General features: G+C 34.9%; 5 protein-coding genes across 10 annotated transcripts in view; 3 read left to right on the forward strand and 2 right to left on the reverse strand.

Moving 5' to 3' along the window:
- LOC111698779 (acetyl-CoA carboxylase-like) overlaps nucleotides 1-630 on the reverse strand; it is a 5,485-nt gene extending 4,855 nt beyond the window's left edge. Inside the window, exon 1 of the mRNA XM_023469208.1 lies at nucleotides 568-630. Coding sequence (XP_023324976.1) covers nucleotides 568-588 — 21 coding nt within the window. The 5' untranslated portion in view covers nucleotides 589-630. The remainder of the gene's footprint in view (nucleotides 1-567) is intronic.
- A 5,688-nt stretch (nucleotides 631-6,318) lies between these two features.
- LOC111698760 (uncharacterized) lies at nucleotides 6,319-14,178 on the forward strand. Of its 2 annotated transcripts, XM_023469178.1 has the most exons (19): nucleotides 6,319-6,443; nucleotides 6,756-6,975; nucleotides 7,266-7,381; nucleotides 8,608-8,684; nucleotides 9,210-9,314; nucleotides 9,664-9,793; nucleotides 9,883-9,940; nucleotides 10,159-10,647; nucleotides 10,823-10,906; nucleotides 11,032-11,084; nucleotides 11,536-11,618; nucleotides 12,070-12,165; nucleotides 12,313-12,417; nucleotides 12,503-12,560; nucleotides 12,658-12,761; nucleotides 12,897-12,953; nucleotides 13,219-13,313; nucleotides 13,579-13,670; nucleotides 13,993-14,178. In XM_023469178.1, exons 1-19 carry the CDS (start codon nucleotides 6,345-6,347, stop codon nucleotides 14,161-14,163), a joined length of 2,292 nt encoding a protein of 763 aa, XP_023324946.1. In that variant the 5' UTR covers nucleotides 6,319-6,344; the 3' UTR covers nucleotides 14,164-14,178. The 2 variants fall into 2 exon arrangements, with proteins under 2 accessions (XP_023324946.1, XP_023324947.1); XM_023469179.1 differs by lacking the exon at nucleotides 12,313-12,417.
- A 783-nt stretch (nucleotides 14,179-14,961) lies between these two features.
- Nucleotides 14,962-16,565, forward strand: LOC111698762 (uncharacterized). Its single transcript, XM_023469185.1, has 3 exons — nucleotides 14,962-15,249; nucleotides 15,732-15,804; nucleotides 16,274-16,565. The coding sequence occupies exons 1-3, from the start codon at nucleotides 15,112-15,114 to the stop codon at nucleotides 16,477-16,479; spliced, it is 417 nt and encodes a 138-aa protein (XP_023324953.1). The 5' UTR covers nucleotides 14,962-15,111; the 3' UTR covers nucleotides 16,480-16,565.
- Nucleotides 16,560-52,782, forward strand: LOC111698761 (uncharacterized). Of its 5 annotated transcripts, none has more exons than XM_023469183.1 (31): nucleotides 16,563-16,628; nucleotides 16,913-17,039; nucleotides 17,553-17,631; nucleotides 18,029-18,103; nucleotides 19,009-19,091; nucleotides 19,805-20,049; nucleotides 20,247-20,379; nucleotides 22,118-22,261; nucleotides 22,513-22,652; nucleotides 23,120-23,270; nucleotides 23,674-23,743; nucleotides 23,783-25,675; nucleotides 26,139-26,264; nucleotides 26,814-26,935; nucleotides 27,610-27,664; nucleotides 27,920-28,042; nucleotides 28,373-28,448; nucleotides 29,020-29,173; nucleotides 29,826-29,952; nucleotides 30,398-30,526; nucleotides 31,401-31,485; nucleotides 32,028-32,140; nucleotides 33,208-35,932; nucleotides 37,972-45,769; nucleotides 46,179-46,416; nucleotides 47,037-47,135; nucleotides 48,501-49,547; nucleotides 49,900-50,025; nucleotides 50,992-51,130; nucleotides 51,824-51,945; nucleotides 52,438-52,782. In XM_023469183.1, exons 2-31 carry the CDS (start codon nucleotides 16,936-16,938, stop codon nucleotides 52,588-52,590), a joined length of 16,674 nt encoding a protein of 5,557 aa, XP_023324951.1. In that variant the 5' UTR covers nucleotides 16,563-16,628; nucleotides 16,913-16,935; the 3' UTR covers nucleotides 52,591-52,782. The 5 variants fall into 5 exon arrangements, with proteins under 5 accessions (XP_023324949.1, XP_023324951.1, XP_023324952.1 ...); XM_023469184.1 differs by having other exon boundaries at nucleotides 23,674-23,704; nucleotides 23,744-25,675; XM_023469181.1 differs by having other exon boundaries at nucleotides 16,560-16,628; nucleotides 16,935-17,039; nucleotides 23,674-25,675.
- A 6,554-nt stretch (nucleotides 52,783-59,336) lies between these two features.
- LOC111698759 (NFX1-type zinc finger-containing protein 1) overlaps nucleotides 59,337-62,556 on the reverse strand; it is a gene marked incomplete at its 5' end in the record, with an annotated part of 16,203 nt that continues 12,983 nt past the window's right edge. The window contains 2 exon segments of the mRNA XM_023469177.1: nucleotides 59,337-59,779; nucleotides 60,612-62,190. Coding sequence (XP_023324945.1) covers nucleotides 59,660-59,779; nucleotides 60,612-62,190 — 1,699 coding nt within the window. The 3' untranslated portion in view covers nucleotides 59,337-59,659.

Here is a 62,556-nt window from a genome sequence, read left to right on the forward strand (position 1 = left end):
CCCCCCTACAGAATCCTTATATCCGCCCCTGCGTCTGAGTACTGTAAATAAAAAGAACAAAAAATAGAGTGTCAAAAATCTGTTATTTAGACAAGTCACCAAGTAACATTTTTCTCTTAATTTTAGACTTCCCTGAAAATAGATTTTTATAATTATTTAATTAAAGTATTTTTTTTTTCATTATAATTGCATGAACCGGTATATATTTAATTTGATATTTTTACAGATTAATTTCACAACATTTCTTTGAGGGTATGAAATAAATATCCTGCTTTTTCACTTCTATTTTAGATAAACTTTCGATTCTATTTTTGTATCATCGTTCAGAGAAATACAAAATTTAATACACAAAAGCGTAATTTATAAATCATGACTACGTACTACCTACCTCTCTCTCTTTACAATTAACAAACTAAAAAATTTTCATATTAAATTGAAGTCCTTCAAATCGCTTTTCTAAAATGAACTTCAATTTTTGCACTAAAATGTTTTAGAAAAATGTGTAAAAATTTAAAAAGGTTAACTTATGCATTTATGCATGTACTTTCATCCTGATTAAAGTCCTACCTTTAATTCTGCCATTCTCATTGAAGATCTCCAAGAGATACTAACATCTTAGAATTCAGTAGTCTGGAAAACAAACACTCAAAATCAAATCAAATCACAAGGGGCGGGGATGGCAATGGACTAAAAATCAATATAACATGGATTTTATTTTAATAAAATTTCTATTTTATTTTTACCGTGATGAATGATGATGGAACAAATATGTGAAATTTTCATATTTTTTTATTACTATGTGGACACATATCTTATTAACTTTATCCATATAAACTGTAACAGATTCTTTATGTAAAATATCAAGTAATTTCATACATTTCATAGACAGGACATTCATAGGATACAAAAATATTTCATCGATAATAGGAAATTCATGGATGAAGATATTTAATTGATGGATGAAGATATTTAATTGATGGATGAAGATATTTAATTCATGGATGAAGATATTTAATTCATGGATGAAGATATTTAATTGATACTTTATTCAAAGGTAAAGATATTCAATAAATAGTAGATTGCATAGACAGATAATTAGTAGATTAAGACAGGAGTCCATATAATTCCATTTCTGATGCAAAATAAGATCGGGGTGAAAAGTACATTTAGGGGCATGAAAATACACTTTGAGTCCGATTACTACACTTCAAAAATGTGTACTGCATTTGGGGTTGTTAAAGATATAAATATCAGTAATCAATATAAGAGTAAAATTAAGATATACAGAAAATAAACACTTGCAGTAGTTTTCTAATTGTTTGAAATAACTTAACAGCATGGTTAATTTAATCAATCAACATTTGGGATCGTATTGGATGGAATTATATGGGCCCCTGCATTTAGTTATTTCATGGGTAGGACATTCATAGAACGATCATATGCCTAGATAGGACATTTAAAGATAAAGATTCTTCATGGAAATAACAAATATTCATAGATAAATATATTTCAAGGAAAGGACATTTTTAATATAGATGGATAAAGGATAAAGGGCAGAAGAAAAATGCGAAGCTGCTATCATATGATTATTTATACAATTTTGTGATAAAATTTGTTAAAACCAAAACAAAAAAAAATAAGTAAAATCTATGTCCTGATCAGTTTAAAAATTCATGTTAATCTGTTTAGTGTTTTCATGAAATTTGTGTGTACTTTATCACCAATGTTCATTTTATGGTCAATTTCACTATTGTGCTGTGATGTTAAATTAGCTGTTATAATACAGTGCTATAAATTATCATTGGTTTTTGACAGTATATTATGATGCAGATTCAAATCCCTTATCCGCCCAGAAAAAAATAGATCTGATTCGAAATCCGGATCCTAGCCATGAACATTTCAAAAAGATTTACTGATTTTTTTTTAACAAAAGAAGAAATTTCAAATTAGTTTTTAACTCGCTCAAACTTGAAGAACCATTTTGATTTAGGTTTACGATTAACACCTTTTTTTGAACAGTTTTTGGTTGATATTTTGCCCCCTAGATGTAAATTCACCAGATCCTATCCACTGGTTTCCGGATTTATTCCATAAAATTTTAGAAATTTTGACTTAACTATTGATTTTGGAGGTACACTATGCCAAAAGATATATTATTGGACTTTGATTCAAGTAATATTGACAAACTTTAGATACAAAGCTTCAAACTTCACAGAGAGAAATTAAGGCACAAGCCTGTAGCTTACTTAAATCAAACCAAATAACTTTAAACTTTCTTGCTGGTCGGTTTCTTAAAACTGAATCTGACCTGGGGTACAGTATTCTAAGTTTAGACCACCTTGTGCAACTACGTCTGCTTTGTTCAAAGGCTTTATATCAAGAAAAATTGTCATAGCATCAAGAAAGTACACAAACATTTCATAAAACTACCAACAGTGAATCCCAGATAAATGAATACAAGGTCCGTCCTAGTAAACGATTTTTGGCCCCCTCCCCCTCCTATCCATTTTGTAAATGACTTATTTATACATGAAAAAGTCCTATTTGAATGTGCTTCTTTCACATTTTGTCTCCAGATCTCAGAAATTTAAACTACCTCGCTTACAACTTTCCCCAATGTACGCTTATGCTGATCACTTCATTTTTGTTCAAATGTCCTTTTCTGTTTTCGCCGAATTTAACAAGAATTCTTTTTAAATGTGTCTTTTTTAACATCAAATACAAATACATTTTCTGATATATAAATAATTTACTTTAAGCAAAACTCTATGATTTTATTTTACCGTTATTTTTTCGTTGTATAGCTGAGAACCAATAAAGATTTATGTAATAAAACTTTGTACATGACACTTATTTTCATTTTCAGCAAGATTTTTTTTTATTATTTCAGGCTAGGTTAGGACAATTTCTAGGCCAAGCGCTGCGGGGGCCGAGCGCTGAAGCTAGGACAGACTATGGGGCCAAGCAATGCGGCTAGGACAGGCAAGGGGGCCGGGCGCTGCGGCCACATGACCTATTATATCCTTGTGTTACATATGAGATCCATGTACAAAATTGATAGGAGGGGGAGAGGGGGTCTAAAAATCGTATGTTAAGAAATCTGAACTGAATTCAAGCATAATCACCAGATCAACAATATGAAGATATGAAGTACTTTTATTAACTTTCATAATATTTAGCCTATATTCAACCCTGCTTTTAAATGCATATTTACTCTGTTTATTAAGAAATTACCTGAATACATAGCAAATGTTTTTTATAATGTCGTATTACATATTTAAAATCAAATGCCGGGGAAAAATGATTTCAATAGTATATTAATTGAATTCATATTTCAGGGTTATTAATTTTTTTCCTCGCCATTTGGTCTTTAATAGGTTGAGAATACGAAATTATACAAAACTCTCGCTATGTATTCATATCTGGGATTCACTGTATAACACTATAATTTTTGGCATGAATGAGTAATATAATCAATGAACTAAAGTTTTCTCTATATCTCGTCTTTTTAAATTATCTAAAACTAGGATTGAGCCTTCTTGATAATAAAAAATTGAAATTTCTGCCCGAAAACGTTTAGAACTGGGAACCAATATTTATTAGTGTTATTAATAGTTAAACCGAAATTACCTTATCTTAATTACACATTTTTGAGAAAGCTGAAGTAAGTTTCATTTGGACAACTTTGGTAATTTTCTAGAGAGCGATTTTTGGACCCCCCCCCCCCCTCTTATCAATTTGGTACATGATTTTCAACAGTTTTNCTTAACCTAACCTAACCCTAAAATAATAAAAAATAAATATGGATAAATTTGATGAAAAAAATGGTCATGTACAAAATTTATAGGAGGGGGAGGGGTCCAAAAATCGTTCTCTAGGACAGACCCACAACTTATATATGTTTTTTAACTTTAATAATTTATTTTTGGATAAGGGTTGTGGGCACAAGCTCACCCATACAAATAAACACGAAATATCAATAAATCTATTTCCAGTGTGTTATCATAGTCTTTTATTATTATTTTGTTCTGCTCAAGATCAGTTAAAAGTCATACACCCCAACGTTATGTGTTGCGCCATTGACTTAAAAACTTTACTATGGGTAACCCTATAAACCATATGGTGAACACTTCTTTTACGCGAGACCCACAACTTATATGTAAATATCTTACTCTATGCTAAACCCTGTGATTTGCAGTTTTTCTGTTTTTTTTTTCGTTGTATCGCTTAGAATCATTTATAGAGATTTATATAAAAATAATTTGGACAATTACCAGGCCGATCGATATTTTGGACATTTACGGATAAATTACCTTTCACGACCTCTCCAATAGCCAACAGAAGTTAAGATTTGAAAAAGCTAGAAATTGAACAGATTGACATTTTAATAATGAAACGAATCCTAGAAAAGATTCACCGACAGCGCTCGGCCCTGAAAGTGTCTTAACTAACCTAACCCGTGGCCGCAGCGCTCGGCCCCCTAGCCTGTCCTAGCCGCAGCGCTCGGCCCAGAAAGTGTCTTAACCTAACCTAACCCTAAATAATAATAAATAAATACTAACTGTAGTACAGATGTATTTTTGTCGCATTTTTTGACCCTATGTCGTTTTACCCTTTGTCGCGCTTTTGACCCTTTGTCGTTTGACTCAGTGTCGTTTGACCCAGTGTCGTTTGACCCTTTGTCGTTTGACCCTTTGTCGTTTGACCCTGTGTCGTTTGACCCTTTGTCGGTGAACCCTAGAAAATAATAAGCTAAACATGATTGATTGATTGATTAACGTTTATTTCTATGCGTATCCATAGGCGAGCACCAAAAAATGTAAAAAATTACAATCATATAAATCACAATATAGATTGAAAAATAAAGCTAAAAATATCAGAGGGGTGCGATGTTTGATTGATCAGAACTTCAGAATTTCAGTTAAAGTTAAGTTGCGGCATTTGATACGGATATATATTATTTGCGAAACACAAGCTGTCAATCTTTGTATGCATGCTAGCCAAGCTGCTAAGGTTAAAACTTGCAGCTAGGTTTCCTCGTACTTGTAGGGATTATAGTTTGGCCGCTAGATGTCTCACGCAAAACTCTTATTGATAGATTAGCAGGGGCGTAAATAAGGATTCTGTAGGGGGGGGTAAATATTTTTAATTTGGCGCGCGAAGCGCGCCGAATTTTTTAACAGAAACGAAACAGAAAACGAAATTTGGTAAGATACGTAACATGGTTTCTCGGGAATGGTGTAACCCCTGCTATTCAGGGCCTGAAAATATGTTCAGGGGTAATTAGCCCTAGAATTCTAGGGGGGGGGTATTTAACCCCAGGATTCTAGGGGGGGGTATTTACCCCCAGGATTCTAGGGGGGGGTATTTACCCCCAGGATTTACGCCACTGTAGATTAGACACTTTATATGAGAGACATCTAGCGGCCAAACTATCGTCCTCTAAAGTGCGTGAACTACACGACCACGGGCTCAGTAGTCAGTACGCAAGATTTCAAATTGCGCAATTTGTTGACACAGCTTGTAAGGACATTGCCATGCAGCTTCAAGCAAATGACACTGACAGCTTTACAACTTTTAAAATAAAGCCGTAAATTTACAATGCGCTTGGAATTCATAACATTTGTTCGTAGATTTAAGACACCAGTCACAAGGTGTGAAGAAATAAACGTTTATCAATCAATCAATAAATCATTTGTTCGTCAATATTTCTCAATCTTTTTCTAGATTTCCATGGATCGACACGCGCAAAGAAAGTGACCCCTGCTTTTATTTTGTTTAAGTTATTTAGTTCTATACATGGGTACTGGAATAGGGTAAGGTAGTCATACAATTCTAGATTTGGTGCTAACCTACATCATAACCCGGTACAGGGCACAAAGTGGACACTGGTCCTAGAACTGTCTTGGGATAAGATCTGTTGTAGGCGAGTATACGCATACTTGTGATTGGGATTTCTTTGGCGGTCTGAGAATTTTTCACCAATAGTTTTAATCAGTGACGTCAGACGTCACCCCGTACCGTATCGACCTTTCATTCGTGCGCGGGCCTCAATGCGATACCCTATTCCAGTACCCATGGTTCTATATGTCCGATTTATATAAAGAAAATTCGTATTAACATTTCACTTGTTTTATGCACTAGGTGCAAGTACGACGAATATTTTCTTGATAGTTTCCAGCATTTAAGGTGCTCGCCTTTAGATGCACATAGAAATAAACTTTAATCAATCGATCATAGTTTCCAGAGAACGTATAGCATTAATTTTCACGTCAGCTACGTTCCGTTGTTTGAATTTACGCAATTGTACACACTAACATATTATATATCTACTACTTTCAGAGATGGGTCGGAGGGGTCCGGAGTGCACTGTATGTGAAAGCCAAAATTATATTCTTAGAAATGGATTTTACTTTTGCACAATGTGTCAAACACAGTCTCAGGTAGGGTCCGTCCTAGAGAACGATTTTTGGGCCCCCCCCCCCCCGCCCCTCCTATCAATTTTGTACATGATTACATATTTTTCAGGGGTCCAATATTCGTTCGCTAGGAAATTACCCTCGGGTAAAACAAGTAATTCATGATGCTAAATATTTGTAATTGACCCTCTATAAGGGGGAACGCCCGATTACTATGGTTCGATCTTAACAGGGAACTGTTTTTAATCATCAATGTTACTACATTGAGGGTCAATTATTTAAATCATATAAAGTTTAAAAATGTATAAGAAACAGAGCCTGATATTTGTATACCAGGAGCTGGGGGCTGAGATGGTTATTGATGAAGATGGTATGTATGCTATGGGAATGATATTTGTATACCAGGAGCTGGGGGCTGAGATGGTTATTGATGAAGATGGTATGTATGCTATGGGAATGATATTTGTATACCAGGAGCTGGGGGCTGAGATGGTTATTGATGAAGATGGTATGTATGCTATGGGAATGATGAACAAGACACTCAGAATTGGAGAAAGTAAGTATTTAGAGTGGTTGAGGTTTTTTATATATCGTCAATTTAATGGTTGTCAAAATCTTTGATGCCTTTAGCTACTGAGGTAATTTGAATATTGGACATTTCATGGGGAAAATATTATGGGCATAGAGACTAGAGAGTCTTCCGTAAAAGTATTGCAGCATAAAAATTGATTAAGCAAACAAATAATGCCAAGAAGAAGGCTGTATTTTATCGCCTAAAGCAAGCTGTGTAATAATTGTTAATCAATCAATTAGAAACTGAAATTTATTGACAGAAGATTTTTTAAGAGGAACCAAATTCCAAGACGAGAAAAACCGCAGAGGTTGACCGTTGGAGTACTGCTGAAGGGTTGACCCATATTTTGGCCCATTGGGTTGACCAGCTGGAGAGCTACGGGTTTAAGGTATATATCAATTCTCTAGGGTTCTATAGTTTCTCTAAATCTCTTAAAAAAATTCCCCTCCCTCTCTTCAAATCCTTTTCTCCCTTGTACATTAAGGAAAAACGAGTATTTTTTCACTTAATAATGATACTTTTTTCTCAAGTACCAAAAGGGTGCGAGATTGATGTCAAAAAATGTATTCCCCTCACAAAAATATATACTTAATTGCTATTATTATTACTAACTTGGTATCTTATATAATTTGTGAAAATATACATTATCAATAATATATCAATAACTCAAATAACTCTAAACAGTATACTTACTAGTTTGGGAACCCAGCGTGGCCCAGGTTACTAAAAGTTACTCCCGCCATTTACCTGCACTTGTACGATTTTACCTGGACACGAAATTTTCTCTTTTTAAGTCGACCTTCTCAACTTAGAATCTCAAAATCAAGCTTAGAACATTCCCGTGGGTCTCCCGAGTTCCCCAATCAAAATTTGAGGCAAATCGGTTTAGGGTTTCCCATGGTATGATCGGACAAACAAACAAACTACTACTACTGTAGGCGGTCTGGGTTGCTCAACATGGGGCTTCTTGCAGATCTCATTCTTATCAACTCATAAACTCATATATGTGCATCACAAATGTAGTAATTTCCCTACTCCATAAGGGGATCTCAAACCCGTTTCTATCCAGGTACAATTAGTTAGCTATCAATGTAAACACGGACATAAGCTCAGCTATCAATGTCAAAATGTACACAAGCTCTAAATCGACCAATGCCAAACCAATGGGCACGATCTCAGCTCGTATGTTTCAACGAGGAACAGCGATCAATGTCAACATGGACACAAGCTCTTATTCTATCAATGCCAAACCATTGGGCACAACCTCTTACGCTATTGATATCGATCGGAACGATTTTTCTCTCGTAGTAATCAGTACGGAGTCCCTGTATCAACTGAGTATACTTCTATATGTTAGATTACAGTTGGGACTTAACAGCGCGTAATTAAAAGTTATGCGCTGTATATATAACTTAGTAACGCAATCACAATATGGGTTTGGCGGAGTTTTATATATCGGCATATCTAGAATAGGTTAATTGCAATACATGATTTACGTATTTACTAGTGAACGTATTTAGCTATATGGACAATGTACAACGTAATTTATCTATATTTACTATGGGGCCTCTGTATTGATTACACTATTACTATAAAAAATTATCTTCTGTTAAGAATATTCGGCAGCCGGCGCTCGATGTTTGGTCCCGATATCTCAAAAGCCTCGGCGTTGCCTTTCTCCCTCCAAAAGGGTAGGTTCAGCAAAACCAACAAAATGAGGGATATAGATTTTTACCCCAATATTTTAGGATAAGAATTCGTTATTGCCAATAATTGCGGGTGCACGTGAAATGAGTTTTTAATGCCTTTTCTTTCGTGCTTAGGATTTTAGCTTTCTGGAAATATACGGATCCAAGGGGCAAAATATCAACAAAAAAGCGCAAAAAAATATTTACTCTCAAACCCCAAATCTGATCTATTGAAAAAAGAGAGATTATAAAAATATCCTGATTTCTGAATGGTTTATCAAGTTATAGCATAAAAATAACCAACAAAAATAAGACAAAATTTGAAAATTCTGCTTTGTTACAACAATTTCAGTAAATTTCATGGAAAAAACCTGGATCCGGATCCATTTTTTTCCACTGCAGATTCAGGATCCAAATCCGGATCAGCATCAAAATAAAAATGGATCCTAAGCACTGTTTTCTTGATAATTCATTGTTATAAAATTTAGTTAATGAATTAATAGTATTGTAGAAATTATTTATTTTCAGTGAAATGAATGAGGATAGAAGATCTGTGTCCACCATGAACTATCGAGATAAATGGCTGTTTTTTGGTGGTCCTGCAAACCTTGTCGAACCTAGAGTCATCTCAAGGTATTAAGTTGGGGGGTGTTAATTGTACCTTATTTAGAAGAGTTAAATAACTATTGTATTTTTATTGTAAATGATAAAAACATGGCTAATCAATAATCGCATTGTGTGAACCCCGAGAGATGGTAGGCAGGACTGAACTTATATTCTTCAACCCCTTCTATAAATACTCATTCAGCTAATTCTTCCGGGTTTACAGTTTCTGCTTCTGTACGCAATTATTAAACTTGTTATTTTAACGACGACATGTACACAAAATTAAAAGGAGACTTTTGAAAAAGAGTGAAATGTGTCATGGATGGGGGGGGGGGGGAGAGAGATTGAATATAAAGACTAACCTGTTTTGTTCTAGGAATTTGAAGCGGAAAGGAGATCAGGTTGATCATGAATATAATGATGATGATGATGATGACGATTATGAAGGATTAACGGAAAGACAAATATTTAAACAAAGGGACAAGAAACGTCGAGCTTTCTACAAGGTGGGTATATTTTTCTCTCACCTTTTACGACCTCACCGTTTGACAAGGGGTTTACAATTGAAATCTAATGGATATGTTCATGTTTTTAGTCCTTTTCGGCGAGCTTTGTCGCTGGCGACACACCGTCAAAACTGTCTACAGAAAAAAGTAAGTTTTTATGGATTTATCTAGTACCAATATTGATTTTAATTTCGGATTTGTCGCTTTTTGTAACGAACTTTTGATTAAACCCGCTTGGCAGTCCTGCAGAGAAATTCAAAGTTCAATATTTTTTCAAAAGATCGCCTTCTATGTTTTTTTTTGTTAGGTACTGTTCACCAAGAATATAGTTTTGTTAGAATTATGTCTTCTTTGTATTTTTACAGATGAAAGAAAACGGAAAGAACTGGAAGATTTGGAAGAGCACGAAGAGCATACCGAGAATGAAGAGCATGAGGGGCATGCAGAACATGAAGGACATGAAGTGCCCAATGAGCAAGATGATGACAAAGAAGAGGAGGATTATGAAAACCACGAAGAACGGATTGAACCAGAACATCAGAAAAAAGAGGAATATACTGTAAAGGATTCCGTTCAGGAAGAACAAGAGGAGGATATACAAAATGATCAAGAAGAACACCAAGACCAAGAACTGGAATACGAGGACCAAGAGGAAGAAAATCAGCAAAGTGTGAATGACTCTCTATTCTCTGACGGGTCCGGACGGAGTAATTACGAACTCCTGTCGGACCTGGAGTCCCTCGTGAGCAGGAGTAGTCTGGAGTACTCCGGAACCGACAAATTAGAAACCTGGATTCATCTAAGCCTGGAGAACTTAAAAGCTGTTCTGGTTTTAGCTGCTACTTGCGTCCCAGGTACTTCTAATTTGTTTTATACTAAATTTGTTCATTAAAACATTTTTTACTGAACATTACTGAAAAAATTGGTAAGGTATATAAAGTTTTATTTTTTCACCAATAAAAGTCATTCTTGAAAAAAATGTGCATTGTGCCTCGGATTTTTTACCATCTCATTTTGTTGTTGTTGCAGGAACTGATTTAAACACGTCTGATATAGCCTACATGTTTAGTAGTGAGATGCTTATTAATAGTACATCACTTCAGGCTCTACCAGGAAAGAAACTTTATTCTGTCTTTAATTTTAAAAAACTTTATATTCACATTTTGTTTGTATTGCAATTCGAATATTTCTGAAAACTTTTCTTTGATTTTGTTTTGGAATTCTGTTTCTTGATTCAGAATCTTACAAGCTTATGGCATCAGAGAGAAGGTTTTATTCAGGATTCAAATCGGTAAGTTTTTCGTCCAAAGGACGCCTCAAGCCATACCTGCATAATATGATTTGATTTGATTTGATTTGATAATTCATGGATATGCAGTGGAACATTGACAAGTTTTGATGTAATGGGGTATCAAGCAGTACATTTCTTCTTTGCATCTTAAAAACTACTAAAACTTTTAACAACCTCAGTTACATATCTTAATAATGTACGCTGGCACAGAACAGTCTAGATATGTAGATAGAATTATATCTTAAAGTGGGTCGAGGTATAATCTTTTTGATGTGAGGCTACTTTTTGGTGAACGTACCCCATCTCTCACGCACATATTTTTTTATAGTTCTCACGTATTTCCAAAGGATTTTCTTCAAAATTAAGTCCCCCACGCAAACATCTATTATGTTTTAGGGGGGGGGGGGGCTTAACAAAATAATATTTGTCTCTAATTCTCTCGTATTTCCAGGGGATTGTATTTGAGAAGGAGGAGAACTTAAGATCCAAAGCTTTGAAGCTTGCTTCTTTCGTCGGTTTAACGAACAATAAAAGGTGAGTGTTTGTTTTTTATTTTAATAATTTGAAGATATTTGTAAGCTTATTTATAAATTACTGGAGAGGTGCTTACTTTTTTTGAAAAATCATTTTCCACCTTTATAAAATTATTTTTTACCCCCCAAATATATTTTTTTGCACTACTTTTTTCAGGTGTATTCCCTGAATTAGGGAAATAGATGAACTTATGTGTAAAAAGTATCAAATACTTGCCTATGAAGTATGGATAACCAATTTTTTATATTCCCCTGAGAATCAAAAATCATTTCCACCCCTGGGATAAACACAGTTATGACTTAAATTTTTTTAAATTAAAAAAAAAATTTATATATAACAAATTTTAGCTTCCTATGGAAAATTTTCTCTTTTTTTTAACAACTTAGAATGTAAATTATGTACAGTAAAATAGTAAAATGTGCGACTCAATAAATATTATTGTTTATATTAGACTTGTTCTGTCTACACACGACTGTACGCGGAGTACCTTGGATCGATATGTGGAAGACCTAAGCCTACCAGAATATATATCAACAGAGATCATCAGGCCGGGATTTAAAATATTTCTTATTTTTAGTGCCGTGGATCAGCCATATTTTGTAGCATTTATATTTTTTATAATTGTGCAAAATCTTGAAGTAAAATCAGTGGGTTTACAAATAATTTTCCGAGTCAATCATATCCTGATATTTAGAATATTCTCAAAATGTGATTTACTTAGCCTAACCTGCCGTGTTCCTGCTTACTCCTGTACTAATCCAACATGGATAGACTGCGCCCTTCCATCCGTCTCCGCCAGGTATCCGCCTTGACTTGCTCCGCCATACTTAATGTATCTGCCGATTTACAATAGTTATTATGTGACTTATTTTATTCCGATTTAGAATCCTTGCCCTCATCCTGGTAACTTTAAAGTTCTACTGTGGGTTAGACGGACAACAGGTAGAGAACAATTTTGATAAATAAGAGAGAAATATTTTCATTTGATTTTTACGTAAAAGTTGAACATCAATAATTTTCTAATCCTAACTTCTACTAGGAGTATATTCACGACCACAACGCCAAAACCCTGAATAAGAAGTTGGTCGGGGAGGACAGGAAATTCTTCAATGTATTAGACTGGATTAGAAAATCAAAACTAAGGTACACTTTTTTATTTAATTTGTTTAGCAGCCTTTTTGTATCATATTGTTTACATCTTTTTCGTTTTTTTACATTAACATTTAACATTTTGTGTGGTTATAAAATTATGGTTGAGGAAATATTCTTTATTTTCAGATTAGATTACTTGACGGCTGACGATTTTGTTATGAGAGAACAATTTAGATCGATGAAGTGAGGAAATATGTTTAGCACAAATTTTTTTCCAAAATGTGGCAACAATCAAATGTTTGATTTTATTATCATGGATAGAAATTTGTACATTATGGATTATAGGTTAATTGATTTGATTGATTGATTTGATCTGTTAGATTAAATGGTTTACTTCATTTGTTTGAGTGTTTGACTGATTTGTTTTAATATTATTTGATTTGATTTGATTTGATTCGTGTTTTTTTTTTAAAAATTTAATTTGATTGATTGATTGATTGATTGTCAGAGGACCCGGAACTCCTGCTCCAACCCTGAGATCTATGGATGAGAGTAGAACTGTTCTAGAGAATACAGCTCGCAAACAACATAACACAAAATCAAGTAAAATATTCTAAAACTAAGTGAGTTTTTTTTTTGTATGAAAATCAGCTTATTTAATTTTTAATTATCTTCAAGTTAGGCTTTAATGAAAACAAAACTCTATATTTTCTTCATGAAGTGTTAAAATTATCCTTGTGCATTGTTTTAAAGGTCAATCATTAAGTCCCAAAAATACCAATTTAGAGCGTTATACTTTCCAGTATGGTGTGGGACACCCTGTACCTTCTTTCTCGAAACTCTATTATTTGACACTATTTTCTTCTAGATGTATTTGATGGTTTGAAATATGTTGTAACTGTTCTGGGAGCCGAACCTTTAGCACAAAAAGAGAAAATGAAAACCCTGCAACCGTTGAAGGTATGGGTTAGTCATCCATTAGTAAACAATGCATTTGTTATTAATTGTTATTGTCTTATTATTATTATTATTATTAGCGTAATTTCAAGTGACCCTCCATGCAACGATGGTTATGCCCGATTTACAACTGCACACTTAAAAGCTTTTCCTGATCAAGTGACCTCACAGAAACAAACACTTCGAGTCAGAAAAACAACGTTTTCTTCCACAGTTTTAATTAGATTTACAAGGGTAATGTTATAAATCGAGCATTTCCATCTTAGTGTTTAGGGTCGCTGTAAAGTACGTTTACAGTCCCTTTAATGTTAATTTATTCAACTAGGAGAAGACGGCCGCACTTATCCACGAAACTAAGAACAAGAGATTGGCCTCTAGTCTGAATGACCTAATGGCTATGACCTCCGAGGATATGTCAATATATTGCAAGGTTTGTGGATTTTTTAAAGTGTACAAAACTTTATGTGTATACCAATACCGTCTTTATATTGGTTAATAGTTTTCAATAATAGCTCAAGAAAATGTGCTTGATTTAGTTTGGGGTGGGCATCAGTTGGATCAAAATTTCGTCTTAAAAATTTCTTTATTTTCACATTACGTAACTTTCTCAAAAGTTTCACGAAGATGATTTTCGTGAACAAAGTACAATCTATATATAAATTTGGCTTGTCTGTCTGTTTATTATGCCCCTTATGGATTAAAAGAATATAGGTGCAAAGTTAGCACCATTTATCTCTATTATTACAAGAGTTATTACAAACTCCAGGAGACTAGTGAGGTCCTTTTGAGTTTTACAATTATAAAGAAAAAATGGCGGCAGGAAAAGCCACATTAATACGCTAAGGTAGTCACTGGAACACTGGAACAGGGTCACCACTCACCAAATGTTCTGGAAGCCTTGTTTCTATTAAAACCTAAGATTGATTATGCTTCACAGGAAAAAATTAATTTCATAAGAGAAAGAAAAGAACTGTGACCTATAGTCGGAACTTCGCCTGATTTCTAGAATATTATTGTTTAAACAAAAAAGAAGAAAAACAAATAGTTATATTTTTTTACTTGTAAACCTTTCATTTGTATTAAAGATCGGGTTGAAACCCCGAAGTCAGCATAAGAATGGAAATTCAGATCCCTTCAAAGGATGCTTTAATCAATCTTTGTAAAGTATGATATGATTTAATTACAAAAAATGTTCTCTGAATCTTAAAATTAATTCTTCTTCGATTTACAGTTTTGAATGTTGATCGCACCCTCCAATGATAACTTTAATTGAGGGATCAAGCATTGATCTTCACATTTAAAAGTTCCCTCATTGGATATCGAGAGTCGAGATCAAGCTTTCGCGATTAAGGATAATCTACACAAGACTTCCCGGGTCTTGGCATATTGTTATGGATACACTGCGGTGGCTATGAGCGTCGACCCTCAACCCCTATTTCATTAAATGATGGGTTGCCTGATAATGATAATAATAATTGTTAGATACTGGGATATTCCTCTCCGACTGGCTAGTGCTGCCACCTATCCTAGAGAATATGTGAAACGAATCCATTGTGAACGAGATCTACATAGTTTACTACAGGTTGGATATTTAGACGCATCTATTCTTTAAACTCTCTTGGGATTCAAAGGGAGTTTTAAAAGCTTTTTGTTAATTATTATTAAAATGTAATAAAGAAATAATAAGCATTTTGGAATCTTCATAAGGGTTTAGATCCTAATTTGCGGGGTTCATATAGCATTCATGGGGTTGAGATGTTTTAATGCGGTGTTGAGATATCACTCTGTGGTTCAGGCGTTAATTTTGGAGTTTATGAAGACCGAGCACCCCCCCCCCCTCACCTGGGTAAACTTAATATGAGAACATCATTACTAGTGAATTGCAATAAAACTTGGATGTATTTGTAGCCTGTATAGTCTATAACTAAAAAAAAACAAGATTTAAAAATCAACCAATCAAATTTTATTTTAAATATTCACATGAAATGTTCATGAGACTGAGGGGGGAGGGCTAAACGTACCACAGTCTTATTTTATCATTATTATTATTATCATTATATTTAGATTCTACCGGAAAATTTTGTCTGGATTCTCCGATACTTCTCTAATTATGCTCTTCTTCCTCTTCATGTGCTAGGGAACACACATTCCTGAATTTAGATTTGAGTTTTTATAAATCTTAATTTTTCTAAATCATATTTAAAGTACAAAACAAAAACATTTTTTTTTATCTACGATTTTTTTACGTATTCAACTCTTTTTGATACCCTATATTATACTCTCGCCAATCCTTAAAGAATGGAAACCGAAGCAAAATGCTCATATGTTTTTAAAGCTTTTTTTAATCATAAAAACATACATTCTTAAATGATTTACTTTTTTAAATATTTTTTTAAGTAAATTGGCTTCTAAGAAACGAAACCAATTGTAAATTATTGACTTTCAAGAAACCAAATTAGTTTTGAAGTATTGACTTCTAGGAAACGAAACCTTAAGTATTAAGAAATCTGTTTTCCTGAAATCCCTTTAATCAAAACCACGAATAAATCAAACTCATTGTTTTTATTCCATTTAATTTGATCTGAATAAAGAACTTGATGTACTAGTAAGTGAAGTCTACAACCTTGAGATCTACCTCTACGGTCTAGATCCAAATTTCTTCGGATCCTCCACCCTACCTGTGGAGAAACCTAGTAAGATACGACAGAGGGAGTTCACGACCAAGAAAAGGGAAAACTTCAAATATTGTGATTGTGAAAAATGCGCCGAGGTTGACAGACTTTACCCGAAGAGCTCTGAACGGATTACTTAGGAACTTAGGATTTAGACGGAAACTAGTTTAAAACTTGTTATAAATTTTGTTAGCTGTGATATGTTAAAGAACTGATTTCTTTCAGATTCAATGAAAATGGTTTATTGGAGAGAAATATTGAACAAACACAGAAAATAAGGATTTGATAGGTAGTTATTTGAAATCAAATTATTTCAGTAGTAATAATCATAATATTTTAAAAAATACGATAAATAGATGTAAAATTACTGCAGATTTAGATACCCCCATGCTTTTTTCCCCATCGGACGGTATAAACCAAAACTAATGATTATGAATTATGAATTTTGAATCAACTATCTAAAAATGTATGTTTCGCTCAAAATTCAAAAAATGAAATATGAACTACTACATTATGAACGCGACTCTTTGTAAACTATGTAATAAAAACTAAGGGATATTCTACCTATGTTAGAACTTCATTTTCCGTCCTGAAGGATGGAACCGGAGCCGGAGAAGCGTCCCGTGAGGACGAGTTCCCGGAAGTTCCTGGACAACCTGGAGAATGAGTCCGAAGAAAGTGATGTAGACTCAGAGTACAAGTAAATATTAAAATTAATCCTGCTGTCAAACCTATGAACTGTGTTCAAATTTGTACAATAGTAATGTGTATACAATATTAAGTGAAATCTGTACAAATCTCAATAAAAAATATTTTATAAATCGTCCAGGGACCGAATTAAATGACTTTAAGAGGTTGTTAAACTACTAACCGCCGGTTCAGCGACTTCTCTTCAATTCATTAATTTCCGTCCCTGTTCTTGTTTAAAGCTTAGACTTTCTTGAGCATCCTTTAAATTCTTTTTCTCCAACTTTACGCGTCTCAATTCAGTGCTGTAGTAATAGCCTTATTTTTATATTTATTTTGGACTTATTATTTAGATTCATTTGTTGTTTTAACTTCTTGATATTTTTTGTCTAGGTTGAATTATAATATTTGTTGTCAGGTGAGCTTCAATATTTGTTGTTAAGGTTGAGTTTCAATGTTTGTTATCTAGGTTGAGTTTCATTTCAATATTTGTTGTTCAGGTTGAGTTTCAATATTTGTTGTCTAGGTTGAGTTTAAAGGATGAGGAGAGTTCCTCCTGTATAGAGGATTTACTGGATGGATCAGATAGTGAGACAGATAGAAAGGTAGTCCATCACTAACCCCAAATCAGTAATGTTACTTTAAAAACATTAAAACAATTCCGATTTTCATCAATAATTTTCGACTATATGGGGGAGGAATAGTTGTATTATGGACTTGTACCAGTAAGCGTTTGTATCTGTTTATAACACTTTGTACTCAAATTTTTTTTTTTTAACTTCAGCATTTAAACCAAAATATCTCTAACATAAGGGGGGGGGGAAATGTGGAATTTTTTTTAATAAGAAGTAGTCTTCAGTTTTAATTGGTTACTTTTCTTGGATTTTGGATAAAAAATTTTATCCAAAAATTCACATACAAATTAAACTACAAAAACCTAACGTAGTGGGAAATAAGATGATAACCATGTAGAAATTGAAAGATTATTTTGATTTGTTTAAGGAGGAGGAGACGAGATCGTTGGCAATTACTCAGAATGGAAATACTATAATAATCCCTGTACAACAGATAACGGAGGTACAGTACATGGATATGCAACATTTTGGCTCTCGGGATCCGGATCCACCAAAAAATAGTCGGATCCACGGATTCGGATTTAATCAACCAAAACCAAATATTTTGCTTTCAAAACACAAATAAAAATTGTTAACTAATAAGAGAGTAATGACAAGTAAGTTTCAGCCTAAAAAAAGTTAAAAATTAAGAAAAATTGTTGAAATAAAAAATTTATTTGTTCAAATATAATCAGTAAATCGTTAATGAAATGTTGAGGACCTAGCTGTTACTTCAAAAAAAATATTTTTATTGCATGACATGTAAAAACTATTTTGTCTCTTAGAAGTTTCTATCGATAACTCCTTTCTAACTTCTACTATTGTTTAGATTAGCTAAAACTAGAACTTGTAATAAAAGTATTTAATTCATCTAGTATTAGAGATACTAGCTGAACTAGAATCTGTAGATTTATTATTTTTAATGAGTTAGGATTCAGATATAGAGATACTAGCTGAACTAGAATCTGTAGATTTATTATTTTTAATGAGTTAGGATTCAGATATAGAGATACTAGCTAAACTAGAATCTGTAAATTTATTATTTTTAATGAGTGAGGATTCAGATATAGAGATACTAGCTAAACTAGAATCTGTAAATTTATTATTTTCAATGAGTGAGGATTCAGATATAGAGATACTGGCTGAACTAAAAGTATATGTATTATTTTTATTAAAGAGCGAGGATTCAGATATAGTGATACTAGCTAAACTAGAATCTGTAAATTTATTATTTTCAATGAGTGAGGATTCAGATATAGAAATACTAGCAGAACTAGAATCTGTATAAATATTATTATTATTAGAGTGAGGATTAAGATATAGAGATACTGGCTGAACTAGAATCTGTATAAATATTATTATTATTAGAGTGAGGATTCAGATATAGAGATACTAGCTGAACTAGTTCCTGCAGAAGCCCCAGGGAGGTTGACATGCTCTTATTGTCACTCGTAAGTCTTTCTTATTTGTTTACATTTTTTGTTTAATTCTATATCATTTTATCTTATTTATACCAGACCTCATATTTTAGAGTTTTTATTTGTTTCTCTTTTGTATTTATGGAAAATGTTCAAAACTTTTTAAAGTTTCTGTCCGTATGTGCATTTCTCACCTAATTGGAAATTAGGTCTCAATGCCAAATGCCGGACGCAGGCTCAGTCATAATACCCATTTCTGACGCATTGTTTCTGCAATAAGCCACAGTTCATTTATCATGTAGGAACAGGGGAAACACCAGGGAGTAAGGTATAGAAGGGAGATAAAACTGACGCGGCCCGCCCTACCATATGATATGATACATGCTTTGCAGACGGTACTTCATTTGAATAAGAAATATTTGTCTGATGTGTACAATTACCGCGTATATTATAACCTATTCTGAATATTTCTTATACAAATGAAGTACCGTCTGCAAAGCATGCATAATCATATGGTAGGGAGAACCGCGTCAGTTATATCTCCCTTCTATTCCTTACTCCCCGGGAAACACGTGTCAAGGTGGAAACTAAAAAATAAATTACAATGTAAATCGATACCCTTGTCCACAGTTTTCAATCCATTGAAATGTAAAATCTTGAGAACATGAAGTTTGAAATATTTTTATTGATTGCCTTTGTACAGGACACTGGACATTTATATTTAATAAATGTTTTTAATTTTTTAGATGTAATTTCCTGGATAAAGAGGCTTATCATACACATCTTTGTCTCAAACATTTCTACAAAGATCTTCTCGATAAATTCACAAATGACAATGGAGCAGGAACTGGACGAATTGCAGAAACTGGAGAGACGGGAGGAATTGGAAAAACTGGAGATACGGGAGGGGCCGGAGGGGCTATATTAAAGTGCCCGAAGACGGGATGTATTTGCAAATTTAAAAATCCTGAAAGAGCTGTGATTCATCTAGGTATTCAACTTTAATATTGTCAACGTTAAGTATTTTTAAAATCATTTAAGAGTCTTTGGTCGTAACAATCAAAAAAATATTGATTGATTTCTATTAAAAATGTTCTATGTATTATTTTGTTCATTAGTGAATTGCAATCTTGTCCGTTTTTTATGATAATGAAAATAATAATGGTAAAAAAATTTATTGATTGTTAGGATGTAAGCACGTGGAGTTCCTGTCTACTCTGATAGAGAAACGAAACCTGACACGTGCCACGAGTCGAATGAAAGAGCAGGAGAAAGTCGGAATACCCTTCCCGGAGATAGTCAAAATACAAGAGGACAGAAAGTAAGTTTTTTAACAGGAGGAGAGAGGAAATGAAGCCTGTTAATAAAAAGGAGGGCAGAAAGTATATTTAGGATATATAGGACAGAAAGAAGGTTTAGATAGAGGTGGGAGGAAAGAAAGTATGTTTAGATTGAGGAGGACGGAAGTAGGTTTGGATGGAGAAGTACAAGATATGTTAAGATAGAAGACAGGAAGTATGTGTGGATAGCTAGGGCACGAAATATGTATAGATGCGGGTCCATTTACAGTTGTAACAAACTTCTCTGGTGCGCGAACCTTACCCCATTCAGTTGGTGGCTAAAAGAACTTCACAACCAATTTCAATGTCCATTTACGCTACTATGGTTAAGGTATGTAGAAAACGATCGATTCATTTTATGAATCCCTTCATATAATTTCTTTGTCGATTCATCTAATGAATCCCACTCTCTATATAATTTTAAATTTATCATATAATCTATTTGTCGGTTCATTTTATGAATCACTTCTCTATAACTCAATAACTTATTATAAGCTTATTTATCAATTCATTTTAAAATTATTCGTTTCAACTCATGAATACCCTTTTTAAACACTCAGTTAACCGGGAGGGAGATTCTCTCTGTCAGCATTTAAATATGTATTTAATACAACTGTTTGGCAACTAGCTGACAAAAGGAATCAGACCGGTGACATGGCTCAAATTTGGTCGTGTGTCCGACGTTAGGATTTAAACTATGTCAGGCTGAAAAGCCTTCACCTATAGGGGATTGTGATGGCATACCCCTTGTAGGTCAAGGAGCTGTTGGACGCATCCCTAGCTGTATGATATGATATGATGATATGACATATAACAACAACAACAATATGTTTAGATAAAGGAGAGAGGAAAGGAAATATGTTTAGAAAAGGACAGGAAGTAACTTTAGGATGTGATGGAGAGGAGGTGGCTTCAAGATGTGAAGGACAGGAAGTAAGTTTAGATTTAAGAAGGACAGGAAGCATGCTAAAAAGCTGAAAGACGGGAAATAGGTTCATATGGTGCGGACTTGACCATGGAGAACAGGAACGACGAACTATGCCTGCTTTCTCCAATTCAATCTTGTTGTTCCTGCAGTTCCTCCAACCCGTGGTAGACCTACTCAACATCCTGTTGTTAGGCCTTTAGCTCTAGCTAGACAAGCCATCCCTTCACCTACTACAGTTTCTCCTCCTGCCTCGGAGGCTTGTGAGAGATCATACATCAGCTCCTTTTTCTACTCGCTGATGTCGGGGGGGGGGGTCTTGTGGCGCCCCTGTTGGATTCCTAAAATGTAGTACACAGCATACTCCATACTTCATATGTTGTTGATTAGATTTTTGTGTACTGCATCTTGTATAAATACTGTGTTAGATAAATATATATTCAGTTAGCTTATGACTACCCATTCTTATTTATTTATGCTTGTTAACACCCCGCTAAAGCAGGCCTATATTCAGGAAAACAAGAAATAGGATTAGATAAAGAAGGACGTGTAGTAGACAAAGATGCTGAAAGATAAAAGAAAAAATTTAGACATGGTTGGTATTTTAAGAGAGTTTTAAACGAGTAAGATAAGTCAAGGTAAAGGAGAAAAGGAAGACGGTAAGTAAAATATCTAAAAATCAATAATCAAGATTATTCTTTGTATACTGTATACTGTATTTTTACAAAGTATAACGAAAGTTTTTTTTAACTGTCAGTTATCATAAAATCATACTTATTCTATTACTTATTTAGGGAACGGCTGAAAGCCCGAAGGGTGATGGATGATGATATTGTTGAGATTTCGAAAACCTTTAAAAGATGCATGTTTTGTAACCAACAATTTACGGGACAACAGGCCCTCTATACACATCTTGCATTCAAACATCTTACACCAAGGTGAGTTCAAAGGAACTGGAATGGAACTAACAATAAAATGAAAAAATATGAAAATATATAAAAATATTGGGGTTAACCCACTTTTCATATAAAACTAGAATATCTGAGACATTTGATCGTGAACTTTGAATTCCTTATTGATTGATTGATTTGATGGTTGGTTGGTTGGTCGGTCGATTGAATGATTGATTGATTGATTGATTGATTGATTGATTGGTTGATTGATTGATTGATTGATTGATTGATTGAAGGTTGGAACGTGAGCTTGAGGAAGCTGGATGTGAAATGGAGGAGGAGTACTGCAGAAATTGCAAAAAAGCAGTGAAAAGTATGGTGCTGCATTGGGGACTGGAGCATGGAGGCATAGAGAGAGCTAAAGCTAAATTCTCAGGTAATCAGCTGTTGCCTGTTTATTCAAGTTATACAGGGTGTCCCACGAAACTTGACAGTTGGTGAATAGTTATGAATGTCTTCTTCCATATATTAAATATATTGGATTTTTATAACTTTTTGCAGTTTATTTTGTTAAAAAAATCTGTTACTTACTATATTTAACACTGAAATCAATTCTATTATAATATGACTGCCATGTGATATTTTTTATTACTCGCTTCTCTTTGGTATCAAAGAACTAAACAAATTATGGAAGAATACATTTAAAACTATTCACCAACTGTCCTGCTTTGTGGGAAAGGATATAGGTATGTAAAATAGTCATGCTAAATATGTCACTGTACACCGTTCAAATTTTAGTTCACTTACCTGCATTTGTCTACAAAGTTAAGCGTAGTTTTTAAACATAATTCAATGAATAGATGATAGTTTAATAAAGTAAATATTAAAACCTTATTTTATCAGGGAAACGAAACAGTTACATCAGAATGAAGTCTGCAAAGTGTGTGATTTCCGGATATATTATAAAGAAGTCCAGAAGAATACCCAGAGTCTTCATCAAATCCAATCCTGCCCTCAGTAAAATATCACAAGTGTATTTAGCTGATAGAAAAAGGTAAAACTACTCTTAATATAATTAAATATTTATTATTATTTTTTGTTTTTGTTGGTATTTTAGAGTAAGAACAAGTATACAAATGTGGTTTATTCTAAATAGGTAAACAAACATATATTAATAACCAGGAATACAAGTTCTCGTGTTTGAGGAAGGAGACTGACTGGTTCCGTTATTCCGGTTTTCCTGTTCCCGGATTTTCCTCATAATTCTTGAGCATTCTTAACTTTCATTTAGACTTGAATTATTGCTGCTACAGTATCCAAAAAACATTAGTTCAGGAGCGTCGACCCCAATTTCATCTAAAGACGGGTTTTCTTTAATGATGATTGTGAAAGTGATAAAAACTTACCTTAACTAAACTCTAAATTGACCTAATTTGACCTGGCTTGTAAATATCTAGGTCTGAGGAGAGTATCGGCCTGTATATGGAGGTTGAGAGTGAGGATATTATGGAGAGAGAGGATGTTATGGTTGAGAGTGAGGATATTATGGAGAGTGAGGATGTTATGGTTGAGAGTGAGGATATTATGGAGAGTGAGGATGTTATGGTTGAGAGTGAGGACGTGGAGGTTGAAGGTGAAGATGTGGAGGCTGATTTGGAGAAAGAAAAATTTTTGTTTCCACCTCTGCAAATACTTCCAGATATTTATGAGATTACAACTGTTGAATCGGAACGTAAGTCTGAAAATAAAGGAAGTATGTCTGGTGATGTTGTCAACACAAATGATGAAAAATTAGAGTCTGAATTATCAGAACTTGAAACTTCAATTCAGACAAATAATGAAGAAATGAAGGGAATCAAGGTAACGGACCAGGAAACAGAGCAGATCAAAACAGTTGACCAGGAAACAGAGGAGATCAAAACAGTTGACCGGGAAATAGAGCAGATCAAAACAGTTGACCAGGAAATAGAGCAGATCAAAACAGTTGATCGGGAAATAGAGCAGATCAAAACAGTCCACCAGGAAACAGAGCAGATCAAATCAGTCGACGACAAAATAGAGCAGATCAAAACAGTCAACCAGGAAACAGAGCAGATCAAAACAGTCAACCAGGAAACAGAGCAGATTAAATCAGTCGACCAGGAAATAGAGCAGATTAAAACAGTTGACCAGGAACCAGAGCAGATCGAAACAGTTAAACTGGAAACAAATCAGATTAAAACAGTTGAACTGGAAACTGAGAAGATCAAAATGAATGATCCAGAAGCAGGAAATGTGAAGACCGATCAGCAAATAGAGCAGATTATGTGTGCCAATCTACCAGACAAGGCCGAGGAAAATGATGAAGAAGTTCTTGAGATCAATGTACAATGTGAGGAACCAGATTTAATAAATACTAGTCTTCAGGCGGCAGAAAAGAATGAATCAAAAGATATTGATGAAATTGAACAAAAAGAAAAGATTCTCGAAAAGCTTCCAAACCTAGGCAATGCAGAATTTAAGAAAATGTCGATTACAGAGGAATATCAGAAAAGCAAAAAAGAGGAAGAAGATACTGTTATACCTGTTGTTGAGTCCGTGCCAGAGGTATCATCTAATGAGAATACAGAGAATCCTTCTTTGAGTGTGAACCCGGAGATTATTCCTTTGAAGGAAAACCCGGAGATTATACAGAATCCATCTCAACCGAACACTACGAAAGCCACGCTAGACGAGGTTGAGTTTCCCGTAGGGGAAGGAGTGGTTGAGATAACCATAAAACCTACATCCTCCAACCCTCTTCCATCTGCCCAGAAAACACAGACGGATAAAAACCTTGGTTTATCTACACAAAACACATACTCTAAGATTAAAATTTCTGGCAAAAAATCATCCCCAGCAAATGTCAGGGTATCTGCTCCGACTCAGCCCTCTGCCGCACTAAACCCTGAACCGGTTTCTGCAGCCGATGACGATGATGAGATCCAGGTTATTTTCCACAACCGGCAAACTCCACCCCTTAGTGTCAATAGGGGACCGGGGGCACGCAAGTCTGGAATCAAACTTGAACTCGCAGAACTTGCTAAAGAATTTATCTCCGGAAATGTTCCAAAATCTCGAAGCCTGGAAAATGTTGAAAACAATATGAAGAGAGCAGTAAAGATTGCAGAATCCAGCTCCAGGAAAAGTTCCTCCAAGATGGAGGATATTCAGATTTTATCCCAGAAGCACAGATCTTCCGAACCTGTAGAATCTTGTTGTATCTGCTCTCAAGGATTCTCAGATCTCAAATCCTTCCACAGTCATCTTGCCCTCATCCACTTTAAAGAAAATCTTCAAAAAAGGATTTACAAGGACTCCTCCAGCTATAATCCTGCCCAGGTTGAGTGGAAGTGTCCGACCTGCAAAATGTTTGTTAGCTCCGACCTTGATAAAGTGGTGGAGCACTTTGGAGCTATATGTTTACCAATACCAGTCAAGGTTAGTTTTTTTTTTCAGGGGGAATTTATTGGTTTTATTGGGTTACAATTCAGTGCGGGTTTTGCAGTATCTCTTTAGATTCTAGGGAACCTAGCTTCTTGATTGAATGGCGCAAATATGGTTGTGAATCTGATTTAGCAAATATGGTTGTGAATCTGCTTTAGCAAATATGGTTGTGAATCTGATTTAGCAAATATGGTTGTGAATCTGCTTTAAAAAATGTGGTTGTGAATCTGCTTTAGCAAATATGGTTGTGAATCTGCTGTTGCAAATATGGTTGTGAATCTGCTGTTGCAAATATGGTTGTGAATCTTCTTTAGCAAATACGGTTGTGAATCTGCTTTAGCAAATACAACATGATTTAAGCTGAAAATATGTCTAAAAGGGAAAATAATTAAAATATTTGTTCCAGTAAACCGGTTTTTTCACAAAATTGGAAAATAGCCTTGTTTGGTCTTTTTAGGGCCTGTATCTGGAATACAACATGAAAAGTAAGGAGTCTAAACCTGATCTATCCTGTGTATTCTGTGATGATAACGTACAAAGAGAAGATCTAATAAACCATATTTCCTCAACACATATTGAAAAGGTACATGTACTATTTATTTAAATTTTTTATTTAGATTTTTGTGAACCAAGTATTTAAGTGCTCTGGATTCATTCCGTTTTGATTGGATCCAAAGCACTGGATCTGAATTCTTTATCCCCACGCTTAGAAAGAAAGGATTCAAATGCACGATCATACAGCAAAATAGATCCAAATTCTGAATCTTGATCCCTTCATGTAATTAAAAAAATAATTGAAAGTTTTTTTATTATTTTACGAAAATTAATTTTGGATTTGTTTTTGAATTATATTGTAACTCCTGTACAACTTGTACAGTACAAGTATAGACTAAGCTGAAGAGAATATTACTCCTGTACTGAAATATTATTCGTTGAAGGAATTTAAACTTGTATTTAAATCAAGCTAAAGAGTTTCCAGAAATGGAGCTGTCTCAGGCAGACCGCATGTTGTAAGTCTTCTCCCTAGGGGCGTAAACCGCGTTGCCCACGGATACGTTTCGACTAGGAGCTCCGAATCCTATTTAATTGAATGCAGGGTTGTCCCTTTAAAGATAATAATAATCCTGTCTAGGTTAAGTACAGTATGGGAATGGTTTGGAGCTTCAATATTGCTGGTAGTCTGGACACAAGCTGTCCTATCTGTAGGAGAGTTGAACCCTTCTCAACCAACGGCCTTGTCGAACATTTTCTCAGGTTAGTTCACTCTGGTATACGTGGAAACAAGTAGTTTAAAGGGACTGTCGACTGAATTTCAAGTGACCCTCAATTTAAAGTCCTAAACATTTGTGTATATATAATATAATTATATGATTTAAACATTAAGGAAGATATCGTCGTTTTTCTGTATTGAAAAGATGTAATTTAAAATTAATCATTTACACGTAGATAAACAGTTTAGGTATCATTGTGTATAGACAATAAACATTCAGGGTGAATAATTTGTGACTATTTTAAAAATCAATAAAAAAATATTGTAATAAACTTTTTTAACTTTTAATATTTTTAAAAGCGCTTTTCAGATTTGAATTTAGCATAAAATTTCCAAGAAAATGATGTACACTATATAAATTTTCAAAATATTTTTTTGGGGGCTTGCGGTAATTTCTCCAATATGGTATCGTCAATTTACAACCGTATGGACGATTTGGAAATTTTGGATTACACTATTTTTTTTGTGAAAACGCAGCTACTCCTGGTGGGCGGTTGGCTTAATTCCAATATTGATCACCCTAAATAGACATACCATCCTGTTCATGGTAGGCCACTTGAATTCATGTCTGCACTAACAGTCCCTTTAATACATGAGCTCATGCTTTTTACAGATTTTCCGTCAATAGTTAACAGTTACTAATCATTAACTATTTCAGGGAGCATACTGTAGAATTCAGTTATTCGCTGGAAAAATATAGAGAAGCACTTAAAGTAAGAATTGATTTGATTTCAGAGACTTAGTTGATCTTGTTTTGCTGGTTCAAATACTGTTATTGTAAGAGTAGTTCAATCATGTATTGGTTCGGGAAAAAATGTTCAGACATTCTTTTTGTAATTGTAAAATTCCTTAGTTTCATACTCAGAATCCATAACCATATGCTCATTGCCCCTCCCTGCTGTTGACTAAAAAAATAAGAAAAATCAAGCTTTTTAAAAATTCTTTTTCCACATGAATGTTTTGTTAAGGAGAGTCGTGATTATGAGTGTCTTCTTTGTGGTTGTTGCTTCAACGAAGCCAAGGAGTGCGTTGAACATCTAGTTTTAAACCATTTCATGGATCAACTCATCTCAGAGTGCGGACTATCCCAGGTTAGATATTAATCTAGTCTTAAACCATTTCATGGATCAACTCATCTCAGAGTGTGGACTATCCCAGGTTAGATATTAATCTAGTCTTAAACCATTTCATGGATCAACTCATCTCAGAGTGTGGACTATCCCAGGTTAGATATTAATCTAGTCTTAAACCATTTCATGGATCAACTCATCTCAGAGTGTGGACTATCCCAGGTNCCCCCCCCCCCACCACCACTTTATTTATTTATTTAAACACAATCGTTGGGTTGTTGTCTGATAGTAAGTTCAAAATCTCGATGATTTAAATTCACTGTTTCTATTAATTAGAGAATATATTCTTAGGATGGCCAGTATGCCTGCAGCAATTGTGAATTCAGATGCAATGATATCCAAAGTACAGTACTACACTACGGAATAGGTAAACGAATCGGCGGCGAAATTCGAATTGTCGATCATCCAATTGATTTTAACAGTGCTTAGGATCCATTCAATTTTGATGCGGATCCGGATCCAGGTCATTTCTTTAAGATTTACTGAAATTTTTTTAACAAAACAAAATTTTCAAATTTTTGGTTTTATTTTTTTCGCTTATTTTTATCCTAAAACTTGATGAACCATTCAGAAATGAGGAAATTTTTATAATCTTTTTTTTCATAAGTTCAGATTTGGGGTTTTGGAGTAAAACAGATTTTTTTTGCATTTTTTGGTTGATATTTCACCCCTTGGATCCGGATCCGTGGATCTGCATATTTTTGCGGATCCGGATCCAGGAAGCTAAAATCTTGCGGATCCAACGGATCCGGATCCGGATCCTAAGCACTGGATTTTAATAAAAGTCTCATGTTAGAAAAATTCACAAAACTTACAGTTCTTACTGTTGTTTAAGAGTTAATATCCCAAGAGAAAACGTTTGTATTCTGTATTCTAATTTTGTTAAGTTTTTAAAAAAGAATTGAAAAAATTATATTTAAAAATAAATTTTGTTTTAGAGCACCAGAGGTTAAACTTCTGGTTTACGGACCGTTTACTGACGATGGCATCAAAGGGTGAAATAAGTATTGAAGGTGGAATTGAGAAACCTAAAATAGATTCAACGGATGTTCAGAAACTTGCAGAATATCTTTCTCCAGGAGCAGGACTAAAGTAAGTAAATAAAATGGTGTTTTCTGGGGGAAATTGTGGATTTTGAATACGGTGCCTAGGCATTAATCAGTATTTATACTTATAATTATTTTTGCACTTCTTTCGTGAGGTCTGCATTTGGCACTGCTTTTTTTAAGGCATTAGTAGTTTGCATGACACCCCTTTTTCTCGTTAAAAATACAATTTTACAAACTTGGGTTTTCTAATCTTCATATTTTTGTGAGCCGATGGTGTGAATTATTGTTTTTTAAACTTTGACTATTAATCTAGTAGAATTCAATTTATAGTTCGAAAGAATACATAAGAAGGATTAGAAAACTTAAGTACGAGATAAAAGATGTTTTTGTCAAATAATGTTTTGACTTAAGTTAACTTTGATAATCTGAATATTTTGGTTGATTTCTTGCCTTTTAAATTTTTAATAATTAATGGGGCTGCTAAAAAATTGCAGCTTACGTGGATTAGAATTCTAAAAAGCAATCTGTAATTCAATGGTTCCGTGAAAGTTATATTATGGAAATTGCACAAAATGCAGAAAAAGTAGTAAGTAGAAATTCCCGAAAAAGGGATATTTGTTTTTGATTGACAGCTCAAAAAGTTGTTTTTTATTCTTGAGAAATAATGTTTAAATATTATTCTAATTACTGTTTAGGGAAGAGTTGTCTGCACGAGATACGTTCCTGAACCCAGCTCATGAGGTTTACAAAAGATGTTTAAACCTTATTATAAAAACTACTGAAGGAACCTTTAAGTGCATTATTTGTGATCTCACCCTTCAGGTAGAACTGCATGTTTAGGAATAAATACAGGTGGGTCAATTGTGAATGCCAAACCTTAATTCCCTTAAAATGTACTGATTAGTTTAATGTCAAAATTATGTCAAGTAAAATATTGACGGAAAACTGTATATTTATAATAAGAATTCTTTACTTTTAAAGAGTTGGCGTTTTTGTAACTCAAATGTGTTTTAATACGATTTAATTTGATTTAATTTTATGTCAGTTGAGTAGAATTGAGTTGAGTTTAGTTTTGGTTTGATGCTTAGCTTTGGTTTGATGCTTTGGTTTAATGCTTTGGTTTGGTGCTTTGGTTTGATGCTTTGGTTTGATGCTTTGGTTTGGTGCTTTGGTTTCATGCTTTGGTTTCATGCTTTGGTTTCATGCTTTGTTTTGATCTGATTGTTTAAAAACTTTTATTCTAAAATGTTAAATTTGTTTGTGCTAGAGCGAGATGTTGATGGTTTCTCATATAGCTGGTCGTCCCCATCTGTTTGGACGAGACTATGCTGGTCTACTAGTTGCTCAGGAGACAAGGCTTCTCACATGTAAACTCTGCCTCAAGAAATACCGCAAGGTTGGAAATGATAATAACTATAACTAAAATGATCTAAAATTATCAAAATTATCAAAAACAAACGAAAATAATTTAATCCATCGAAAACAATAAAAAATGATAAAAAGTAATCGATAATAATCGAAACCAATTGAAACCAATCGAAAACAATCGAAACCAATCGAAAATAATCGAAAAAACGATAATAATACAAAATTATCGAATTAAAAGTAAAACCTTGACTACACTTTACTAAAGTTCTCGAAATTAAGTTGAAAACTTTTAACCTTGTTTAAATCTACCCAAACTGAACCAAATTTAACCAAACCAAACCAAACTGAACCAAATATATCCAAACCAAAGCAAACAATACCAAACAATACCAAACAATACCAAACAAAACCAAAATTTAACCAAAACTTAACCAAACCTTAACCAAACCTTAACCAAACCTTAATAAAAACTTAACCAAAACTTAACCAAACCTTAACCAAAACTTAATCAAACCTTAATCAGACCTTAATCAAACCTTAATCAAAACTTAACCAAACCTTAACCAAAACTTAACCAAACCTTAACCAAAACTTAACCAAACCTTAACCAAACCTTAATCAAACCTTAACCAAACCTTAACCAACACTTAACCAACACTTAACCAACACTTAACCAAAACTTAACTAAACCTTAACCAAACCTTAACCAAAACTTAACCAAAACTTGATGAGACTTAACCAGACCAACTGAACCGATTTAACTTAAAAAAAAACTAACTAAACAAGCCGAAATTAACCATTTTTAACCAATTGATATTTATCAGAAAATATTTGGAAATTGTTAAAACTTTCAAGTTTCAATGAACTAAAATGATAGCAAGACGATTAATCCTAATTTTTAGAATTCTGAGCTTGAGAAACATCTGACTGATATACATCTTCACGATGATATTCTTCTCCAAGCACTAACCTACCCTAATTTACCAGGTACATATATTCATAATCATAAACCAGGGGTGTATATTTTTTAAAAAACAACATTTTGAACATTTTTTCCCCCCAAGAAGTAACATATGCATGCGCAAAAAAATGTGAATGGTTTTATTTGCTGAATGGGGGGGGGGGAATGATGTTATAAGGTAAATTATTGAANAAGGGGGGGGGGGGGGGGGGGGGGGGGGGGGGGGGGGGGGGGGGGGGTAATAGTTAGATATCACAAATAAGAAATTTCGTCTGCCCAAGTGAAGACAATTTTATCGGTTCATTGCAGAAACCAAAACGGGCATGCATGATTCACTACGGTACCTTCTAAACCTTTATCTGTCCTAATTTGGTAGAAATTGTCGTTTTTCGAGCTTTAGTGTTTATTTCTGCTCCAAAAATCCGTAAGTCAGTCACATAGAGAAACACAGGGATATGAATTCTTGATCAGACTAAGGTTATAAGTCTACCGTTGTGAATTAAACATGCCTTTCTGTAAACGGAGAGTCATCTTACATCTCCTGTCCCTTTAATATATTATTAATCAGGCAAAATGTTCTGCGAAGAGTGTGGTTCTATTGAAGGGATGAATAAAGCTCAGTTTATAGATCACATGAATAAAGTTCACAGAACATTTTGGAAGCTCTATACAAGGATTCAGGTCTTGTAGTTAACATTATCGTTCTGGGGGAAGTTAATTCTTAAGATACAAAAAAAAAAGTTAAAAGCGAAAGTCGTCTTTAAATTAGAAACATTGCTGAGGGTTTTGTATTTGTAACATATTCACCTTTTAAAATAAGATATAAATATTTTCTGATATATAAATAGAAATATCCTTCGTAATCTAATTTAAGAAATCTAAAAACAAATTATCTTTCATTCTGCTTTTAAGTATGAAATTGTTATCTTGTTACTCCCAGTTGTAAGCCCATTTTAAACTTGAAATTCTTTAACAAAAATTTCTGATTAAAGATTACAAATTTTTTCATTATTAATTAAAGTTGCTTCTCAAGCCGTTCGATTCCATCCAATTTTTGTTTTTTTAATATTGTTCAAAATTGTTTGATTTTAAGGCAAAATGTGTGTTTTGTTTTTTAATATTGTTCAAAATTGTTTGATTTTAAGGCAAAATGTGTGTTTTGTTTTCTCTTTGAAAAACAATTATATTTGATCAGAAAGGAACTGAAGACTTGCCACAAATTCCAATTTTTAATCCCTTGCTATTTGAAATCCGGTGGTGAAAATTTTTTCGTATTTCAAATTCTGGCCATAGATCTTTCATAGTTTAAAGTTAATATCAAGGGTCTTATACATAAGGTTGCACAGATATAAGGCTTGACAAAGGACCTGAGTTTTTGCCTCAAGCTTAAATTTTTCAATCCAAATATCTTGGCAATGTGATGGCGTAAATTTCTAATATTTCAAACTTAGACAATGTTATATATTAAAATTCTTAATTTGAAATATCAAAGGTTTACGACATTGGTTTTCAAAGATATACTGAGTTTGTGCCAAAAACAGAGTTCTTTAGGATCGAGACAACTGTTCAGTACCTTTGTCAATTATATAAAACTGCAAAGAAGCCATCGTATTTTAAAAATGTATACAGAAAGAGCAACTCATTTTGGTTTGCTTTGTAAAAAAATCTAAAAATTCAAACAAAAAATTCAAATGTGATTGCTAGAACTCGAAATAATTTTAGTGTGGTATGCAAACTTTTTTTTCTAGGTCACGCCACAAAGTCTGAACTGCAAGCTCTGTTCTATCACGGTTTTCACACTAACAGCCTTCAAACATCATCTTGGCTGTCATTTCCCAGTTGAAATGAATTCTTGTGTTCGAATTGTTGGATCAGAGAAACACTGTCTTCTCTGTGAACGCCAGTTTGCCTCTGTACATGATAATTATGATATAGCTCGACATGTTGCTGTTAAACACAACTATCTGGAGAATCTGTATGCTGAAGAAGTCAAGTCTGGTGTGATGAATGCTGCTTCTAATGAGCTGTATTGCGAGCTGTGTGAATTCTCTACACTAAGAATGCCACATTTACTATTCCACATCACAGATTGCCATGTGAAACCAGTGAGCAAGAGCTTCTTTAATGAAAGCCAAACAACATGCACCACTTGTAAACTATCTTTGCCAAGTTTTGAAGAGTTCCTGTCGCATGTCGGGGAGGCAGAGGATAATTGCAACTATTCTCTATATTGTTACTTCAAGATTGTGGACGATATGTTTGGAGTGCAAACACACACACAGCTGTCATTTGATGACTATTATCAAAGAATCAGAAAATCTGGAAAGAAAACTGTGAGAAAATCCCCAGCCTTATTTCCTTCCGTGTTTATTAACCAAAAAGATTCAGTTGATTTTATCGAAGATCCGGTATCGAGCAAGATCACGCTAGAAATAAATTCATACGAAGGATATGTAACGGTCGAGTTTGAAAAAAAACTACCAATGAAAAGTTTTAAATCCTCGAAAAAGTTTGAGAACGAGGAACCGTCGTGTATATTCTGCCCACTTCATCGTGGACATTGGGAACCACCTGAAGGAGATTCCCGCGCAGTTAAAGATGCATTTCTTATTCATCTCGCCAATACTCACTTCAAGACGGAACTCATGAGAATGTTTGCTTGTTCCAACAGCAGTGGAGATTTTATCTGCTGCGGAGAAACCATGAACTTTCAGAACTTGATCGGACATATTAAAGAAGCGCACAGTGTGATAATGAACATGTACAAAGCTGTTGTACCGACTCAATTACCTAACACTACTTTTAACAACTTGGATCATGGTGATATTCCCCAGTATGTCAGTCACCTAATGCCCTGGTTACCTAAATCCTCCATGAACATAAAGAAAATCCACAATAGTACTGCTGGATTAAGCTGTAAACTATGCAACCAAAGGATCCTTGGTAATAAAATGGATTTGAACAAACATTATGTCCTAGCACACTTCCAGTTCCAAATGGAGACCAAGTACATCAGATCCCAGAAGGGTTCCCCCTACAGGTGCCCGGAGCCGAGTTGTGTCTTTGTAACCCGAAACAACACGACACAGAAGGAAGAACTTTTTATGCATCTAGCTAACAAGCACAATGTAATGGAGAGTTTTCTTACATATAGTCTAAACACTGTCAGAAAGGAAGCTGAACCTTCCTTGAAGTTTATCAAGCCTGGAGTTTCAATAAAGTTGGAACCTGAGAATCCATCTCTGTTCTCCACCACAACCTTCATTCATCCGCAACCATACCAGTGCCTTACCTGTCACAGAGATCTTAGCAGTGTTTTCAACCTTCTCCAGCACATGAAAACTTCAAGGCATGTTAACATAAGCTGGGCAATTAAATCCAACACATCATCTGCTGTTAAATCGGAGAAACCTAGCGGTCAGAGCATTGCTGGTCGCTGGTTCCAGAAACTTGATGTTAACTACCGCTGCAGTCCTTGTCTAAAGAAAGTCGGTTCAAGTTTGAGTGGAAGCAACTTCCAATCCCTTGAAGAGGTATTTGTTCACATCTGCTCCCTGCACAAGGATTACTTTGAGCAGAATTATACTAAGACTGTATTGAGTTTCTCTCTCTGTAAAATATGCAACGGATTCATTGATTTCCAGGGATTGGAAAGCGAGAAGGAAAAGAAAAAAGCAGAATTTGAGCACTACATTCTCCACACTCATCTCTTTATTCAGGAAATGGGGATCATGAAGAAGAAAATGACTCACTACATCTGCAGTCTCTGTAACTGCCTTCTGAAGAGTAAAGAATATTGTATCACCCATCTAAGATCTCAACACCGTGAGCAAATCCTTCAATCTTTCCGCGAGTTTGAAATTGGTGATTGTAATCCCGTGAAGCACTGCAGTGTGTGTAAGAAAGACGACATCAGCCTTGAGCACCTGTCTCTGCACAGCAGGAAAGTTTTGATGAGCATGGGACTTATTGAACCTGGAATTACTGATCATAAATCCTCTCGCGCATCATGCCGCTGTTGTGGTTTTGTTGCAAAAACCTGCTGTAAAATATTGGAACATTTTGCAACCGCTCACACTAAACTTTTTCTTTTTATCAGAGAAAAGTTTGATGCTCAGAATGAACCCATAGAGCAGAACATCGCCGTGAATGTGAATCCCTCCAGACCCAAGATGATCTCACTACTACCAAACCAGTCCAAGAGCCCCGGCCAAATATCATTGCTGAAGAACACAATGAGTGGAGATTCCAACAAGTTCCAGTATACCTGTGAACTGTGTCCAGGGAAAATCAGATTTGCGACCAATATACTCTCCCTGAAGAAGCATCTGATACAGGTTCACTTCTACACTGATATCCTTGATCATATCAACGAGGTTGGACGGACTAGAATCGTGTGCCCAGACTGTGGAGAATATCTTGCAGAGCAGACTGTTGATGTTCACTACTGGATTCATCATATTGTTGGGAAAGGTATGTTTCTTTTAAATTCATTTATGGAAAGGTAACTTTTTAGAGTTTAAGTAACAAACATTTTGTGACTAAATTAATGGCTGAACAAATCACAGGAATTGAGTCTTTGCCACAAACCAACGAGGTTATAGTATATAGATTGATGATGTACGCTAATCCTTTACTAGTTGTACAGGCAATGTCAAAAGGTCAATCTGTATATTACAGTACTCAGGGGTGATTTCTGAAAATATTTAAATAGAGAATTTGTTTTCCATGTAACTATTAGAATCCACTACTCTTTTATCGTATGCAGGTTCCATTTTCACAGGAAGGCGTACATTTACAGTCTTTTACAGCTAGAGCAATACTTCATCGTTAATAAACTGTTCTGATAAAACGGAGTAAAATTCAAGATACAAAATCTCCCCATGCAACTGTACTCCGAAAGCGTACTGCATTTTTGATGTTTGTACTGCATGAATATGCCATAATCTCTTAATATCCATTACCAGTAAACTATCCCAAGTGTACACTCAGGCTAATACGCAGGGAGAGGTAGCTAAGATCCAGCCCCCCTGCCAAAAAGTAAAAATTCCAAATACCAATATCTGTGTAACCTGTTGACGTAAACCTTTGATATTTTAAACTTTAATCATTTCATTCAACGGAATTCTTAGTATTAAATATCTAAGGCCTACGACATTTGGTTGCAAAGATTTAGGGATTAGAAAATCACAGTTTGTTGCAAAGATTAAATTCCTTTAACTAAAAGAATTTTTTTTTCATAAAAGATTGATACAAATCGTATATTTTGTTTTAATATAACTTTGCATTACTCCCTTTATTAAATATTTTCCACTTGAAACAAAAGTCACAAAAATAATGCTGAAAAAATAAGGTTTTTAGTGATATTATTCTGCAGAGATAATGATTACTTGGACGATGAAAATAAACCCCGGGTTTTTGTTTAAAACATTTGGTTGGGTACAACTTTCCGCATTTTGGAAATGAGAAAAGATTTTTCTAGATTCTAATTTTACTGAATTAAATGTTTTTGTTGTGCATAAGTACACACAGTGGGGGCTTAAGGGGGGAGAGGGGATATCCCCTTGGAAATATTACGGGGCAAATAGGAAAATCAGAAATCTTCTAGCCCTTTAATTTTGATTTCCAAGAATAGAGTCAAAAACTAAATTTTCTTAAAATCCAAAATATGTTAGCACATGTTCCCCCCTCCACCCCCAGCTTGTCATTGTTTGTCCATTCAAATGACCAAACGTTCTGTATAAAATTCCAGGAGAGAATATTCTTCTTTACATTTTCTTTAAATTTTTTTTTATTGAATATTCTTCTTTTTATTTTCTTTAAGTATTCTTCTTTTTATTCTTAAAATATTTTTCTTTTTATTCTTAAAATATTTTTCTTTTTATTTTTAAATATTCTTCTTTTTATTTTTTTAAATATTTTTCTTTTTATTCTTTAAATATTCTTCTTTTTTTCTTTGAATATTCTTTTCTTTAAATATTCTTCTTTTTTTTCTTTGAATATTCTTCTCTTTAAATATTCTTCTATTTATTTATTCAATAATCTCCCCCCCCCTCTGGAAAATATTGTAAGCCGCACCTGACTGTACACAGTACATACATAATTATAAAACAGTGCTAAGAATCTTGATTTTCAAAAAAACGGTTGAGGGACTAGAAAGGATTAAAAATATCAGCACGTTTGAAATGTTGTTAAAATTAAACAACAAACGCTTTATCTTACTCTAACTCAAAAGTAGTTGCTGATTGAAAATTTAAAACCTTTAACATAATACAGCTTCGAAGATTGGCATTGCTTTTGCAATTAATAAAGATAAAAAAAGCAAGCATGATTAACTCTGCATTTAATTTATTTTTCTAAGAAGGGTGTCCATTTTTTTTATTTTTAAGAATTTTTTTGTTACAATTACAGGAAAAAATTGGAGTTTTTTTTGGTCTTTAAACACTCCATTATCCTCTAGGGCATAGATTGTACAATTTAAATTCATAGAATGTATCTGTGTCCTGTTTCAGGTCTAGAGGTAGTAGAACCTCCGAAGGAGGAAGGAGGTTTCCTCATCTGTAATCTCTGTAGTAACAGGAGCAAGGATAAGGCAAACTACTACGCTCACATGTTCTTCATTCACAACCATGATGAGTCCAGAGAGGCAGTTAGGATCAGGGTGAAGGAGGAGCAGGAAAAGAGGAAATATGTTTTCTGTCCAGAAAAGGGATGCAAGACCAAGAACGAGGTGGAGAAGGATTCAGTGCTTCATTATGCTATAGATCATGGCTACCTGGAGGTATATTTGAAAACAACAAACCAACTTTACATTCTGAACAAAAAGGATAGCGTAGCTGAAACCAGCGTGAAAGTGGAGGATCAAAATATTTCTGAAAACGTTACTGAGACTAAAGAAGTATGGAAAACTGTTTTGAACTGTCCAATCTGTTTAAAACTATTTAAAGGAACCCAGTTTCAACGAGCTGCTCATTTTCTTGATCATTTCCGGCAGGATATCTACTTATACTTAAGAATGAAGTATAGAAAAGCAAACTCTTTAAGAGAGTGCTGTGGTATAATCTTCAATGATGATCCTACTTTCTTCATGCATTTTGGTGAACATCATAACCTCTTTGATCAGTTTATTAAGGAGAAGTGTAAACAAAGCCCAATGAACTTCAACAATGAGTTCACTAGATTTCTTGATAAACGATCTACATCAAGAGATCCAAGGGTTGCTCTACAGAAACCCAGTTCTACAGCTAGAAGTGTTCCGGTTCTTCAAGACACTAGTAATATGACATATGAAGAATCCAACTGCTTTTCCTTAGATCTGAACAAAATGCCTGTTAAACCTTCTCTGGTGAAAAAGAAACAGGATTGGAAGACCGAGAGAAATTGTGTCATTTGCACAGACAAGAAATTTCGCAAGGATGAAAGCAAGAGGTATCATTACATAGATCATTTTAAAGAAGACCTTGAAATTATCTGCAAGGAATATTTGGACAAGCAGGATCTACATGAAATGTTAATATGTCCCCTGTGTAATGTTCAGATTATCAAAGGAAATGATTCAAACAATTTAATGATCTTAAAATTCTTCTGCCACATAGGGTTTGTTCATGAAGTGGTGCCAAATCTTTTTCTTCAGGAATTCCGGTTTCAGGTCAAAATCAACTCAGCCACTGAACTGGAGAAATCTTTATCTGATAGGTTTTGGGCCATCAAAGCTGGTATCTGTATGATTTGTAAGAGCGATTTGAGTGGAGTGCCACGTTCAGAAAGACTGGATCACTATGCTAATCATTTCAAAACCCTACACAGCAAGTTTCCTCCATCACAGTCCTCATATGAATGCTACAAATGTGGGGTCAACCAGAAGAATCTTTTTGTTTACAAATTGCATTTACTGAATGATCATTTTACTAATTCACTTGCAAGAAACTTGAAAGTGAAACCTAACAAAGATTTTCAGTGCGGACATTGTCAAACAACTTCAACTTCTCCTATTGATATTGTAGTTCATCTCGTCAATGTGGAAATGATGCTTGATGTGCAGATTTTAGGGGACTTGGAAACACCCTCCTCGAACCTTGAATTTCCTGAAACTACTATTGAACCAGAGAAGAAATTTAAGGTTGAGCCAACTTTGAAAAAGGTTCCTGGGATCAGTGACCCTGTTGAGTGCAAAATTTGTCACAAGTTCATGAGGGATGAAGAGTTCTTTAGAAAGCATTTGTACAAGAAACACTTCACTGCACAGATAGATGACATGATTCCAATCTTTTTTGATGACTTCAATGATGATTCTTTACCCTCACATCAGTGCAAGTCTTGTCATCAATGGGTGATGTGGAAGAACATGGGAGTTCATATTGCTGATGCTCATGAGGATGTGAGAAAGATGTATCTAGAACTCATACCAAAACAGCCAGTTGAATCTAATGAACTGACAACTTTAGGAGAAGATGGAGAAGATGCAGAAAAAGAAGAAAAGGAGAGGAGAAGATTTTTGAAAAGCAAGAAAAAGACACAAGAACCTTTCACTCAGAACAGTCCATGCTACATGTTTGGTGATAAACTGCCACCATGCCATGAATGCAAGAAGATTCAACTGGGAGCAAATTATGCCCAAAGTGGAACTTGTTGCTGCTTTGAAGGTTTTAGAAAAATAAGATATCTGGAGGATGGAAGACTCATTATAGTAGGATACCTGGATCCTGTAATTGATCCTAAGCCAACTGATCGTGAAATCTGGGACCCTAAGCCTGAGACTGTTCTGGATAATGAAATGAGCTTGGAAGAAGCATTCTTCATTGTGAAAAAAGTTGGAGACCTTTTATGTGACATCATTGTTGATGAAAAGTTGATGAAGGATGAGTTTGTTAAAGCTAATAGAACAGTTGTTTGGAAGCGTCCACATATTGGTGTCAGAGAGATGTGTGATGTCTGTAGCACATCCATATACAACCTTCACTTTACCTGCTCAAGGTGTGGAGTTCTTGTCTGCTGCGATTGTTTCCTCGCAAGGAAGAAAGGAACCAAGTATAAGAGTATTAATGTGATGGCTAAACCATCTAGATCACGAAGATTTAGACCTGGACTTGACATGAACCTATGGCCTCTCTGTTTAAACAATCAAATACATGATATTGATAAGTTGTGCATGACACAGATGTCTCCTGAAAATGTGCCAGAATCTCTTGTGTCAGCTATCCATGAAATAAGAAAATTCTACAACCTCAAATTAGACTGCAAGTGTTGTAACACTCCCAAGTCACTGCTTAAATTCCAAAATAGCTCAGAAACTGCGGAATCTTCTTCTCTTCAATTATTTACTCACTGTCCTGAGTGCAATATATCATTTGCAAATCTTAATCTAAACTGTATTCGTGTTCATTTAGTTCATCACTTGAAGAATTCATTTATAGAGGAGGAAAGCACTATCTGCCAAGAGTGTAATATTGATCTAGGAAACCTTAATAATGCTCTTGCTCACCAAGCATTACTTCATAGAGTTGTTGATATTCACTATGAAACTGTTTTTATTTCTGAAGAGTCAAGAAGACAGGATGAAGTTTCTCTAGAGATTGATGAGCATGATGTTTGTCAGGTTTGTGTTCAAAACATTTCCCAGCTTGACAAAGCAAAAAAACGAACTCACTATATTTACCATCTAGCTGAAATCCTTTTAAATAACACTAAAGCTCTTCCTCCTTTTTGCTGTGAAGAGTGCACTCATCAGGAGTTCAACAGAAGCCGTCTGATGGTTCATGTAGGTGTTTATCACAAAAAGTTGGATTCATGTCTCAAACAGTACCTAACAGAGGAAAGCAATACAAGTATGAATACACTGAACAGCTGGCTAGACATTCCCAATTGTTTGTATTGTAATGAGAAGCATGAGGCTTTGACTCCCTCACAAAAACGAAACCATTACATAACTGTTCATCTTAAGGAAGCACTAGAAAACGAGATTAACAAGAAGAATGGCAATCTTCTTCAAAAGAATCCTCCATACCGGTGCAGGATGAAAGGATGTCAGTTTGTGGTTGATTCTAGTAACGCTAAAGCCAGATTTCTTTCGCATATGGGAGCCACCCACAGGATGGTAGATCTTTTTTTGATGGATGCCACCAAAACTATGGTTCAACCTGAATCCACCGAAACCAATGCAGATCTTTTTGCTACGTTTTCTGGTAAATGTCAAATGTGTGATGAGGAGCTAGATTCTAGTGGTTCAGAATCTGCTGTAAAAGCAGCTAAAGCTCACTATCATATCCACTTCAAGAACAGCATTGAAGAGAAATATGAGGATTTATTTCTGGAAAGTCGTTTTCCTCTATTTTGTCCATTTGAAGGATGTGAATTCAATACCTCGGATCTTGATTCTGATCAGTTTGGACACCATAAAAAGAAACTGGTCAAACATCTTGGATCATTTCATGATCTCTTCAAGAATTTTGTTACACAAGGTATGGAAGGTAGAATAAGAAAGAATTATGAAATGTCAGATAGGTTCTCTCAAGATACCAATTGCAAGATCTGCTTTCTACCCTTACCTGTGGAATACACTAAGAAAACTATTCACTTCTTTGAACATTTCAAGCAAGTAATGGGGAAGGATTATGAGAAGGAGATCATGGGTGATGGTGTTTCACTGAAATGCCCTTTCTGCGATGCTGGTTCACATTTGAAAATCAAAGAAGAATCTTTCCAAGAGATTTGTATTCATATTGGCGTCAATCATGGAGTTTTTGATCAAAAGTTGGAAGAATATTCTCAATCTTTGGATTACAACAGTGAATCCAAATGTCGGATTTGTTCACAGGATTTTCATCATGCTTTAGCTAAAGCAACTTCACTGAAGAAACATTATGCAGAACATTTTGCTGAAGTAATTGAGAATGAGTTTCCACAAATATCCTCCGGTGTTTGTCCTATCTGCAATAAGAAGATCATAATTAAAGATCATCTCATCATTCACATAGGAACAAAACATGGTTATTTTTGTCGTCTTATTGATAAACACCACTGGAAAGAGGAGGAAGAAGATATTGCTGATGATATCAATAAGGATCCTGAGAGAGCAGTTTCAGATGAGATGCTTGTAAGTGAATATTTGTGTATCATATGTGGTTTTAAAGTAAAAGGTGATGCTAAGGAAAAAAAAGTGTTAGTCCTGATGGGGTCTCATGTGATTTCTCATATTGTGCATTTAATCCCTGGATACTCAGGTAGGAAGTGCCAGGATTGTGGCCAGGTTAGTAAGAACAGAGCTGAGTTCCACTCTCACCTTATCTCTCATACATCCAACATGAACATTCTTCAAGCTCTGTTTTCACAATCCCGCCAGGTGGAAGGTGATGTTACTAAATTCTTCCAGGTCTGCATTCCTGAATATGAGCATCCTACTTACAATTGTATTAATGAGATAAGTTTAGATGTTGAGTCTGAAGATACACAAATTCAGGAAACTAACTCTGTTCCTTTCCATGCTACTCTTGCATCCTGCTTTAAATGCAAATGTAACTTTACATCTGTTGATAGTCTTGCAGTGAAACTCCATTTAGTTCGACATTTTATCAAATGTGTTGCAGAAACTTTACCTTTAACTTCTCCATTCCAATGTCCAACTTGCAGATTAAACTTTTCCAACAGATTTTCTCTTCTCATACACTGTGGATTTGCACATGATACTGTGGACAAACTGGCCAAGGAAGCTTTTGATTCTGAAGTAACACTCCCTGATAAGTTGGAGGAGCGAGCAAGCAAGGAGAGTATTAATAGGTACACTTTACCTATTAAGGCTAACAGATACAAAAGCACTTGTCTCCTCTGTGGAACAGATGATGTAAGATTAGCATCTTTGGATAGAATCAATCAAGAAGAAGAAGGAAACCAGGGTCAAATTCTCATTAATGGACTAGGATATCATCTGCTTAAAATGCATCTTTGGGAATACTTTCCTCATCTCTACTCCCCTGTCAAGGAATGCTTTGAGTGTAATGAAACTTTTTCCAATAATGACAACCTAGCTCATCACTTTGTTAAGGTTCACTCAGACAAGGTATTGGTTGTGCTGAACAAGATCTTGTATGGACCATCCACTCCTGATCAGAACTTGGTATACTCAGACTTGTTTGTTGGGTTTGAAAATGAAGGATTTACTGACTTTATCAGTCTGGACAAGACGATAGTCACAAGTGTAGGCATTGTTAGAGATACAGAAGTTTGCCAAGAAACAGTTTTAGAGGCAGATACTGCATGTAAACCTGCTCAAGCTGTAATGCCAGATGAATCTAAGACCCTAATTTCATTGAGAAACCTCAAGGAATGTCACATTTTAGAGGATAACTGGTTCTGTGATATCTGTGGTATGAATTTTAGTTCTCCTGATCCCACATTAAACTGCTACAACTGGAATGTTCATATAGTTTGTCACCTACAAGAGAAACTAGATACTATCATTGGTAAAAGAACAGGTTGTGAGACTTGTAGTTTGAGAGATATGGACAAACCATCTTTCAGACTACATTTAGCTTTTGTACATGGAGAAGCACAGGCAGAATTATACTCCCAAGTCTCTATGAACACGCCCTCACTTTCTTCCCTGGAAATGAAAATTAAGAAGAATACAGAAGAAAAGAAGTCATTGAAGCGGAAAATTGATCTCATTCCTGAACTTTCCCCCAAGAGGAAAAAATCTGAAGATAAATCCAAAAATTTCATAAAATCTGTGAAATGTGACATTTGCAATATTAACATCTCTTTGAAGAAGGAAGCAGACCATGTGATGAAACATGTTGCAGATGATCTAAGGAAAGGACTGAAAAGTTCCACAGAATGTTCAAAATGTGATCAAACATTTGCAGATATGAATGAACTTATTCATCATGTAGGGATTTTCCACAATCATGCAATGTCAATCTACAAAAGGTTTGAGTATCGCATGCTTGCTGGTAAGAAGAAGCTGTTTTTTGAACAACTTGCTAAGAAAATTCCACCTGAGTGTTATCTTTGTGGACTAAAGTTCTCAAAGGGCCAAGAACACCTTGCTCCTCCAAATTATTGGAAACATTTACTGACAGAGCATGCTGATTTATTTAAGTTTCTAAAAACTCCCCAATGCAACTTGTGTCAAATTCAAATAGTAGATGTGAAGTCCTCATATGCCATTTTAAGTCACTATTTTGTTGAGCATGAGGAAGAGGTAAACCAGATAATGATGTTTGATCCTGTGGAAGAATGGAAAACTCTTGGTAGAAACACATGTGAGCTCTGTCCATCAAACCCAACTTTTTCCTCCCCTTTTGGCAAAAGAAGACATCTTGCTGAAAAACATTTTATAAAGATTCTCTCTGACAAAATATTGGTGATTGACAAGGAATATTTATGTCCAAGCTTGGGATGCAATTACAAATCTGCATTATCAGATGCAAGTGTACATCTAGGGATTATCCATAAAGAGGTTGATCAACATCTAGCATCCAAAATCATAAGTGAAAGAAATCCAGAGAAGGTAGACAAACAGGGAGTTATGTGCGTTCTCTGTTCAGAACCTGTAGAAAACACAGAAATATTTTCTCATCTGATTTCACATTTCTTCGCCGGGTTGATGGTAGACAACCTCTTTAAAACCAGTTGTGCTGATTGCAAGCTTAATCTGTACACCACACAGAACAGTAGTGTGTATGGTCAGCTTCTAAATCATATTGGAGAAAAGCATTTCAGCTCAATCAGCAGAAAATTTCTTGAACCTGCAGTCAAGAAAATGATTGGAAGTCCTCTCCGCAATCTAGAATTCCAGAACAAAATGGTTAGGATGTTAATGAGTAAAGATTGCATTTACTGCAACCAATGTCTGTCCCCTGATCCAATCAGTCATATTCAGCAGCATCATATTATTTCTTTTGATTCTCAAATCCCTGATTCAGAGCCGCATCAGTGTGATCTTTGTGACGGGTTCCCATGTTTTCAATCTTACCAAGAGCTTAAAGCCCACAATGCCAAAGAACACTATTCCAAGATAGATATTTATGGAGATCTCAGTTTGCTAATATCTCCCCAAATAATTAATGAGAAGCGATCAATTATGCAGATCAAACCGCTGACATCCTCGACAAAACGAAAGCATGAACTTGATCCTGAACATGAAGAAAAGAAACGTGGAAGAATTGAATGTCTTGTAGAAGGTTGTGAAGGGTTTAATGTTGGACAATATTATCAACACATGACAGAACACTACCAGGAGAGCGTGGCAAGAGATTTGAACCTGGAGATGGAATCTCAAAACCAGAGTAACAGGGTTCCTTTAGCGTGTCCCAGGAATGTTTTACTTTATTTGAATTTTTGTGCATCCTTCATGTCTTTTTTTAAAGTTTGAAGTGTGGGATTAATGAATTTTTTGCTTTATGAAAAAAAATTTACCCCTTCTAGTAGCATTTATAAAAGTTTTTGGACTTGCTGGATATCTTGAAAAAAGTTTTGAAAGAAAATAATTTAAATGGATAGAATTTGTAATATGGGTAAAAATTCAATTCAGAGGCGTTGATCACGAATAGAAAATATGATTTTGGATTCTATGAAAATCCTCATCAATTTCATGCTTCATTCCCAAATGGCACATATTTTTCTTGAAATTGGCACATATTTTTCTTGAAATTTTGGATAAATTCTTTTGAGTGGAATAAGTTTTTTTTTCAAATGTTTTAGTTTTAAAGTGCAAACATTTTAGGTGTATTTTCGTTGGGGAAACTACAAAAGAACTTATTGAACACTTTGGGGAGTATCATCGAGTAACAGAACTCTATGTCAAGCTTGCCCAGGGTTGGATACCAGAGCAGGTTCTAGTGGATCCAGATCAAAAGCCTGGTCTTCTCCCAGCTCAGGGTAGAGTCTGCAGCATATGCGGCCAGGTCAAGATGGCTGGACTCTCAGATCATTGGATGGCCCATGTACAATTGAACCTTCAGGTATTTAGATTTTAGTTTATTTAAATTAGATGAAGAATTTCTCGAAGTATAAATAAAATATGTATTAAGATCATTATTTTATTGAAATCAAATATTATAATAATCAGTAGGCTAGCTTCCACATAAAAAGTGGCCTTTTAATTCACATGAGTACCCTTTAACACTTTAACTGATCAATGGAAGATGCCGTCGCTGTTCTAACTTGAAACATGTTTAATTCCGCCAATCTCTTCATTGTTTCTGCAGCATAATTCTTCAATTAATTTTTACAGAAAACCCACAATTGAAAATAATCATGTTACTTTAATTCTTTATCAAACAAAGGTTTAAAGGGTACCGTTGAGAACTTGTGAATCATACATGTCACTTTATAAATTATAAATACACTCTCTTTGAATAAATCAGAATTAAAGGAGGAAGAAATAATTCTTTTAATATTCGAGTTTTCTTTTCCTTATATCTTTGCAACCTGAAGTTGTAGACATTTGAAATTTTACAGAACTCTGCTAGATGAAACAGTCAAAGATTAAAATATCAACGGTTTACACAATCAGGTTGAAAATATATAGGAAGGTTAGGAATGAGTTGAGTTATATTTAGATAAATATTACATGTTCTAGGGATTACCAACCCACCAGCCGTATATATGTGGAATATGTTTATATGAGTCAGGATCAAGATTAGGGATTATTCGGCACACGGCACAGTTTCATCCTCAGGTAGAATTGTTTCCTCGGCACACGGCACAGTTTCATCCTCAGGTAGAATTGTATATTCGGCACACTGCACAGTTTCATCCTCAGGTAGAATTGTTTCCTCGGCACACTGCACAGTTTCATCCTCAGGTAGAATTGTATATTGGGCACACGGCACAGTTTCATCCTCAGGTAGAATTGTATATTCGGCACACTGCACAGTTTCATCCTCAGGTAGAATTGTATATTGGGCACACGCCACAGTTTAGTCCTCAGGTAGAATTGTATATTGGGCACACACCACAGTTTCATCCTCAGGTAGAATTGTATATTCGGCACACAGCCCAGTTTCATCCTCAGGTAGAATTGTATATTGGGCACACGCCACAGTTTCATCCTCAGGTATATTCGGCACACGGCACAGTTTCATCCTCAGGTAGAATTTGTTTTAAAAATATTAATATTTGGTAATCTAAATCTTAAAAAATCTGCCAGTCTTGAAAAAAGCCATTCTAGGTAATTAAACTGGGGAAAGTTGATGATTTTATGAGAGGGCATGTTTATTCCCTAATTAAGCAATAGGGGTTCGTTTAAGGCAATAGATGGGTCAATCCGCTAAAAAATCCAGAGATGATTTCAAGGATGTACGAAGATTGGAAGATTTAAGTCACAAATACATTGCATAAGAAATTTGTTGAAGTGTTCTATACTATAAAATCAGAGTTATCTGTGTGTGAAGTAAGGGTGATTAATTTGTCACTTTTTTTTAAATTAGCTTAGCGGCCACCAGAGGTTGCTGCGTTTTCACTTAAGAAAAATATTGGACTAAAAAAAATCAAAATCGTCCATATGGTTACGAATTGAAGATTTAATATCGGAGAAATCACTGTTAAGGTCCCCAAAAAAAATATTTTCAAAAATTTCATGCTACAAATCATTTTCTCGAAAATCTAATGCTGAATTCAAATCTGAAAAGCACTTAAAAAATGAAAATGAATGAGTTAGAGCTGGAAAACACGCCAAAATCATCAAAAAAAAAAAAATGATTTTTGCGCATTTATATGGCTATAACTTCTTAGATTTTTAATATTTTTAATAGCGCTTTTCAGATTAAAATTAAGCATAAAATTTCCAAGAAATAACACGAAATTTTTTCAAAATATCTTTTTTCAGCGTTAAAGTAATTCCTTCGAAATTAAATCGTCAATTCGCAACCGTATGGACGATTTTGAAATTTTAACGAAACAACCCCCGTTGGGCGGTTGGCTTAATTCCAATATTGATCACCCTTAAATTGTGTAGTAATTATCAGATATTTTGTAATATTGTGGCTTTAATTTTACGAATGCCTTAAGCAATCTTTGTTTAGTATGATTTGATTTGATTTAGGCATTGACAAGTCAGGACAGAATCTGGAAACCCCGGTCTTCTCGACAAGTTGAACCTGGGGAACAGAATCCAAACCTAACCCTGTTCCAGGTGAAAGCCAAGTACAAGGAGACCCAACCCTGCAGTTCTCCACCCAGCCTGGAGTTCAATAATCTAATGAAAACGGAGATACGAAGTTCTCTTGCTCTACCTTTGTCTGATATATCTGTAGTAGACTCTGATACTGATTCAGATAAAGAAGAAAATAAATGTTTGCGTATATCTGACCATTTAGAAAATATAGTCTCCGAGGACAGGACTCCTTCAGGTGTGAGCAATGACAACCCGTCTGAAGATTGTATTGATGAACCTGGTCTAACCACCTTGTATCCTCGTAAGATACAAACTAACCAGGAGGCTGCCAGGATATCCGTCCAGGCTCGGCACGCCTGGCTCTGTGATGGACGACTGCTCCATCTATATGACGCGATATCTCCGCACAATATTCACCTGTTCAAACATCAGTGGTCTAGGGGTCAACCAGTAATCATTAGTAACAGTGATCAAAATCTCAATAAACGGCTCTGGTCGCCCAAATCCTTTATGCGGGATTTTGAGGATAAAAGTTCTGATTTAATCAATACTTTGACGGGTAGAACGGTTCCTAAGCAGCCCCTGAAGTGGTTCTGGAGTGGGTTCAGCAGTGTATCCCAGAGATTAGTAGATGAAGATGGAACCCCTATGCTGCTTAAACTTAAGGACTGGCCACCGGACGGTGATATTGCTGAGAATTTACCGAAAAGATATGAAGATCTAATTAAAAACTTCCCTATTCCATCCTATACCCTGAGAGAGGGTAAACTTAACCTGGCATCCTATATGCCAGACTGGTTTCTGAAACCCGAGCTGGGACCCAAGATGTACATAGCGTACGGGAATGCGTTGTACAGTGCACGAGCAAGTACAAATCTGCACCTGGATATGAGTGATGCTGTAAACCTGCTGGTTTATGTTGGTCTACCTGATGATTGTGATCCCAAGGAGAATATTCAGTGTGTATTAGAACAGGTTAGATAAATATCTTATTCATAACTTTGTATTATTTACACAATACACACTAATAATCAGATTAGGTATTAAACCTAAAACAGTTTTTAGGGGGAGAAAAACAAAGATCAATGTGTTAAAAAAAGTTTAGATTTTTTTTTGACAAATTGAAATGTTTTTCCTGTTAAGCTATTGCCCTGGAAAAAATCTTATTTTAAAAGGTTTACTGCAAATACTTAAAGAAAATTCAGATAAAAAAGTCGCTTGAAATATCAAAACAAGGTTTGATTTATCATTTTCTTCCACTATGGATTTTTGCGAACACGACCTTTAAAAATGTTTTTGAAAAATCCTTTAGTTTTGATTTGATTAGGTTGATGAAGCTGGATGTGATCTGATCATGAAACGAAGGATAAGAAGCGAGGGTTTACTCCCTGGAGCAATCTGGCATATTTTCCATCCTGGAGACACAAACAAGATCAGAGACTTCCTAGTCAAGGTAGGACTGAAGATAAAACACTTAAAGGGGCTGCTGTTGTAATCTCATGTGACCCTTAAGCAAAAGATGGCGTGCCCGATTCACAATGATATTTGATCTTTTATATGATAAATACGGTGTTAATTCTCAACAGTGCTTAGGATTCAAATCCGTTGGATCCGCAGCATCTGTGGGACTGAGTCTTTTTAGCTGTATGCTTTTAGTTAAAGTATTTATTCAAACATTTTGGATTCCTGGATTCGGATCCGCAAAATAGGTGGATCCACGGATCCGAATCCTAAGGGTAGTAAATCAACCAAAAATTATAAAGGTTATTCTTAAATTCTTAAATGAATGTTCATGACATGAGCTGGATCCGGATTTGGATCCATTTTTTCCAGTGAGGATCCAGAATCCGGATCCTCGTCAAAATTAAATGGATCCTAAGCACTGATTCTCAGCAAGAAACCCACAAGTCACGTTTAAAAAGAAATCCAAATTGAAAATGATCTACCTTTATGTTTCGGGTATGCCCTTTTAAAACGTAGGGTCACTTAAAATAAAACCAATTTGTAATATGGTAGAAAACTATATAAAGCTAGATAACGGTCATTATTAGATAGTCTTGATCAATCTTTGTTTTAACTTTGTACATCAAACAAGCTCAGTCATCACTATAGTTTAAGTAGAAGTAAATATTTCTATATACTGTTGAAGCGCCGATATAAGGATTTATCTCTTATTGGATAATGAGCTAGATAGAAAGATAAATGTTACCGCCATGCAGTTTCTATTGGTTCAGAATAGACACCAAACACATGGCTGAACCCTGATTGGATCAGGCGCTAATGGACCGGCATACTAGAGTGGTCAAATGATTTAAAGTCTTAATTTTTCAAACAGAAAGGTTACCAATACAAATTGTGTTAAAACGGATTGTAATTGTCGTTTAGTCCAGCGTAGGGTGTTAAAACAAGTTGTATCTAGGTTGCCCTAGAGAAGGGTAAGAAGCTGGATCCCCACGATGATCCAATCCATGATCAGAGTACATACCTGGATTCTAAACTAAGGATGCGTCTATACAAGGAGTACGGAGTACATGGTTACACTATCATTCAATGTGCAGGTATATTCATAGTTTATAAACAATTAATTGAGGTTTTGATAGAACCAAACAATGTAAACTCCTAGTAGTTGTGAAAGACTTTTAACGTTTAACATCAGGGACTATGCAAGATCATGCTATCTGGCATTATAGAATAAAACGTAACTTCAGCGATTTAACTCGATAATTAGTGTAAAAACTTTTAAATAACGGGTTAACTCCTTAAATCGCATAAAGTTGTTTATTCCTGGCATTATTGAGGTATCCAGATCCTGCCTTAGGGGTTATCCGTCATTGGGTAAGGTAACCACTAGCCAGCTAGCCAGATAAACCAGATTTAAGACAAAAAAGGTTTTGCCTCAAATCTATGTACATACTTTGCTTGTCTGTCTGTCTGTCTGTTTGTACCTAATAAACGTCTAAACGGCTGAACCGATCGGGCCCAAATTTTGTGTTGGATCTCACATAACCCCAGGAAAGGTTTATGGATGATTAAAATTTGAAAAATTAGCCTCCAACAAAATTTGATTTTAATTAAATTTTGAAAATACACGACATTTTTTTTATAAAATTCGCGAACTTTTTGTATATTGTTTTACAGTGTATACAAAAAGAAAATAAATGTTCACAATTGAAAAAGAAGATGGGCGCGAAGCCCCCTCAATGCCTAGTTCTTCAATATTTCTATTAGAACCTACAGAATTCCTATATTAGGTGATACCGTGTTTATCCCAGCTGGAGCCTGTCATCAGGTTCGGAACCTTCACAACTGTATCAAGATTGCGGAGGATTTTGTTTCTCCGGAGTTAGCAAACAACTGCTTGCATCTTACTCAGGTTGGGGTTTAAATCAGACAGGGACCTGGGACCAACGGGGTGCCCGCGTGTAGTTATGCGGAAATTGTAAAACCCCCATTATAGTAAACCTATTCTAAGAAATAATCGGATTTTGAATTTTATAATGGATGATCATGCACCCCATATCGTGGCAACATGGTGGATAATAAATAAAGGGTCATTCCTAAACATAACGGGCTCCCTCCAGAAATGACCCTCTCCGATTTGACTGAAATTTTTTACATAGGTTAATGTTTGGAAGAAAAAACTTGTTTCATTTTCTAATTTTTTTTTTTTGGGGGGGGGGTTAAAGCTAGAAATAAAAATTGCAAAAAATTTTTTTAAAATGTAATTTGAGAAAAAATTATTTTGGAAATTGTCTTTTTTTTTGTTTTAAACAAAAAGTTCAAATTTTTAACTAACTAAAATATCAGCATTAAAGTCCAGAAAAAATTATATAATTATTTGAATTTCTGATAAATGTTTGTATAGGAATTCCGGCATCTGACTGAACATCATACTAATCATGAAGATAAACTCCAAATCAAGAATATTATCTATCACAGTGTCAAGAACGCTGTGGCTAGGATAAATAAACAAATGGATGAGGACAAGAAGAAAACAAACAAGGAGGAGAGAAATTGATTGAGGAGGAGGAGAAAACAAATGAGGAGGAGGAGTATACATAGGAGGAGAGGAAAAAACGAATGATGAGGAGAAGTCCTAATATCGTGAGTGTAGAACATGTCAAATTATTGTATTGTATCGCATACTAAGATATTTTTGTCATGAAAGCAGTTTCATATTTGATGCAACCAAATATATTATTGAACATAATTTATCATCTTCATAGTCTGTACTAAATCCATCCTTGTTCAGTTTCTTTTATCTTTTTCTTGTGGAAAAAGAAGTTTAATCATCTAATGTTTTCTTAATATTTTTAACATATCTCTGTCATAGCTGACCTGAACCTGAAGTGAGTTTAAGTAAAATAATCCAGAAATCTAAAAACATATTTGGGTGTTCAGGTCTCCTGATGTTCAGATCAATTCAGATCAATACAGAGTACTCATGGTTTCTAACCCTTCTGAGAGGGAGGGGAGGAAGGCCAACCACAACAATTTCTCGTCCGAGCCACCCCGAAATCCTCTTCCTTTCAATATTATTTTTTTAGTGTCTAATCCTTTTTTAAGAAATAGTTTTATCTTAAAGAATTGGAAACTTTTTAACACAAAATATTCGAAGGACTAGGATTCCAAGGTAGCAAGGATGAGAAAATGAGGCTCAGTAACATTTTGCCTAGTACAAGTTCGCCTAGTACATGTTCGCCTAGTTCAAGTTCGCCTAGACAACATTTTGCCTAGACACAGTTTGCCTAGACAACATTTCGCCTAGATAACATTTTGCCTAGATAACATTAGAGAGTAATTTTCGCCTAGATTAAGATTCTTCAAATTATATTTAACCAGTTTTTGGAACAAAAAAAATACGCAATTTTTACTGTAAAAATTTCACAATTATCGTTTTGGGTACTACTATTCACAGACTTGGATTGAAAAACGGGGTGGGAGGAGAGCACTGTTCCCGCCCTGTCTTTGGAACCAGTACAGCACAGTTTTAGAGGATGGAATGGAAGCAAACAATATGCTGGAATCCTTTAATCGTACCTGAAATTTATTGTCTGGGTACATTTCAAATGTTTGGCACATTCAGGACCAGTTTGTCAAACAAGATGCTGATGCAAGACAAGCATTTCTTTCTAATTCAGTTGGCCAGGATATGGCTGATAATACAGGCAGAAAGCAGAGAGCCAAGGATGCAAAACAGATGGTAGAAGCTTTTGCTACAATGCCTAAAACTGATTATCTGAAAATGCTGGCTCATGATCTCCAGCGAGCTAGTGCCCTTTAAGAAAAAATTTGTAAACATTATTATAATACATTTTTTGCTTTTAATTGAATTTCTTGAGAAAAAAGAGGAACTTTAGAAATTTTTGAATAAAAATTAGTTTATTTATCAAGGCGAAAATTACCTTTTAATGTTATCTAGGCAAACTGTGTCTCGGCAAAATGGTATCTAGGCAAAAAGTTAGTAGGCGAACATGTACTAGGCGAAATGTTACTGAGCCGAAAATGAGAAGAATGGGGCTCGGACGAAAAATTGTTGTGGCCGACGTTCCTCCCCTCGTTGGATATCTATTGGATCTTAAACCGACCTTTTTTGAAATATTATCAACTCCTTTTTGGTAGCCATATAGGCCATTTCTTGCAGGGGTAGACACAGGATTTCCAAATAGGAACAAAAGAAGTAGAGGTATTTTAATACTGGCCCAGGATAACCGAGTGAAACGTAGTGAGCGAGGCGGGAGGTTGCAAGGTGGGCAGAGCCCCCCATAGTAGATAATTTTTGTAGTTTTGGTAGGAAAACTAGTAATTTTACCTTAAATTTTATGTTGTGTAGATTATTTTTATTTTATTTTTCAACATAAACAAGTTTAGCTTGAACTGAATGTTACAGTGAAAATTCGATTTTCCTTGAATTTGGTGTTAATTATGGTACACAGAAAATTGTCATAGCTTTTATCTCAAATTTTACAATGTTGGATGACACTAAATGTTAATTATTTTGATATTACTACTCACGTTCACTGATTTTGAATTATCTGGACAAAAGGTTGAAACTAAGGCAATTTAAGTTTCTGCAAAACTCAAGGAATTGAATTTTTTACTGGAACATATTGTTTATTGTTTTGTTACTATATTGTATCATGTATGTCTGACAGTCTGTTTATCGACATATGCGAAAGAACAACAAACCAGTTCGATCAGAAAATCCTCAGGATATTTTTCAAAAAGGTTTTATTTGGTTGGTTACACTCTATACAGAATGATAATAATTTTTCAAGAGAAGATTATGCCAAACAACTTATTTAAAGGGGGGTGCACATTCGCCTTTGCACCCCCCCCTTTTAGAAGAAAGGGGGGTGCACATGACCACTTGTACTCCTCCCTGGATACGCGCCTGGGAAAGGCATATTATAATATTTTTCCTATCTGACGCATGCAGTCATGTTCCGGTGTCACGTAAGATATGGCCAGGTGTGATGCCTGGAGAGAACTCGTACCTGCAGCAAACTCTGGTTATGCTACGCGGCAAAGCGCAAGATTCTTTAAACATAAACAAACACTTGAATTTATGGAACGGATTTGTTTAGTCTTTTAGTTTTAAAAAACCTCAATTCTATCAGTATAGAAAAAAATGTTCAATTGACGACCCCCCCCATTTGTGGACATTGTACCTCTAGAAGCGCGCACTATAGTACATTTAAGCTATGTTTTTATTTATATGTATAAAATCTTATAAGGGTCAAAAAGTGTTTTCTAGGACAGACCCCAGTGATGTTATGCGTCAAAACGATGGATCAATTGCAGAAAATTAGCCGTAAACTCAAATAAATTAAATTATTCTTGTTTGTTTACATTTCAAGAAACTTCCGCTTTGCCGGCGTGCATAACAGAGTTCGCTGCAGGTACGAGTTCTCTGCAGGCATGACACCGGCCTTAATCCTTAATCAACATTGCAATATTGTTCCTAATTTACATGCGTATAACTTTCCTAGTATTTTTTTTATTCCTTAACTTGCTTTATGTTCCTTTTATTGACTATTGTTCCAAATTCATATACAACATGAATGACGTTTCTTACATAATGCGCATATGTGTATGATTTTTGTTTGTTTCTTAATAAACCTGTAGGATGTTCCTTCATGTACTGATGATTATTTCATGTTTTACGAATTACGTTCCTAGTTTTTTTTTTATTTTTTCCCCCTAATTCCTAGTTCTTCTATTTTTATTCCTAACTTTATTAATTGATGCCAACTTTGAACTAAAAAAGGCAGCTGCATGGTTTCAGGCAAACCGTTTAACATTAAATGTCTCTAAAACAAAGTTTATGATATTTAGGAATAAAAATATGCATTTTGATCCTAAGAAATGCAAATTAAAAATTGGAAATGAGATCCTGACTGTACAAATAAATATGTTAAATTTGTTGGACTCAAAATTAATGAATTCTTAAATTGGGACTATCAAACAGAACATATTTCAAATAAGATTGCTAGCTCAATTTTTGCTCTGAATCAGATTAAAAACATTTTACCATTAAACATTCGCCTACTAGTTTATAATGCACTTGTGAGACAACGGAGTATGGAATTATAACAAGGGGGGGGGGCGTAAAAAATGCTAAACTACAGAAAATCAAATCTTTGAAAAAAAGGGTAATTAGAGCAGTAAATAATTGTTAAAATAAATTCTAAATATAAGGAAGACGATTTCACCGACTCAAATGCCGATGTTAATTCTCTAGATGTGTGTGTACACAGGATCCATTTCCTCCATGAAGCACACCACACATGTAACCTTCGCTCCTCACCTCTCTACACCTCCCGGTATTCAGTCAGCAAAAAACACTCAAGACATTCACAACTCCATCTCAACCCTGGCTCCTTCATGATGATGATGCAGATACTCAGCGCAACGCACCTGTTGATCTGCCCCACCAACATGAAGCTCTACATCACCCCCCATGACTCCTTCAGGCTGATGATGCAGATCCTGAACTAACAGCAGGCGTGCTTATACCTCTGATCTCCCTATTAACTTCTTGAGAAGCTTACTTAGGAAACTTGAGCACGACTCTGACCAAAGTTTCCGCTATCTCGAGTTGCATTGCCTTAGTTCCATTGATAAGCCCTGTCGTCCCAGTTCCCAGATCTGCTCCACCAACTTGAAGCTCTACAACACTTCCATGAAGCGCCATCTAATATCCATCATTAATTCCTTTGTTGATTTCTAAATCAACCAATTTTAACTCCGCTTTAAATGCAATTATTTCAAAACTTTCGTTTTATTAAATAAATGTTAGAAATATCCATTTAGATCTCTTTTATTTTATTATAGTGACTTTTAAAGTCAACAATAATAGTTCGTTTACAGCACATTCAGATCCAATATTCTTCAGATTAGAACTCCTAAATCTTGATACATATAAACTAGGTGTTCTATCTTTTATGTATAAATACTTTTATGAAAACCTTCCAGCTTCCTTCCAGGATATGTTTAATTCTTTAGCTGAACCAAATAGAACAAAATCATATAAACTTGAGGAGGTTCTTTATAAAACGCTAGAATAGTTTTCTACCCACTTTATTTCCAAAATTATGGAATTCGATTGAATTAGCGCTTAAAGAAACTAAATCTGCAAAGCTGCTTAAAAGAAAATCTTCAAAAACTATTTAGATAGTTATGCAAGTTATATCTGTAATAAGAATAACTTTTTTTCATGTGGTTAAACTTAGTCTTTGCTATCTTCTTCACCCTGTAATTCATAAACATGATTTTTATAATATATGTTACCCTCTGTTACAACCCTTCCGCTGAGTACCCACCCTTTCCCTTATACTTTTTTACCTCCTCCTTACCTTATTCATGATTTATCATCATTGTTTTGTTTAAAATGTACACTGTACAGTGTACATCCATCTATTTATTTACAATTCTTATTCCCTTATAATGGGCCAACCAATCAAAACAACCAACTCTGGTTTGGCAGGTCCAAACTACATAGTAAATTGTGATTTTTTATTTGTATTATCTCGTGCTTTGAAGTTGAATAAAAATATTAAATGAACTTGTAACTTGCTATTAATGTTCCTATTCCTAAATGAACTTGAAACTTGCTATTAATGTTCCTATTCCTAAATGAACTTGTAACTTGCTATTAATGTTCCTATTCCTAAATGAACTTGTAACTTGCTATTAATGTTCCAAACCCACAGAAAAAGCTTTGAGTGATAAATCATACGAATACAACAAATAAATCAACTCAGGCATTAAAAAACTGTGGCAAGGAACCAACAAAACACATTTATAAATATCAACCATAACATAAACAAACGATATGCATACATATATATAAGGAATAATTACCGCAGTGATCCTAGAATTCTTAGCACGGTTAATAATAGACGAACTTGTAAGACAAATAAATATATACTAAGATAGAAACTGCCCGCTTCCACGCGAGAAAACTTGCGCCTGCGTAGTCAGTCTGTAAACAGCTTCTAAAACTAGTTTTTCACAATACGTTCTGTACAGATCCGCAGGAAGAACTCAGGAATTCACAGGGGCACCACATAGACTTCATACACGCAGCATGGCTCACGTAACAGGCCCAATAGTCAATGTTCCTAATCTAGTTGTTCCTTTCTTGTTTCTAACTCGCCCGACATTTGTGTTATTGTATTGTTCCTTTCTAAACCTATAATATGTTCATTTATATTTTTTGTTAACCTTGTTCCTAAAATCCTAAACTTCACTGTTTTTGTTCCTAATATTTAGTACGTATCTGCTCAAAATCTCATGGGGGGGAGGGCAGTCCCCCCCCCCGAATTCGTCAGAGGGTGCGAAGATACAACGCCCCCCATGTCCGCCCTTATTTTCTTGGGACGCCCAAATCACCTTAACAAAAATCATCTACGCGCCATTTTATTTTACTCATCACGTTTTTAAATTACAAGGAACTTTCTCAACAGTTTTGGAAAGAAATAACATTGACCCTAACTCGCTTTGCTCGCGCGGAACTAACAAAAAGTGTTCATTCTTTCAGCCATAATGACCTTACTTTACCTTTTTTTAAGAAATGTTTTGTAAATAATATTTTGCTCTTGAAAATTTCATAACATGTTCTCGCACCTGTAAATTCCATGGTTAGGGTAATATACTCTCAAGATTAAAATGATTAACTCTTTGGTTTAATCCGTGGTTAAAGTGATAAACTCCAAGGTTTAGATGAAAAATCCATGAATCAGGGGATAAACTCCACGGGTTAGATGATAAACTCGAGTGGTTCCCGAGTTTAAAGGAAAAACTATGATTTAGTGGATAACCTCCAAGGTTTAACCAATGAAACCCATAGTTCTAGTGATAAACTCCTAGGTTTAGATGATTAATTTAAAGATTTAGAAGAAAAATTCCATGGTTAGGATGTTAAGCTCAAAGGTGATAAGAGTCCAATGTTGATTTGACTCCATTGTATAGATGCTTAACTCCATAAGACTCTTAGGCTTAAATGAAAAACTCAATGGTTCAAATGATAAACTCTAAGGTTTACAAGAAAAAAATCTCGACAGTCCATCAAAGAAAGGCTCGCTACTTTATAGTAGAGGCTCATTGTGGCTGGCAGTTCCCTCACTATCTCTCTAATCGAATATCTCAAAAAGCTTTTAATCAAAAAATATATTACAAATATTAAGAAAAGTTGAAATGCTTTAAAAAATAAATCTAAACATTTTGACTGTAAATCTAGATTCTTGCGATTCAACTTACAAAATTACAAAACACTTTAATCATATTATCATGGACATTATTTTTTTAAGGTTTTGCTTACATAGTTTTCAAAGCATACTCTTTTAAATCAAAAATGTGAAAAAGTAAAAAAAGGATACTATTTTGACCTTAACTGGACAATGTATTTTATTGTTTAATGATAAATCGAGTTCGAATAAGATGTCCAGAACAAATGCGCATATAGCTTGATTACGCTAACAAAAAAGAATACAATATTTTGAAAATTTTCAGGATAAGTTTTTAAGTTGAAATCGTACTGGTAGTAGGATCTGATCCATGCTCGAAGGATCGTTTACTCCACTCTACTGGTAGTGGATCACGTATGATGGTAAGATCTGATCCATGCTCGAAGGATCGGTAACTCCATTGGTTTGGCCAATCACTATTGCCCAAAATCGGTCTAGGGCATCTTTATTTACCTCCTAAATTAAACTTAATTTAAAACGTAAAAAATCAATCAGAATACAGGAATACATCGTCTAAAGATAAAACAATTCTTTAGATTTTGTCTTTACATTAAAATATCTAGCTTTGCGTTAGGCTTTTAAATGTCATTTTCAAGAACTATTTTTTCTACATTATAAAATGAACAATTAAAGATTTCGCAGATTTTTGCTATTTTCATTTGAACGGGAAGGAGAGGGGGATTTGGGGTAATTAAAAAACTTAATCGGAAGGAATGCTGGAATCAAAACTGGATTAAACTTATCTTTTTTCTTGAGATTTGTAATTTCAGTGGACAATAGTTTAAAGTTGACATTTATTGTTTCAATTTATAGTTTTAGCCGTTTCTGATTAATATTTGGTGAAGTTTTGTTCTACTCGGCTTGTATGTGAAGATATTTACTATTGAAAAATATAAATTTGCAGATTTGACCCATTTCTAACAGTGTTAGAAATGGGCCGTGTTAGTCTTGGAACTGATTTCCCCTGAAATACTGATTTTTTATTTAAACAAATAAGCAAACTTTTCTGCTTATTTGTATGGATGGTGAATTTTCAATTTTACAAGCATTTTAGATTTTTACTAAAACCACTGCAAAATGAACTCTATCTTAAACAACAAAAGTTTGGCCAAATTGTTGAAACCGAAGAAACCAACTGGGATGCATTTTTATCATTAACGGGAAAGGATCAGACAGAAAGCAAGAATATTAATTATTAAAATTATTACAATTATTACAAGAATAAAAGAACATGAATTTCTGAAAGATTAAATACAGTTTGACGGAAAGAAAGTAATGAATTAATTACCTTGCTGTTGATTCCTGGCTTTCCAATCAGAAGCTTACAAAGGATAAATGACTTATTATCCCTGTTATATCCTTGACTAACTTCAGGCCGTTCAGAGAAGTAAATTCCGAAACCATGGGCATAAACCTTAACCTTACTCAGATCAAAATTATTCTGAAGTATAGAATCAATATTTGCTGCTGCTGTCCCGTGAAATCCAAAAACAGGATCAGATGGGATTCCTTTACTCTTAAACTCTGCTTGCTTAGCACTGAACTTGGCCTCTAGAACAGGATTCTCTATAATATCAATCTTAACAACATTCATCTGCTTTCCAGTCTGTAATCGGTAGAATCTACCCTCTGCCAGGGAGTAGTGGATATCGTAAGGATCGTTCATATCCATGGTTCTCTTAGGCAACCTAGGGGTCTTCTTAAACCCTGAACTACTCAGCATAGGCAGCTTAGTTTGTATATTGGAGATATCCCCCTTCACAAAGTGGATTATATAAGCTGGGATTGCTTGGTTAGGATTGTAAATAACAAACTCATCATTCTTGACAAGTCGACCTGCTGGGGCATATAGAGAGTCATATCCATCCTTCTTCATCTTAGCTGGAGTCAGCTCATTCATGGCTCGGGTAGCTTTCAAGGATTTACCAAGCAGAACCTTGCACAGAAGAAGTTTATGACTACCCTTGGTGTAAAGTTCCCGAGCAGATTTAGAAGAAATACTGGAGAAATAAACTCCTTGACCAAACATATTGTTTCTGCTTGCTTCTGGAAGCCTGAAACCATCTCCAAAGCAAATGTTCTTCACTCCATCATCTCCGGTACCGTGAAACTTACGATCTTCAGGTCGGTGCGGATCATGTAGTTCTAGTTTAGCCTCATTGAACGCTAGTTCAAGTTTGGGGTTTGTTACCCGCTCGATCTTAGTTATAATGGGAAACCAATTATGGTCTGGTACAATGTAGTTTATGACCTGACCTTTCACAGTATCAAACTCGGATTGATCTGTGACCTCCAGACTGAATGCTCTGTTGTTATCTTTACTTCGGCGCATTTCATTCTTTATCTCAACGATTTTTTTCTCAATTTCTTTTCTTTTTTCCTTATCCCGATTTTTCTGGATTTCAACACAGGTTTTACAGTCTGAACAGTCTTCTCCACATTTCCTTAAACAAGCATGCTTGCAGGAGAGCACCTTTTTGCACTCCTTTTCACAAGGAGTTGAGGAGGGATCCTCACAGCAAGGTTTAACAGTTTTGTGTTCGCAACCCTGCCGGGTAACTTTAACTTCTTCCGTGCATTTCAAATCTTCGATCCTCTTAAAGCATTCAAGCTTCTTCGAATGCTTGCACTCCGGGAATGTCTTCAGAACCTTCTGAGTGCATGTGAGCTCCAGCATGTCTTGGAAGCATGATTTCTTCATCAAATGTTTGCAAGGCATCTCAACATCAACCTGTGCACGACAATTGGCATGGGTGTGATGCTCTCCGCACGTTTTACTGCACTTGTGCTTGCCACAGTCCATGCTTTGTATGCAGCTCATCTTGCATTTCATTACTCTTTCTCCCTCCAAACCAATATGACAAGCTCTAAAACAATTTGGTTAAGAAAAATGGTGATAAAATGTTCAGATTTTTCATGTAACAGGGTTATATTTCAATATACTCCTTGACAATTCTCAATGAAAAGTCCTTTTTAGATTAAATTTCTTTTTATATTTTTCAATTAGGATCATTGCTTACTAGGTAGGCGGGATTTTAACCAAAAATATTTTTATATTTAAGCATTATTTTCTATTTACCTGTCGATATAATAACGATTTTCATTTAAAAAAATTTTTTTTTACGAAGGACAGCAAAGGGGATGGTGGAGTTGGCACATTTGATGTAGGGGGGGGGGGGCCCTGCCTTCATTTTTGGTTCAAATCTTCCAATTTTTTGGGTGCACGCCTAATT

This window comes from Eurytemora carolleeae, unplaced genomic scaffold (assembly GCF_000591075.1).
Source record: "Eurytemora carolleeae unplaced genomic scaffold, Eaff_2.0 scaffold109, whole genome shotgun sequence".
NCBI lineage: Eukaryota > Metazoa > Arthropoda > Copepoda > Calanoida > Temoridae > Eurytemora > Eurytemora carolleeae.

What these genes read in the sequence shown, in the direction of transcription:
- LOC111698761 (XM_023469181.1), top strand. Translation starts at nt 16,936, where the DNA reads ATGGAACCGGAGCCGGAGAAGCGTCCCGTGAGGACGAGTTCCCGGAAG. An exon ending in ATAGTGAGACAGATAGAAAG is followed by an intron (nt 17,632 to 18,028) that starts GTAGTCCATCAC and finishes GATTTGTTTAAG; the next exon opens with GAGGAGGAGACGAGATCGTT. An exon ending in TTCAGTGTGTATTAGAACAG is followed by an intron (nt 49,548 to 49,899) that starts GTTAGATAAATA and finishes TGATTTGATTAG; the next exon opens with GTTGATGAAGCTGGATGTGA.
- LOC111698762 (XM_023469185.1), top strand. Translation starts at nt 15,112, where the DNA reads ATGATGGGTTGCCTGATAATGATAATAATAATTGTTAGATACTGGGAT. An exon ending in ATCTACATAGTTTACTACAG is followed by an intron (nt 15,250 to 15,731) that starts GTTGGATATTTA and finishes CATTATATTTAG; the next exon opens with ATTCTACCGGAAAATTTTGT. An exon ending in TCTTCCTCTTCATGTGCTAG is followed by an intron (nt 15,805 to 16,273) that starts GGAACACACATT and finishes TTGATGTACTAG; the next exon opens with TAAGTGAAGTCTACAACCTT.
- LOC111698760 (XM_023469178.1), top strand. Translation starts at nt 6,345, where the DNA reads ATGGGTCGGAGGGGTCCGGAGTGCACTGTATGTGAAAGCCAAAATTAT. An exon ending in TGTGTCAAACACAGTCTCAG is followed by an intron (nt 6,444 to 6,755) that starts GTAGGGTCCGTC and finishes TTTGTATACCAG; the next exon opens with GAGCTGGGGGCTGAGATGGT. An exon ending in GTGGGTTAGACGGACAACAG is followed by an intron (nt 12,561 to 12,657) that starts GTAGAGAACAAT and finishes AACTTCTACTAG; the next exon opens with GAGTATATTCACGACCACAA.